Below are 72,089 nucleotides of genomic sequence, written 5' to 3' on the forward strand. Positions count from 1 at the left end.
CAAAGCTGACCACAAAAATGACTCTGGTCGCTCTATGTGCTCATTTTGGTACATCGACATATTAAAGAACACACCCGGAAAAGTGGTGCATATTCTGCCAAAACCCTCCCCCAAGACCTCCCCTGGGTTTCCCACCCGAAAAAGAGAGGTCAGGCCCCCAAGACAAAGGATGCCAGCTCGGGGCTCTCTCCGGAGCATGCCCAAGCCTTATCTCAGGGGTGAACTTTTTATGTTCTTTCCCCTAAACTCTCACTGTCCCAAGATTTAATAAATACACTCTTAAAATCACCTGGACTCGTGTTGTAAAATCTTTCCTGCACGAAGTCAAAAATCCACATGCTTCCACGTGGCCGGAGGCAGACTCAGGCCCCGTCTCCATTCAGTGATAATAACAATACTGAGATATTGTTGTCTTTTTCACTCTCATGCTCATGGGAGTAAGATGGAGTTTTCCAGAAGCAATAAGATGTGCACTGACATCATTACCCTGACCATTCATGGAATCTAGACTTGTATTCCTGAGTTTTAAATTTTTTTCTCAGTATTGATGTCTCGTGTGGTCAACATTGAATTTTTAAGAGGATAATGGATCCTGATGTTTCTCACATTGATGTTTCTCTCTTTCTCTCTCCCTTCCTCTCTCTAAGCATGTAAAAAAAATAATAATAAAACCAGGAACAAAAAACTAAGCAATAGAAAAAAATTAAAAACAAAAAGACCCTGACAAACTTCCTTCTCACAGGTCTGGAGGATGGGAGTCTGCGATCAGGGTGTCAGGTCAGGTGCTTGGTGCCCGCCGTGTTACTGGCTTCTAGACGACAGTTTGCTTGCTGAAAGAGCGAGCTAGTTCTTGGCCTCTTCTTATAAAGGCACTCATTTTGAGGGCTCTACCCTCTTGGCGTAGTCACATCCCAAAGGCCCCACCTTCTAATACCATCACACTAGGATCAAGGTTTCACCATTGGAATTTTGGGGGGGGATGGAAACATTTGGTCCATTGCACTTGGGTTCATGTTCTGTTTCTGCCATTGACTAGCCTCACGCTGTTAGTCTTTTGGTGTTTCCAAGCCTTATTTTCTGTATCTGTGAAACAGTACTCATCCTCTCTGCCCTCAGGGTTATTTTGAAAACTATAAAATGTAAGTTATGTACAAATACTTTTTATTTTTCATTTTCAGATAATGCCATATTTGGATAAAGTACATCTCCAGAGACATACGAAAATGCCATCTCTTTCATGCTTCTTCAGTGCCTTTCTAAACTATTTATAAATATTAATCATAAAAGAAGCCAAGGGTATTTTTTAGATCACCAAGAAAACATTTTGTTAAGTCACATAAAGTGTTAAGTCACATAAAGTCTTCATTCATTCCATTCTGTCAGTTAGATGCTTTGAAGGGATGATTTGAGTTATTAAAGATACTTTCAAAGATGTATCACCTAAAAGTTCACTTCACAGTGATCTTCTCTTTAGTAATCTAAAATGTTTAAATAATTTATGTTTGTTCCTATAAACCCAGTGGAGTGTGTTGACCAATCCCACTAATCAAGTAGACAGCTAAAGTTCTCAGTTAACAACTTGCTTCTACACACTTAATTGCATGAACTCTGATAGAGCCATGGTTTTGATAATTTGAATAAGTACCTATCTGAAAGAATAATGTGTCTATAAAAGGTGTCTATAAATGGAGCTTTTTGTTATATTTTATTGCCCATCCCCAAAGTGGGCATTGCTAGAATTATCTCCTGGCCAAATCCTATTTGGTTACTATCACCCCTGTGTCATTCCTTCTTGGATAGTAGACTAATTTTCAGATTTTAACTTGGCTTGTGTTCCTTTTCGCAGTTATCCCATATGGCAGGCTGAGTACTATTTGGCCTGGAGCCCAGCTGCTGCTTTGCATTTGTCTTTATATCAGTGAAATGCTCACCTTTTATTTGGTTGCCCTTTCCCTGTATAGAAAGCCCAGATTCACAAACCAAAGTATATTATGATAGGAAGGGATATGGATCATTCAACTGGTCTAATACCCTATCTCAGCCGGGACTGCACCAGGGCACAGTGGGGACAAGATTCATCGACCCTGAGGGGAGATATAGATAAGATATATATATATATATATATATATATATATATATATATATATATATATATATCAGACCCAAAGCTAATTTTTTCACTTCTCAAAAAAAAAAAAAAAAAAAAAAGCAGAATACTTAGTGTCAAGAGCTGCCAGAGTTTCATGGGCATTGATGACAGAAGACATGATTCTTGGCTCAGAGGCAAAAGACTTTATTACTCTGAGCACAGCAAGTAGCACAAGCCTCATGTTCTGATTGGTTCCCTCTGCCCTCCCCCCAAACAATGTGAGGCTGGCCAGACAGATGCCATATGCACAGAGGTTTTGCTTCATAGCTGAAGACCTTTGAGCTTAAGAAACCCAACCTTTGACTGGAGGAAGACATTCTCTTTATTACATCGTACAATAAATAAACCTGCCCTCTGCTCCGGTGGGAGACATTATCTCTGCCCTTCGAGGCCTTTGGCTATACAAACATCCTTGAAGAGATAACCTGGGCCCTGGCTGGGTAGCTCAGTAGGTTAGTGCATCGTCCTGATATGCCAAGGTTGTGGGTTCCATCCCTGGTCAGGACACATACAAGAATCAACCAATGAATGCATAAATAAGTAGAACAACAAATTGATGTTCCTCTCTCTCGTTCTCGAAAATAAAAAAATACAAAAAGATAATCTAGAACAAAAGCTGTCAGTGTCTCTGCTCCAGAGAAACAGAAAAGTGAGACTTATGGAGAATTGTCTCCCAACGCTTAGCAGCCCACCTAACCTAAAGACTATCAAATACAGCATCATCTCTTTGGCTCAATCTTAAAACGAATCCTAGGGAATAAATACATAGTATACGAGTGTCAGGTTATGTATAATACACTTAACAACCTCCTAATCTTATTTCTCTCCAATCCTCTCCTGCCTCCTCCCCCATGCTCCTCTGGTTTTATGGAACTTGCCCCCTTTCACCTGGCTACCTTTAGTTTAAATACCACCTTCTCCTGGAAGCTTTCCCTCCCCCACGCCCTTCCCCTCTTCGGTGTTTCTTGTTGTCCTGTGTACACCTTAAGACGGCCTCAGGCTGAAGCCAGAAACCCAAAAGTCACAAAACTATTTGAACTCTGACTCTACCTGAAATCGCAGTAAGTCCAGGCACGTCTGGGCCCCTCCCGGGAGCATTTGGGATCTGTTGACGTATGTGCCTCCCTCCGTAAACACAGGGCGGGCAGGCAGGCTGGCATTTCCCCCCGTTTTCGCTCTGGCTCCCTGTAGAGCTGCCTGCAGTGAGTTCCTAAGTGAAGGCCACGGATGCCTGGGCAGGAAGGCTTCCCGCGGCCTCCCCAGGACTCAGAAAGGCTTCAGCGTGGCCGGTGATTGCTGTGGAAGCTACCAACATCCAGTGCCTCCTCCCCGGAGAGGGTCTTGCAGGCCAGGGCAGAGGGCGCTGCATTTCTTTGCTGGCACTGAAGATGTGTCCAAAGGGAAGGGCCAGGCAGAGTGGAAGATGAGCTCTGCCTCGCAAGGTAAGAGATTCCACAAATACAGGAAAAGTGAAGAAAAATAAAAATGTTCATTGAGTGTACCCTTTGGGCTGCCCCAAGTCAACACATACTCTTCTTGCCATAGAATGCCTTTTTAAAATGCTTTCACAACATTGATGTCCAACAGCATCTTATCCCTTAAAACTAACTGGTATTTTGCTGCCTGGAAAGCGATCCAGGCTCTATAATGAGTCTCAGATTTCCTTCTTTCCTTATTTTTCCTAACGGTCTCTTTGTGACAGCTGCTTCAGAGTATTAATTTCCTCATCCAGGCAGGTTCTTAAAGGTGCAAGCAACAAACTAAATTTGGCTCATTTAAGAAGCAAGTGAATTTGCTGAAGGATAGTGGATAGTTCATAAAATCTCTAGGAGGGTGGAAAAACCAAACTCGTACCACTGAACTAGAAGCATAAAGACCCCACTATCACAGCCCCTGGGCACAGCCCCTGCAGCTAACACTGCCCACCCTCACCAGGATGGGGTCAGCCGAGCCCTGGCTGTTCCAGGGGACTAACCATTCAAAGTCTAGGGTGGGTCATATTATCAGTGTCCTTTGGCAAGAAAGGCTAGAAAATGATTACCTGGTATTTTCAGCTTCTGTAGTAGAAGTGGGCTCTTTGTAATGAGGTGAGGGATTCACCAAAGTAAGGAATTCATATAATTACGATGGCCAAAAAGGACCGTCAGGTGTCCATCCAAACTCAGCCCCGCCCCGTCTCTCCGACCTCCACTGCTTTCTCCGGGTGCTGCCTGTTACTCAGATTCAGGGTTCTCGGTTTTTAGTACCCGAAAGATGGCTTTTGAAGGACGTTGCTTAAGCTAATGTAGAGATCGAATTGGGAGGCATTGTGATATTTAGGAAAGAGTGGAAATGAAAGGGGATTATAATTCTAAATGTATTATATACATTAGCTGTGAGAACGTCTACATTTATTTAAATAACTTGGGCCTCAGAAGTAATTCGTAGAAAAGTCCCATACAGAGAACATAAGACCTCTAACATTTTTTGCTCTTCCATGCTGTGCATGGTCCTCTATATTTACTCTATTAAACAAATAAATCAGGAAATGGGAAGTTATTTGCATGATATTTTTAACATTCAAAGTATAAATACCACTCAGCTTGTCCATGAATTCCAGGGATGGTCACCAAAGGGGTCTTTTGAGCCCCGTGTTTAAACTTGTAACACTGATAATCCCTGAATTACGGAATCTCTTCCCATTCTATCTTTTTGACTGACTTTGTAACCATTAGCACACACTTTCTCATAATTTAAAAAAGACAGTGATATTTGCCTAATGAATGAAAAGCTGAACTCTAACAAGCATACCACAGTCTCCGGAAACCCTGTTACTCAGCTTGTGTAAATGAAAAGCCATTTGTGCTGCTTTGATGTTTTTTATCAAAAGGATGAACAGGACAAAACAAGAAATTAAACCCTGAAGTCTGAGTATAGACGGGGTGAGCAGGGCAAGCAGAGTGATGGAACGCGTGCTCTTGGGTGCATAATAATGAAAGAAAGGGGCTATTCTTTTTTTTATTTAAATGGTGCGATTTCATCTGATTCTTGCTAGAATAAAGAAAAGGCAAAAGCTGAAATAGGAAATATTTCCTTTTAATAAAGGTCACTCTATCTCATTCCGAAAAATAGAAATAAGCTCTCTCGAGCTGAAAAAAAAACAAATCATTTTGCTTTTCAGCTGGGGGTAGTGCACTCCTATAGAATGAAAAATGATTTTTTTCAGATCATGAGAGTTTATTTCTGTTTTTCAGGATGTTTCACATTAGGAAATCTCTGAATAGTTTTTAGTACATTTGTAGGCTAGAGGAGAGAAATATGCACCTCAAAAAAACTGACAACAGTGAAAAGGTACATTATATCCAATATCCATTTCAAAGGGCAGATTGAAAAATTAAATAGTTCTCAACTGCATTCAGTTGCATTTACAGCCTCTGTTTACTTACTTAAAAGATACATGAGAGCATAGATTGCAAGGCTTGTTTCAGGCCTTGCCAAAAAAAACAAAAACAAAACTGGTTTGTTCTCAAAAGGTTTGCAATCTCTAAAGAAAACACACACAAGGTAAACCTAGTAAAAAGGAGTATGTGTCGTGCCATCAGACTGGTTTTACAGTACTTTATTCCTCCTTTATTATAGTATTTCTCACATTGCTGAAATTATTTGTCACTTGTCTATCTTCTTTATTAAACTGTGATACCTTATTGCTCTCTGTAGCCTATGACCTAGACTGGAGGGGCTCAATAACTATTCATGTAATAAATGAAACAAATAAATTGATGAATAAATGAAGAAAATGGCTACAATTTTACAAAGGGCAGGGATCATGTCTGGCTGGGGTGAAGACATTTACATTGGATCTTAAAAGGTTTTAAAGGTGAGAGTTCAACAAAAGCGAATGTGGGCAGGAGGCAGGAAATAAGAAAAAGAAATACAGAATTCAGAGAACTCAGGAGTCTACTTTTAATATAACCTCCCAGCAAATGCAGGAGTTTTGTCTACCGTGATGCTGATGGGTGGTTAAGTACCTCATAAAGCACCCTATTCTGCTTCTTAGCTAGTATAGTTTGGTTTAGACAACCTGCCCTAGGACTAGTTTTGACTCCTCTGTAAAATTCAAAATATTGATTATATAAATCACAATTTTTAGGAAGTTAATTTTTTTCCATGACAGGTATTTTTTCCAGTATTTGATGCTTATATAATTTAACAAAATCAAATACTCAGGTTTTGGTATGGATCACAACACCTGGTAAACTACACATAAGATTTTTTTTTTTTTAATTGTGGTAAAATTCACATAACATAAAATTTACCATCTTAATAATTTTTAAGTGTATAGTTCAGTGGCATTCAGTATATTTACACTGTTTTGCTACCATTACCACCATCCATTCACAGAACTCTTTTTATACCTAAGATTTAAAAATATTTTTATTTTATTTTAGAGAAAGACAGAGAAAGAAACATCGATTTGTTTCCACTTATTTATGCATTTATTGGTTGCTACTTGTATGTGCGCTGACCTGGGATCAAACCAGCAATCTTGGCTTATCTGGATGATGCTCTTAACCAACTGAACTACCCGGCCAGGGCCTATCCCTAAGATTTTTAAAACTTAAAAAATATAAAATTTACTGCATGCAAAAAACATCAGATACTATTTAATAAACCTACTTACATTTAAAACGTGACAAAATTCAGACAGAAACTTAAAATCAGTTTATTAACTAAACTTTGAAGCTTAGTATTTAATGGTGATTGTATAAACATTGGCCTCATACATCAAAATCTAAGCTCAATATAAAAACCTTGTACATTTTTCTCTTAAAAAGACATAATTCAAAGTATAAAATTTCAATTTTACAAACCCAGAAAAAAGATGATTTCTGATAGTATAAGAAATAAGCTCTCCTTCCGCTAAACAAATCCTATGGGAAGACAGGTGGTAAAAGATGAAACTTGCGCCTGTTCCGTGCCACCCCCATAGCGCTTATTTCGTACCGGTGGGAGCCACCCTTGCCAGACCCTTGCCAGAAGAAATGGTTTCAGCTCAGGTGGTGGTTCTGTTTAACCGGGCAAGGTAAGAAGTGGCAGTATTTCTCAATCTCCTGCTAGGACTGCGTGAATTGAAAAGCAGTGCAAGGCAGAATTAGAACCCAGGGTTTCAGGATCCAAGCCCAGTTTTATTTCTATGACAAATATTTCTCTAAAATTATAATCTTCTCTATCCCTATTAAATGGTTTCTTCAGATCCCACTATTAATCAGATCAGAGCACTTCTTTTTCTCAAATGCTGCCCCCTGCAGTTGATTTGGTTTCGAAGCTATTTCTGGAGCAGGTGCTGAAGCTTGGGGAACAGTTTCAATGCATTCTGTGTTGTCACTTCCATAACTTCTTCCACTGAGATTCCTTTCACCTGGGCAATGTATTCTGCTGAAATGGAAATATTTTGGGGTTCATTCCGTACCTGAAACAACAAAGCAGACACTAAATCAAACATGACTGCCAAGAGAAGCAATCCTTGAAGACTGTAGATAAAACAGAAGAAAATGAGTTGGTGAAAACAGCTGACGAGCTCTTTTTTTAATAGGGAGGTGCAGGGATGGAGGGGAGCGGTGAGGCTGGGGAGGAATACTTGAACTTGAGCTTAAAAGTTACAGCTACGACACTGACTGTTAAGTCTATGTTGCTCTTGAAAAGAGCCCTGGGGTATTAACAACTGAGGTCCGGCATCTAGCAGTCCACAAACAGTGGACACTTGGCGACCTGCACGACGTTGGTTTGTTCCCTGAGTGCTTGCACAGGTCACTGCTCTACTGCTTGGCCTCTGCACCTCACAGGCTACATGACAGTTTGATTCAAGAAATGCCATTGTGTGTCTGGAAGGCTAAATAGATTATGTATTGGTACTTCACTGAGTTTAAGACGCATTCTTCCCTATTTTAACATCTCTGAAATTGATACATATTTTACTCAGACTCAATGACATGTCATTGTATAACTGGCAGTGTTTTTTTTCTTTCTAATGGTCACAAAACAGTGGTGCATCTACATTCATTTAGACTGTGCATTTAGATTTGGTGAAATACCTTGTTATTAAGCTATCTATTCAGGATGATAATGGTCAGAGGAATAGGAATAATTAAGGTTAAGAAAAATAAACTAATAACACTCATCATACATCATACTGTGTTGAAAACAACCCAAATCACAGTATCAACTTAAATATATTATGGTAGATTCACACACTGGAATATTATGCAGTTATTAAACATAACAAGGAAAAAGTATATTTACTGACATTTTCAGATGCTCTCCACATAAGAGTAAGTTATGAGACGATGTGTTCAGGCTAGCCTCATTTTTATGAAAAATGCATATGTGTACCTATATGAAAATAAAAAGTCTGAAAGGACATATTTGCATTTATTTAGGGCTTACTAGAGGAGAGGTTTTTATTCTAAGCTTTTCATGGAATTTCTCATTTATCCTCAAAATAGCTCTATGAGATAAGTACTACTATTATTAACATCCCTTTTTATAGGTAAGAAGGGATCCCAAACAGCTGGTAGGTAGCCTGACTGGGCTTAAACTTGTGCAATCTGACGCCAGGGTAACCTTTCAGTGGCAGGTGGTTGTTTTCTTGTTTATGACTTTCTGTGATTTCTAATTTTCTAGAAAAACACATTTTACTTAACAAAAAGCATATTCAGGTAAAAATTCATTTATTCAATAAACATTTCTGAGTATCTACTATGTGCAAGGCACTATGCCAGAAACTCACATTTTTTATCAAACCAACTGAATACAAACATAAAATTGAGTTATAACAGCACTTGAAATTCATTTCTGTTTAGGGAGAAATTGCTAGGTCCTTTCTATTTTACATCAATCAGGAAGGCAATTCTGTGCCATTCTGTCCTATAACCAACCAAACAAATGGAAACACTGGAGTCGTGATGCTCTATTTTTTGTCCTATAACCAACCAAACAAATGAAAACACTGGAGCCCTGATGTTCTGTTTTCTCACTCTTCTGTCTTCTGTATTCTTGTAAGAGCTGATTCATAAAAATACACAACTAATTAGACATTAGTGAACAAAATTCACATTGCAATCACAAATAATCATTGTTTATTAACAATCACATCACTACCACTCCCAAATCTCTAAATCTTGAGTGTCAGACCTCTGAATCTGGTAGGCATGGGGACACAGATCCAACGCGCAGTTAGGGTGCCTTATAAACTGCACATTGGGAAGGGACTGAAATAGATACTGTCTAAAGCAAATAAGCAGATATTGTGGCTTCCTTTCAAAAAATTGTAATTTAAAATAGTAGCAATATTTAAAATATATTTCTTTGTGGTCTAGCATAAAAAGAGTATAGCAAAGACCACGTAAATAATTCCATGACTACATCAGTACTTATAGTAGAAGAAATAGAGCCTCATTATAACAATCTAATTAGAAGAAGAAAAATAAATATTTATTGAGCATCTTATACCAGATGCTGCTAGGCACTTTCATATAAATTAGTCCATTTAATTCTCACTATAATACTTTAAAGTGTTTATTATTTTACCTACATTTTATAAATGAAGAAAGTTTCAGAGACATTAATAACTTGCCCAAAGTCACACAGCTAATGCATAGCAGACAGGATTTGAATCTGGTCTTCCTGACTCTCGACACCAAGCTTTCTGCTATACTGGTATGGCTCTCATTATTACATAAATGAGGACATGACCCATATCAAATAATATTCTTTGGGGCATAACAATTATATTTAGAAAAGGCCTGAAATTAGGTTAATACAGCCTCTCAATCTAGCATTAAAATAGGATTCCATTGTATTTACACTGTAATGAGAAACACAGCTAAATTGAAAACAACTCAAATGAAAAATACAATCTAAATAATGTAGAAATCAGAAAACTGCTAACCTGTTTTTCTGGTCCTAGGGCAGGCGAATCTGTTTCCAAGCAAATTGAGGTTAAAGGCAACTGTTTCACAAGTTTCTGCTTCTTAGAGAAAAGAGAGAGCTAGTAAGTTTAAAACATGAGTAATAAAGATGAAAAAAAGGAACCTTAAACCCACATGCCAATGCATTCTACTCTGCAAGAGCTTAAAATTCATGCTTTAATATTCAATTATTAAGTGTTCACTATGTTCTCATCATTCTATTATGAACAGATTTAGATAGAAACATTCAGTGCCAAAAATTATTCAGAGACTCCAGGGACTCAAGGAGGAGTAACCAACAGCACACCCAGCAAGAAAGTCAGACAGACACCTGATGTCACCAGCCCACTGAAAGACCTAAGGAAGAGACTTCGGTTGTTTCTCCACCACACTCAGTGCTTCTTCCTACTGTTCACTTTGTCACTCAAGGCTTTATGTTTATAAATCCAAAGTTCATATGCACATTTTAGATTGGGTGGTAGATGATTTTATTTTCTTATTTATAATTTTCTGTCTGGATTATAAGAATTGCAATGAACTCAATTAGTTTTATACCAAAAATGTAATTCTTTTGCTGCCATTGCACTTTTAAAATAATGGGAGGGAGACACATGATGCAGAGTAGAATATTATTATAATAAATTATTTTAAGATTAAAATTTCAAAAGCACAGAAATAGGTAAGCTCATGCACTGTTGGTAGACAAAAGCTAGGCTAGGATAAACTTCTTTAAGAAAATGCAGCAGTTCAACCAAAAATTAAAAAATATACACCCTTTCCTCAGTGAATCCATTTATGGGGAATAGAATAACTGCACAAGTGTGCCCATGCACTGTGGACGTACAAAGGTATTCACAGAAGCACTGGCTGTGACAGTGAAAAACCAGAGACAACCTGACCTTTATTTAAGGTGATGCTTAAACAGACTATGGTCCATCCACATTATGACGTATTATACAATCATTTTAAAGATGAGATAGGTCCACATTTATTGACACAAATAGATATCCACGAAGCTAACTCAAAACAAAAAGAATAAAGTTGTTGCCCTGGCCAGTGTTGCTCAGTGGTTAGAGCATCGGCCTGTGCACCAAAGGGTAGAGGTCTGATTCCTGGTCAAGGGCACGACGTACCTGGGTTGCAGGTTCGATCCCCGGCCCCAGTCAGGGCACATTCACATTTGGGAGGCAACCAATCGATGTGTCTCTCTCGCCTCAGGTGAGGATTAGCAACAAAAAATCAATTGTATTTCTATATACTAGCAATGAGTAATTGATATCTAAAATTTTAAAACCAGTATCATTTAAAATAGAGTGAAAAATATTAACTACTAAGGGATAAATCTAACTAAATATGTGCAGGATTTGTATGTTGAAAAGTATAAAACACAGATGAGAGAAATCAAAGATCTAAAGGGCTATAGTGTTTTCACATCAATTTTCCCCAAATTGATCTATAGATTCAATGTAATTCCAATAAAAATCCCAGCCAGTTTTTTTTTGTAGAAATCAAGCTGATTCTGACATAGATGGAAAGGCAAGGGACTTAGAATAGCCAAAATGATCTTGAAAATAAAGAGCTAATTGGAATTTTCATACTACCTGATTTCAAAACTTACTGTAAATCTAATATAATCATGATAGTATAATTACTGACATAAGGTAGGAACCTAAGATTAATTTTTGTAATGTAACTAGAATATCACAAGCATTATATATAAACTATATATTATGTATAAAATATGTAACATTTTATATATAATATAAAATATAATGAAAGAACTTACCTGTCCACTCCTTACAATAGAAGGAGGAATTGAGAAGAAATACCCAGCTTTTATTCCTTCCATGGCTACAGATGGCCGACCGTCAAATGCGTGTAGCAGCACTTTGTCAGCACCTCCCAAAAATGAAAGATAAATTAGAGTTCCAATTTATTTCCTCAATGAAAGCTTTTCCCATTAATCCAAATGAACAACAAAGATCAGAAATTTGGTCACTATGATATAAAGATGAGGTTCTATGGCTTCTAAAGGATGAATAAATTGTACAGTATTCAAACAGTAGAATAAAATATAGTAAAGTCTTAATCCTCAGAATAAAATTATTAAATACAATTGAAATACAGATTTTTAAACAATTATTTAATCTTCCTATACCATCAAACATTTTCCAGAAGTTTGTGAACTGTCAAACTGTTGTTCCTAACAGGAAGTTTTTAAGCAGTCAAATAGTCCTTAGCAAGAATGCTAGTGGAAGGGGAAATGGGTCACAAATTAGTCAGATTTAGTTTCATAAAATTGCCTCCAGTTCTTAAAGAATGGCTGCTCAGCCTGCATAAAAATCATGCTCTCAGTGATTCCATAGAGTTTGGTACTTATCACTGAGAAATACAATGCTTTCTAGTTGTAGGCAATCACATTTACTTCCCTATTTGATACAGTTTTTTTGAATGGCAGGTGTGACCATTAGTGGGTTACAACCACAAGTGAGTTATGAAATCAATTTAGTGGGTCAAGACTGATGAGTGTGTACTCTACACACATACACATAGATATACTCCTTAAACTTTTGTCAGTTTTCTGTATGTGTATACAATGAGTCTGTCTTAATACCAAAAAAAGTATGTATGTATATATATTGAGTATCAAAGTATATTTCTTACTATGGATGGCACTTTAAAAGGTTTGAAAAGTAATGCTATGTTTTTATGTTAGGAATATAAATTACTTAATTCAATTTTTCATTTGCTTTATCCTGGCCTGGTAAGTATCACAATCGCACTGAAAACCTTGCAAGCAATGGGCTGACTTGCAAAATCTCTTTAGGTGATTTCCACCTTCACCCTTGACCCATTTTCCTTCCGTTTAAGGAATCATATTAAAACATGGCCTGTTGTATGAGAATATGGACTGGAATTACCAGACTTAAACATTAGGCACATTTGTCTCAGGAACCTAAATACCTTGCTCATTTAAGAGGCTGATGGTGGGTCTTCCAGCTGAGCGTGAGTGAACATTTCTGTTTAACAACAAAAAATTCCTTTTAAGCACTTAATGTGATATTACCTTTGTTCTATTAAAGTAATTAAGAGAAAAAGAAATATAGAGCTCCACTTCAAAAGAATCATTATTTCATTTGCGCTATAACTATTAATATACAAAGACGATTAATTAACCTACAAAGGCAAATTTAGTCTTTTGGCTAACTGGATCTGTCTGATGAGGACTTGTCTCTGCTCTTCCTTCTGTTCATCAGTGCGGGCAAATCTGGGGGAGAAATCTAGTCCCACCTATAATAGAAAAGTCAAACAGAATTACATTTTTATGGTTTAATGAACCCCAAAAGTCATACTATAGAGCAGCAATGTCCAAGAGAAATATAATGGGAGCAATACATGCAAGCCACATATATAACTTAGCATTTTCTAGTAGCCACATTAAAAACACTAACAAGAACCAGGTGAAATTAAATTTAATGATATACTTTATTTTATCCAATATACTCAACACATCATTATTATTATATAGTAATACATTATTGTTTCAACACAATCAATATAAAAGTTATTGCGTTATTTTACATTCTTTCTTTGGGGTGCTAAGACTGAAATCCTCTGAGTGTTTTATACTTAGAGCACATCTCAGTCTGGACCAGTCACATTTCAAGTGCCCAACAGCTGCATGTAGTCATCACTTCAGACATTAAATATTATAAATGATTGCTTCCCTTGGTACTATTTTTGGCATGCATGTTATAATCTATATTCTGAATTTAACTGTTGTTCTTATATTTTATCCTTAATTAGAAGTGGAATTTATTACCAAGTAATAAAAATGTTTTACAACTGTCAACTTTTTAATAAAATTGTTCTTTAATTACACTCTAGCCTATTCAAAGTGTGTTTGTATATGCTACTTTGACTGACTAGAGAGATGACCCATATTTAAGCAAAGAAAAAAGAGCATAGAATATAGAAATGCTAATAAAGTATTAACATAAGCCTATAATGAGGCTTTTTATTGTTTCACCCCCAAGCTCTTTTGCTTATTTAGGAAGTATTGATAAATTATCATCAATAATCAGCTGAATGGGGTGAGCATAATTATCCAAGTCAGTTATAATCATCAATATAGAATTAAGGATTCTTTTCATATCTCAAATAAAAGTCTGAATTAGAAGCCATTTGATCAGCTCATAGGTGTTTACCTCTCCAATCGCCAACAATCGATCCTTATAATTCTCGATTATGGGCAAAGCTACATCTAAATCCTGGGGGAGAAAAAAAAGTGTATTTGTTAAAATAGAAGGAGAAGGAAACTGAAATATTTTATAAACACCTATTAAATGCCAGGCACTATGCTGTACGGGGTGCTTTACATTTAGTCTATTCCTTTAACCATTTGAGGAACTAGGACTAGTAATCCTTCTAGAATGGCAAGCACTTCTATCTGGAAATTTGAGTAGTAACATCCCCACATCCATTCAAGTCACAAGAAGATAACTTTTATAAAAATTAACACTTAAACACTTCCTTCTGTTTAGGAGGCATTTCCTGGCATTTAGGAGGACTGATTTGATTTCCTGGAACAGATGAGCAAGAGAGAAGAAAGCCACCAGGCGGGCACCTTTTTAAGTGAGTTTTTGGGAGTGTATTATGTTATGTTCTCCTCTTAGGGTACCAATGGTTTGTGAGGTTGTAACAGTGATAATCCTATACATCCTTTGTACTCTTTTCACTGATTTCTTTTGTCTTCATAATCTTGTTTAGCCTACTTTTGTCCTAAAGGTTCAACAATATAAACACTAAATATCATATATATGCTCATTTACCAACTATTGAAGTAACTGTGTACCATTAGTTTCCATGATATTACTACTTCACTTAGAGAATTTGCCCTGTGAGGTTTTCCTTGTAAGGCAAGGGAATGGCAAATATGTGGAAAATTTGCTTCTTTTAAAGTACTTTGAAGATTGTAGTTACAGGACATGTAAATTGCATATTGAGATTAATCAGAACAAGAGAGAATTTTAAAAGGGAGGTAAAACAGGTGGTTGAGGAATAGGAGATTTTACAATTATGCTCTGAGAAAGAGCTACATGGGGGTATTCAAATATAGGAATACAGATTCATTATTACAAAAAATGATAGACCTCATATCTTAATTTATTCAGAGGTAATACAAAGTCTTCACTTCTTCAAAACAAGGCTATTGATCCTATTATGTAACAAAACACTCAAGAAACTGCATCTCCCTGATGCTGAATCAGGAGACAAGTCTGAAATGTAAGACACATTGGCTCCTGTGAATCAGTGAGATCTCGTGGGTAGGATCTTTTTTAGAGAGGGTATGAAAGCCATGCACTTTAATAGATCAAGAACACTCCTATAGAGATGGTTCAACGTTCAAAGAAGATACTGTGTACTTGAACTCATCTGTTCCCTTACAGTACTGCATCTACGCATGCATTTGTATCTTTCTTTCTCTGGATACTTTATCGCTTTTTTGCCAAATCAGTACAACAATATGATTAAAAAAACAACAAAAAAAGGAAAAACAAATCACCTGTAATTATACAAGATCATCACAGCTACTATCATTTCTGTTTTTCTCTGTAGTCTTTTCCTTATAGGATGTATCTTTACATGATGTCACTCAGAGTGAATAAACTATAGGTATCCTGCATTTCTCCCTATATTATACTGCAAACACATGCCATGTTGCTACATAAACCTTATAGTCCTCATTTTTAATAAATGCATTATATTTAACACTCTACAAGCTAATTATTCCTTTATTTCTGAACTCCTAGGCTGTTCCCCCTTTTTCTGTATTACAAATAATTCTACAACAAACAGTTCTGGGAAAGAAGGTAGCATTTCCTTCTTTTAGATTATTGCCTTACACTATAAATCAGAGAGAGGAGGACCACTGGGTCAAAGGTATTATCATGTTTTATGGTTCTTGTTTATCTGTTACCTTTAATGTGACACTTCTTTGGTCTTCGGGTGAAAGTCCCTGAACTGGATGAACACCCAAGCATGGCAGGATAAATCCGTTATACCTAAAAGTGTAGAATTAATTAAGAAAGCAGAACATTAGACTAGTAGACAATGTTACTCTAAACAAAAAGTAGGAAAGAATTTTTTAGGGCTATATTAATAGTTTTCTCATTCTCTTTAAAAATGGGTAATAGTTGATATTATAAACATGACGTCATAACTGCATCCTTATTAGCAACTCTTTAAGTTCTTAATGAGAAGTAGCACCTTTCTGAAAGCTGCATAATCTTTTCAAATTCTCCTGAATGTTCAGCGACCACCACAAGAGCCATAACATTGGCCTGAAACAAAAAAGAATAGAGCAGAGTCTCAAGCTATATATATCCAATATAATTAAATAAAATTATAAAGTTTTCTGTGCTTCTTGCTCATCCATATTCCATTAGTATAATCATAATGGCTATCACTGAGTACTGACTATGTTTCAGGTACAATGTTCAATGAACATAAATAAAATCTACACCACCTTATAAAGTGGCATTGTTATAATCCATTGTATAGATCAAGAGACAGGATTTTGGATGGAGTCAAATAATTTGCCCAAGATCATTAGGCCTGTGTAACTCCAAAGCCCACACCCCTAATTAATGTCGTAGTGAAAGATGGCTGTATATAAAAATATACTAGCAGCTATTTCTGACTAACACTTTGGGGGAAGACTGTGAAATGCTAGTTACAATGAATTTCATAAACACTTCCAAAAATTAATTCTTTTCCCAAACAAATCAAAATGTTTCAGAAAATTTTTATAGTTTCTCCAAGATTTCCAGAACAATGTTAGTTTTAGAATTAACAGATGGACTAATCTGTTCCATATTGCTGGTAAGAATGATGGCTGGGGGAAGATGTTTTAGATTCAGACTCTCTTATCTGCATCATTTTACTAGCAGTGTGTCTTTGGACAAGATAGTCTCTAGGACTTAGTTTCCTCATCTGTAAAATGGGCAATGGTTGGCTAAAAAATAGCAACTTCCTCAGAAGGTGTTGTGAAACATTAAATGAAATAATATACAGAAAGGGCTTAGGTCAGTACCTGTTACACAGTAAACACTTAATAAATGCAACTTATTTTTACTGAAGCATCAACATAACGTATCTAAATTTCAAGTTGTCCTATCTTGACATTAGTAGGAAAACATACAAAAAAGGGCAATTATAGATATTGACTTACTTTCTTGGCTTTCTCCAACACATCATCGAGATCCTAAAATAAGCATAAGTTATCACAATTATTTTAGATGAATCAGTAACTGCTCTTTGGCTGTGTACGTCAGGTACCATAAAGAATGACAATGATGGCAAGGAACAGTGTGGTGGAATGTGAAGAACCTGCACTGACCCACCTTCTGCTTCCTCTCTTTCTTGTCTGTTTCCACTCCACTAAGACAGAAACCATTACTGTCAAATGTGAAGGGCACTTCTCTCTCCTCTTACTCTACCCCTCAGCAGCATTTAGGAACTCCTCACTTGTCCACTCCTCCTTTCCTGAAACACTTTCCACTCTTGGCTTCTGCAACACCACTCCCCTGCAAACACCACTCTCTTACTGGCTGCTACTTTTCAGCCTCCTGGACTGGCTCCTTCTCCTCCATCTGATTTCAGGACCCTAAGCTCCTCTTCTCTGTACTCACCTTAAGTGATCTCATCCAAGGGTTTAAATATCATTATTATGCTAATGAGTCCCCAGTTGTTATCTCCAGCCCACCATTCTTTCCAAAACCCAAGATTCACATTTAAGAATGACTACACTACATCTCCACTCGGGCGGATCTTAGGCTTCAACCCGTACCAAAGACAACTCTATTTTCTCCCCGACAAACCTATTCCTTTTGCCTCCCCTCCCCAACCCGTCTTCCCTCATCTCTGTAGCGGGCACCACCATCTCCCTCCTGCATCAAGTCCTCCCTTTCCCTCCCGCTCCACATCCAATTCCCCAGCATACACTCTAGATCCCATCTCTAAAATAATACCTTGAGCCCATCTGCTTCTCTCAAGCTCCCCTGCAACCACCATCATCCCCTGCCTACATACTGCAAAAGCCTCCAAATTGGTCTTCTAGCTTCCACCCTCGCTCTCCTCTATCCGTTTGCCATACATCAGCAAAATAGTTTGTCTATCAGATCTTGTCACCCTTTTAAAAACAAAGACCTCCCCCCCAAAAAACACACACCCTTTACTAGATTCGCACTGTTGTTGTAAATTAAATTCAAACTCCAGACCGACCGACCTCGCCTGTCCCCTGCAAACCACCTCCGTCTCGCATCAGGCCTCTCTCTCTAGCTCACCAGGCTCCGCCCAGCGTTTTGGCAGCTGGAGGTGCCAACTCCTCCCGGCGGGACGCCCGCCGCGGGTTCGGCTGCCCCGCCCCCAGCAGACTCCGCCCCCCCCTCCGCTCCGAGCCCCCGGTTCCCAGGCGGCGCGTGACGCGCTCGGTCACGCCCCCCGCGTGCGCGCTGCTCTTTCGGGTTCGCTCCGGCGCGAGCCCGAGTTTCGGGGAAAGTGGGTTCTCAGCCGGGCCCAGCGGAGGTAGGGGAAGAGCTCCAGCGACAGCAAATGCAAGTGGAAACACAGAGCTCAGGCTGTTCAGGGTCGGAAAGGAAAATCAGCATGACTGCGGTTCGAGCCAGAAGCGCCGGCCACAGACCAGCCGGGGTGGCTCGAGAGCTCCGTCCTGAGAGAGGAGAGCGAAGGTAACCCAGGCAAAGGGCGGGGGTCTCCCCGCTCCCACTGCCCGGCCTCGCCCTCACTTACGCGGTCGAAGTCTGGGGCGGAGAGGTGGCAGTGGCAGTCCACCAGCCCTGCGCCCGCGGTTCCCATCACCGCCGCCCGCACAGCCCCGCGCGTCTCGCCCGCGGCGACTCAGCCAGCAGAGCCTCAGCCGGAACCCTGCTGCGGCGGCGGACGCAGTTTCCGGCCGCACGGCGGACCTCCCTGCGGTGGAGCTCGCTTCCGCTCCCAGAGTTCCCGCCCCCAGTTTAAACCGGGAAAATGGCGGGGGCTCTCGAGTCGGTGGGCGTTTTCCCTCCGCGGGATACGGAGCGAGTGGCCGGGACAGAAGACCGGACCTCGGTCCCCGCCACCTCCCGTGAGGACTTCCGCGTGCGCTGCACCTCGAAGCAGGCCGTGACGGAACTAGTGGAAGAGTGCGGCCGCTTCGTGCGACAGCTCGGCGACGCGCTGCCGGAGGAGATTCGGGAGCCTGCGCTGCGAGACGCGCAGTGGGTACGGGCCCAGTAGCCAGCACTTTGTTTTATCACCCTCTTACCCCGGGTTTCAGGGCTCAAGGGCCTGCGCCAGGCTTCGGCCGAGCTAGCGGTGCCTCCCCCCTCACCCCCCCCCCCCCCCCGTGAAACTCGAGGGAACGAAACAGGTGTGGTGGCCGCCAGGTATTATTAATCACATAGACCAGCGATAGTCAGTAGAGAAGTACGAGGCGAGCTGTGTACGAAACTTGAAATTCAAAGTAAGGAAAACATAAGTGATTTTAATTTTAATATATTTTACTTAACCCGTTATGTCCAAGATGCCGTTTTAATTTGTAATAAAAAATTTCGAACGAGAGATTGTACACTCTTTTGTTCGTACTAAGCTTTTCAGATCTGGTGTCTGAAACTTACAGCTCATCTTTCGGACTAGCCACATTTTAAGGCCTCAGTAGTCTCAGTGGAGAGAGGCTGCCCTATTGGAGTGCAGACATAGACTCTAGGAAGAGTTCTTGCTCCAGGAAAGGGAATCCTGGAAGTCAGTCGGTCTCCAGGCTAGCTTCTGGTCTTTCCTTTTGCGTGTTTTTAGAATATCTTGTAAAGAGAGTGAAAACATTTTCCCTACAAGTCAAAAGTAGATAAGGACGCTTGTCTTGGTCATTAACTTCTCTAAGATCATACCCTGGCCCTTATAACACATTTCCCCTTCCTTTCTCAAGTATTTTGCAAAGCCTTGAAGAAGGTAGTTTTTTGGAGGGAAAAGGTACATCAATTTGAGGAATTGGTGCCTGTCATAAGGAAGCACACACTTTATATATAGGGAAAAGAAATTTTAAAATCTTATAATGCAGCACACCTGTGAGCATGAATGACCACAATGCAAAAAAATAAAAATAAAGGTTAAGTGGAAGAAGAATGAAGAAACACTCCGAGTTGTGCGTCTGTATTTCAGCTTTGTATACATAGTGGTCCTTGCAAGCAAGGGAAGCATAGAGACACTCTTAGTATAAGCTTTTTGGGAGAAGACTTTTATTGTGCAATGATCTTAGAGTTTGCCCCTCTCTAGGAAGTGCTAAGGTAAACTGCCAAGGGAATTGACTTGTGTTTTATTTTAAATAAGAGAGCAAATAAAAAGCAGAGGCTTTAATTATGTTGGCTTACCTCTATCTAAAACCACATAATCTAGTATCAGATTTTCTAAAATATATACATGTAAAATTGTGCCAGTACTACAAAGACAATTTGTATTCTTAGATAATCCTCGAACACCTATAAAGTAAATATTTTACTTTATAAAATTTTAAAGTGTGAAAGATGTACTTTATATCATAATTATGCATTATTTAATTTATTCTTATTTTCAATTATACAAAATGTACCAAATACATCCTCATTGTAAAAAATAGCATAAAGCAAAATCTTTCAATTTCCCTTCCCCATCCCTCTTTTTTTCTTGCAAATAACTTACTATTTTGGAGGATACTTAGAGGGTATAATCCTTCTACACCCTTCTTTATGGCTTTACATCTCTCTGGTTTTTTGTTTTGTTTTAAACATTAATAGTGTCATGCTGATGTATTATTAGCAACCTGCTCCTCCCACTTTTTTTTTTTTTCACACCAAATATGCTTATTTGTCAATATTATGTACACACATACTTCATTCTTTTTAAGTACTGCATGGTATAGATATATTGAATATTTAACCATTCTCCTAATTTTGAATTTAAATTTTGTTATTTTCCCCTCAATATTTCATAATTTCAAACAGGGCTAAAACAAACATTCCTAGTACATCCTCTTTATGTTTTTATGAGAATAACCCTTTAGGGTACATTGCTAGAATTGAAATTGTTAGGTAATAGGGAATGTGCATTTAAAATTTTAGTGGTACTACCAAATTCCTTTAGTGTTTTATTTTTTTAATGTATTAACATTTTTAACCTTACAGACAAAAAAATAGACTAGTACAGTGAACAGCCATATGTCCATCACCAAATTTAACAGTTATCAAAAATTTGTTACACTTATTTTCATGCAAATTCCTGATGTCATGTCATTTCATCCTACATACTTCAGTATACATCTCTAAAAAATACAGTCCTTTATAAAGTAGACATTAATTTCACTTTAAGCTCAGATGTTTTTCTTCTTGTTGACGATGATATTCACTTCGTATTTAGTACTTATACTCTTGAGATTCAACTGAGCCCAAATTTGTTAGCTTTTATTATTTTTTAAGAAGTACATGTTTTTGTTTAAAAGAACATTTTAAAAATGTGGATCAAATTATCTCATAGGTAGCATAATGGCTACCAGCGAAAATGTAGGTAGAATTAATTGAGGTGGAATCTTCATTGAAAATAAGTATACTAATAGACTAGTCTGCTACTTTTTTTATACTTTCACAAATCTGAAATTACGTTGCCAAAATATTTAAATTCAGTACTTAAAGGTATTTTTAGTGACCTGATTGTTGTGAATTTATTGCAGACTTTTGAATCAGCTATGCAGGAGAATGTCAGTATAAATGGGCAGGCATGGCAAGAAGCTTCAGATGATTGTTTCAGGGGTAAGTGACTTAACTTTTTTCTTCTGTTACTAATTTCTGAGTTATTTTTGTAGCTATTTTATTTTATTTATTTATTTTTTTAATATATCTTTATTGATTTCAGAGAGAGGAAAGGAGAGGGAGAGACAGAGATAGAAACATCAATGATGAGAGAGTCATTGATTGGCTGCCTCCTGCACGCCCCCCAACTGGGGATTGAGCCCACAACCTGGGCATGTACCCTGACCGGGAATCAAACCCCGATCGCCTGGATCCTAGGTTGATGCTCAACTGCTGAGCCACGCCCGGCCAGGCTGTAGCTATTTTATTTTGAATGCTAATTTTTAATCCTCATTTTCAGTGTTATTTCTCTTTAAAATTTTTTTAATGAGGTGTGGGGAGAGAAAACTAAAAGACTATTTAAGTTTTAATCTGAGGTAAACAACATAGTAGGTACCTTGATCTTTATATTTTCTGTCTGGCATTCTCAATGAGACTTCCATGTGATTAATCTTCAAAAGTACCCTTGTCAATAGTTTATTGGAAAATACTGTGGAACTATCCCCAGATGAAGAAACAGGCCCAGAAAGTTCCTATGATTAATACCTTATGAATCAAGTTGTATTTTTACAAGTGATCCTTAGAGTAGATACTGAAGTACCCTTAGGACTGTGAAGTTAAACTATAAGAGTACCATATCAAGGATGAGATCAGTATTTGGAGAAACCTCCTTAAAAAGACAATATTTTCCTGGTCCAAAGCAGACTTGATTGTACCCTAACTAATGTTATTGATATATCTAAAGAAATCAAAGTTTTAGTAGAAAGAAAATATTCAGTGTAGGAAGGAAAAAATTCAGTAGAAAAATAATGACCTGTGTGGGAAAAGAAGCAGAATTCTTTAGCAGTATCCTGGAAAAAGTTCTCTCCTGACAAGAGGACTAGTGTGTTTTGTCTGTACCCATAGTGATATTACAAAGATCTGACCAGTATAGCTTGATACCACTGTTAACTGTTCTGATTATTCATATACCCTTGAGTTGATTCCAAACCCATCAAATAAACCCTCTGTGGTTATAATTTTTCTTCTCAACATTGAGATAATACTTCGCCCAGAAGACTTCACTGTCTAATCCTTGGGATTATTACGGTATAGTAGTTATCTCTTCAAAGTTACCAAATTGTAGTTTCTGGTCTACATATTAAAACATTAAAAACAATAGCATTGGATTTCTCAGATATTATTGGGGGAGAGGGAGTGCATCAGAACCACCTAGGAGTATTTTCAAACTACACAGCCATTACTATGTCTTTATCTAACTCTTTTTCTCTGAGATCACTTTGGAATTGCTTTATTGTTTGGTACAGATGGCCTTTAGCAATAGGATTAATCAGTTTCTAGATTAGCACATATATTTCCTGGCAGGTTGGTAGCTTGGGTGGAGTATGTATATTCTTTGTTCCCTTTTCCCCTTATAACTGTGAAGGAAAATAGTTATAACACTTGTACCTTTTTTCATGGGCACTTGGTAAATGCCATACACTATGCCAAATACTGGGAAATAGATGCAAAGGCATGTCCTTACCATTTAGGAACTCGTTAATGGAAGGAAATGGAAAGGAATCACCATACTCTTTGGGAAGTGATAGACATAACAGAGTAGGTTGTTAAATGCATGTAATAAATGAGACTGTGCTAGACAGGAAGTAGGAAGGACATTTAAAGTAAAGAAAACAGCATGTGCAAAGGCACAAAGGAGTACTATGTTTGAAAATGTCAGAAGTGAGTTGGGGAAAACTAAGGGCAGATATGGCCAGAAAGATAATACGGGGCCAGATCACAGAACCCTGTAGGATGTGATAAAGCATTTGTACTTTATCTTGTAGGTAATGGGGAACCAGTGGCGGTTTTTAAAGTAGAACTTACATGAAAGATTTGTGTTTTGGCAGGCTAGCTGCTGGCTCTGTGGGAATGAATTGGAGAAGGGAAGAATTGAAAGCAGGCAGACCTTAGGGAGGTTATGGCGGTAGTACAGCAAAAGATGATGCAGACCTGCCTTATGACAGTGGGAAAGGAGAGAAGAAAAAGGTGCAAGAGATGTTCAGCAGGTAGAATTAATAGGATTTATATCTGATCCTGGTACAGAGAGGCAATAAGTAAGCCTCACAAGGGCAGAGGTTTTGTCTGTTTTATTCACTGAGATCATTGTACAAATGAGTGAACGAATGAACGAATATACGAATATACATATAAGTGAAACCAACTTCCTCTCTGCCCCTTGAGTACCCTGAATGGACTTGATTTTAGGATGATTGACCAGACACATTTAAAAATTAAAATGTAAGTTCCTTGAGAGCAGGAACTATATATTTTTTCTCATCACTGTGTTTTCAACACTTAGCTTGACACATACTAGGCACCCACTAAATATTTGTTAAATTAATGACTAAGTCTTCCCTGCTCAAATTGTTTATACATTTCACTTTTATAGCTTTAGCATTAGGTGGCCCCAAGAAACCACTTTCCTTCTGACATAGGAGATTTAGCTGGGAGACTTGATCCCCCTCCCCCCCCCCCAAACTGATTGTGAAATAGCACACTCTTTCAGGTTAGTGGTTGAACTTATCAAATGGATAAATTAAAATTTAGGGAGGGCTGCTCATTTAAGTGACTTTTCAAAGTAAGAACTGACTTTTTAAAAGAAGTAATTTAGTTGGGCTTAATATTTGTTACATAAATGAAAGGTCATATCCAATGTACCTCAGTTATCTTTACCCAATATGTAAATATATGCTGATATGTATCAGCAATGTCTCAAAATGTTTCCAAAAAATATATATCATACTTCTCCCTAATGAAGCTTATACTCTAAATAGATCCATTTCTAGCATAGACTTTGACACAGCAGAACACATGCTATCGGACCAGTTAAGCTCTTTAGTATTTAAATTTTTTTTTTTTTAGTTTATTGATTTTAGAGAGAGAGGAAGGGAGAGAGAGAAACACCAGTTTGTTCTTCCACCCATTTATGCATTCATTGGTTGCTTGTATGTGTCCTGACCTGAAATCAAACCCACAACCTTGGCATATCAAGACTGTGCTTTAACCAACTGAACTACCTAGCCAGGGCCTCTTTAGCATTTTTTTTTAAACATGTTTTTATTGATTTTAGAGGGAGAGGGAGAGAGAGAAACATCAATCAACTGCCTCCTGCACGCCCACTACTGGGGAACGAGCCCGAAACCCAGGAGTGTGCCCTGACCTGGAATCAGCTGGCACCCTCTTGGTGCATGGGACGACGCTAAATAAAGTCACTGTATCTTTTACTTTTTCCTACTATTTATCCAGTTGTGCCTATTTCATATCTAGCTACTCCACTCACTGCTACTGTCACACCTTTGGTTCATCACATAAAAAAGTCAACTTCTTAGTGTCCCTAACATTAAATTCCCTTTACAGTCTAGTCCTTTTATCACCCTTCTTTCCTTATACTTCATCCTCCAGCCATTTAGAACTTTTTCTGTTTCCCAAAGACTCTGTGATCTTGCAGATACTGTTTCCTCTGCCTGAAATCCTTCCCCTATTATTTTTTCTTACCTCTTTTTATCCAGTGGATTTACACTTACATTCCAAGGCCCAGCTCAAATGTTAAGACTTTCTTTTTAAAGTCTTAAATTCCATAGGCAGAGTTAGTGTTCCATTGTTCTATATCCTGGTAGCATTTTGTTCAGACCTCTGTTGCATTTATCAGGTTGCTTTGCAGTTATCTGTCTGCTTCTTCCGGTGAACCGTGAGCTATCTTAGAAAGCAGGGGTCATGTATATTCATCTTTGTATTTCTCTGATTAATCATTTGTTCAGTGCATGGATCAATCACCAAAGTGAGGGCATCCATTAATTTGTCATAATTGGTTTCCTTAATTATTTTGTATTTTCTAAATTTAGTTTATTTACATTACATTTCTATGTAGAATATAAACAGTGTGTTTTAAGGAATTTTTAAAATATTTTTTTTCTCTTGAAATAGATTCTGATATCAAAGAACTTGAAGATCAGTTTGATGAAGTCATAGTAGATTTAGCCACAAAACGTAAGCAGTATCCCAGAAAGATCCTTGAATGTGTCATAAAAATTATAAAAGCAAAACAAGAAATTCTGGTAAGATGATTTACCTTCAAAATAGTAAAGCTTATGTCTGTTTTACTACAATGAAAAAATTAATGTATAAGATCCATGTAGAGATAAATGGCATTTTGGGGTTTGTTTGTTTGTTTGTTTGTTTTTTCATTTTTCCGGCCTCAATTACTACTGTTTGTCTCTTGAAGATTTTTTCCTGTTCTCACATACTAACATAGACTTTGAAGATGGAGGACTGACAATGGCTTTATAATCCTGAGGCCAGGAAGAAAAAAAAAGATTTATTTTTTAAGGCTTTTCTTTCTTTCTTTGTTATTTGTATATGATTATTTATAAACGATTATATATTTTGGAAGATGCTTCAGTTAAATTCATGGTGAAGACTGAGTACCTGTTCATAATACTGAAATTTGCTTTATGAGTTGTGTGTAATTTGTTTAGCTCCCCAAATCATGATGGGTCGAGAGTAGGTGTGCTGGGAGTGGCTTTGCCTCTGCAGCTAGAAATACATGTTGTTTTACATTGTGATATACTGTTCTTAGTTTTTGAAATGAGCATACTTTACATATAAATCTTTGATTGCTTTCCTTTCAGGAATTGTTTTAGACAGTAAAAGCAGGTACTTTATCTAAAATATTTTAGTCATTCTGAGAAAAAATACTTATGAGCAGAATTTTTCTTATTTTCTTCTGTAGCACTTATTCTTCAGAGAAATACCCTATTTCATTTCCCTACCCCCTTTTTAAAATTTTCTTATGAAAGACATTCAAAATGTGTTTATATTTTAGTGTCTCCCTTCCTGTTAACTATCCCTCCCTCCCTGAAGAAAACCTAGTAATCAGTATTGCATAAAAGAAAGAAGGTTGGCATGCCTAGGTGGGGCACTGCTGTGGAAGTTTAAAAAGTGATGCAGATGGATGGGGTGAAGGTACTAAAAACAGCTTTTCCCCCTCTCCCTCTCTCTTGCTCAATCCTTCTACCACCACCACCCCCAGTCCCTCCAAGACAGCTTTTTAAAAAACCTTTTTGTCTCTTGCTACTTTGGACAGGAGTAAGAAGGAACCTTTTCCTCTTTCTTTTTGCCTGAATTGTGGATCCTGTTCTTATAACTCTGCTACTATAGTCCCAGTGTGTCACAGGATACGTAGACTTTAATGTGCTGACTTAGCAGTGGCAGCCACTTTCTAAAACAGAGTTTCTGTGGGAATATGAGTTCTCAGTTCCAAACACGTCTTAAAATGAACTTTTGAAAAACAGTTTATTCATAATTTGGAGACTACCTAGTACTTGAGACACAGGATTTAGTCTCTGTCCCTTTAATATGCTTGATTGCTTTCCTTAAGATTTTTGACGGTGCAGTTTCTTAGTGCATGCAGTAGGTGGCAATACTATAAAAGGTATAGTGCAGACTTAGATTAATCTTTTCTTTTCCTCCCCTTTCCCTAAGATTGCATGATTTAATTTTTGTGTTTTGTTTTTGTTTTCAAAAGAATAATACTACTGACTAATAGTGTATTTGCTTACATTAGCTGAAGAAAATGTTTATATGAGTCATTAAGCGGTGAAATTAAATCTGTTTTAATTTATATTATATTTAGAAGGAATACCACCCTGTTGTACACCCATTGGACCTAAAATATGACCCTGATCCAGGTGAGTCTATTTCTTTGTGGTAAAAATGCAGCATCAGCTTGTAATTTTTATGGGTTCCTGATACTCTTAAAGGTGTCAGTATCAAGGATGTCTTCTCTTTGGTGCTGTAATTCACTCCCAGTCATCCATGTTTAGCTCTTCACTAAGGATCATGGGAACTTGCTCTAAATCTACTGACTAGAATCCCTAGGAGTAGGGCCCAGGAATCAGGAGCTTTCTCCTGACCTAGTCTATTATAACACCTTTCCAGTCTCCAACTTCTGTTATGTTTCTCTCCCACCTCTAACTGCTATTACACTGTCTATTCTTTGCATCGCAGCCAGAGTTACACTATTGAGTGCTCATGGTGTTACTCCCAGTGTCGTGACCTTCGCTGGCTTTTTTCATCCTTTACCAAATGAAATCCACTAAAAATACAATGTTGAACTTAAAGAGAGATATACACACTTGTTATGCCTTTCAATTCACTTCTGTTTCCATTTAAATCCATCCTCTAAAACAGAGGTATCAAATTGATACAAAGTTCTGTAAATCTAGAAACAGAACTGGCATTGCTCAAAATGTGGTTCATAAATATTTTTAAATGGCTCTATTCTCACATTTAAAAACTTACAACAATTTTCCTAAGAAACCTTTTGGGACTTACTTTTGATACTCTAAAATACTGTTTCTGAGCTATTAGAAGAATGGTTAAGACCTCGATTTATTTGTAAGGGATATTTATATTCATGGTTTTCTATTCATGGTTTTGAGTACTTTACCTTTGTTGAATTCCAAACTACTTCCTAATAGGTCCCCCTGCTCTCCCCAAATTTCCCAAGCTAATGAAATAAACTGAGAGGGGTAAGTACAGCATAAAGATACTCTGAAATTGCTAAAAATCACAGCATTCACTGTGTTTAAAATAAAAATTGACCTAGGACCTAATGCTTTATTGTCATGGTTCACCAAAAAGGGATAGTTGCCAAAATGCAGTGGTTGAAATATACTTGTTTTGGTTTTGAGCAACATAAAAATAAGAATTGAAACTTGTGGTATCATAATATACTCAAGTATTATGACTTTTTAGATACAGTTAATTCTCCTGTAAAGGAACTTGGTGACCTTTTTATCTTAGGAAGGAAAACAAATTTGCTTTAATGATCCCTTGAAGGTCTACATGATTTTATTCCTACTATTCCAGTTATGTAGTATTAGAAAAATCTCTGTATCATTCTGACTTCAGAAGTAAGCAAAGGAATAATCAGAATCTGTCTTCTAGATAAATTTTGAGGAGGTTTTTGTCATTATACATTTTCATATTGTTTATAAGCTTAGAATAGCATGAGTTCTTTAAGCACAGCAAAATTAACTTACAGTTTCATTAGCTCTACATCCTTGGACAAGTCACTTCAAGCATTAGTATCTTTATGACGAATTCTAGATATGGAACCTGATGCTTTAGGTTTGAATATCAACTCTATCACTAAATATTACAGAAATGTCCTGTTATTTGAGATTGTGTTATGAATCATGTGAAATAAGGGGCTCTATAAACTGTAACTAAAATACCTGAGCAGTATTTGATAAGGAGATGCTATGAAATAATAACCCTATTATAAATTTTTTCCCATTTACAATGGTGTGTCTTATAATACTGTATAGCTTATAATGCATCTATCTTGTAAAATCATATGCAATTAACTAAAATGGCTTAAGAGGTATGTGGAAAGCAAAAATTTATATGAAACCTAAAAATCTAAATAAGTTGCATGAGAAAATTTATTGGAAGTTCTTGAAAGTTTCTTTTATTAGATTAAGTGATATCAAATGTTTTTGAAAGCTGACACTTTTAAAGAAGGTTGTCTGGTTTTCAGAACAATACAGTCATCCCTCGGTATCTGGGACAGGGATTGGTTCCAGGTCCCCCCACAGATATCAAAATCCACAGATGCTTAAGTCCTTTATATAAAATAGCATAGTATTTGCATATAATCTACTCACATTTTCCTGTATAATTTAAATTATTTTTAAATTATTTATACCTAATACAATGTAAATTCTGTGTAAGTAGTTGTTATACTGTATTGTTTAGGGAGTAATGATGAGAAACAAAGCTCAGTACAGACGCAACCATCATAGGCCTAACTATATCATACATGTCAGCAACAACGTAGCTTTTTTTTTTTCTCTCAAATATTTTCAGTCCACTGGTTGAATCCATGGATGTAGAATCCATAGATACAGAGGACCAAACTGTACATAGTGTGTATAACGTTGATTTGGCATAGTTAAGTTAGGAACTTTAGGAAATACAGACAAAGGTAAAGCAGACAGATTCTCCACATAAAAAACTAATGTCTGAGTGGAAGAAATAAGAGATGAACTTAAAATAGGATTCTGTCATGCCCTTTAACTGGTTCCTTTCCCAGTTTCCTCTGTCTGATAAAATGGCACCTTCATGTTCATACAGCTTTAGCCAGAAGTCAACCTTGAGCTTTCCCTCTCCTGAGCCCCTCATATCCAGTTCATCAGTAAATTCTACGAATTGTGCCTTTGAAATATAATCTCACTTTAATCTACTTCATCTCATTACTATCACCTCTAGTCTAGGTCACCATTATTCTAGCCAGGATTTCTACACACGCTTTCTAGAAGGGCTTTCTATTTCAACTTGTTCTCTTCCATTCCACTGTATAGACATCAGGCACAGTCGATTTTTAAAAAACTATTTCTAGAGGTTTATCTGGTTTCAGTTAGATTCCTTTAAATGTAGGTAATTCATTTGCAAGTAATGATGGGATTTGTCTTTTTTCTAACTTTACACATTTGTGTGTGTGTGTGTGTGTGTGTGTGTGTGTGAGAGAGAGAGAGAGAGAGAGACTACATTGACTAGAATCTCTAGTATAATATTGAATAGTAGTGGTGATTAGTGGTAATGTTTTAAAATTATGAAAAATGTTTAATTTTATTGAATACTTTGTATCAACTAGGATCATCAATTTGTTTAGCCAACTTTATTGAGGTATAATTTACATATAATAAAATACATCAATTTTAAGTGTGCAGTTTGAGTTTTGACAAATGCATACAACAATGTAACCATCACCACAGTTTAGACATAGAACATTTTCCATCACTCATAAAGTTCCCTTGTGTCTAGATTACTTGCTCTTTTACTCTAACTCTGATAGTATGGTGAATTAACAAATAACTGATACGTTTTTTTCTAATGGTTATCTTTGCATTCATAGAGAAAACCTCAGTTTCTCATTAATATATTTTTCTTTTCATATACTGTTGAATTAAGATTTTCTGTACTTTTTATTTAGTGTATCTGTTGAATATTTGCATCAATAGTCTCTCTCACACACACACAAAATGAACATGTGGTGTTTTAAAACGTACTGTCCCTTTTCAATTTTGTCATCAAGGCTATACCGCCCTCATAAAACAGTTTGTAGACTTAGAGGTTATTTGTCTTTTGAAGAGGGGATAAGATTCATTCATAAAACCATTTAAGTGTAGTGTACATGTATGCGTGGGGGGGGGGGCTGATATTTGACTTAATTGATTTAGTATACTTTTCTTTTTTTCTGGTTCATAGAAATATTAATTTTGTATATGCTTTGGGATATGCTTTTTAAATTTTTTGTATTTGTCCAATAATGTTTTGGACAAAGATTGGAAGTTTGTGAACTTCCAAGCCAACTTCACTAGAAGTCTAAGATACTTTTAAAAACACAAATCAGCTTTCATTCCTCTGCTTAAAATCCTAAAATCTCGCAATTTTAAAATATATAATAAACTTCAAACTTGTTAGCATTCCCTAACACGATCTAGCTCCCACCTACCTCTCCAAATTCATTTCAGACACTTTCATTTTTGCTCTAACCACCCTAGTTAAAATAGCCTCTCCTCAGTTCTCTATCATAACACTGTTTCCTTAATAGCATTTGTTACAGTATCTAAGTATTTGTGTGTTCCCTTGCTTTTGGTCTCTCACAAAACTGAAAGGTCCATGAGCTTTCCTACTTCAGTTTGCATTTAGCACTGTGCTCAGGAATGACCATTATTTATCCACACATTCAATATATTCACTGAGTGTCTACTAAATGCCAGGATTTTTCTCAGTGTGCAGGATATATTGGTAGCCAACACAGACAAGGTCCTTTCTCTATGGATTGTACATTCTTGTGGGAGCAGGAGAGTATAAACAAATCTAAAAATAAATAACATCAGTGTTAGGGTGATGTGTTTAGATGTGGGAAACACTTTTGTGAGGAAGTAACAAGAAGGAATTTATCTTGTGACAAGAGGAAGAGCTTTTCAATTAGAAGAGCTAGGACAAGGTTCCTAAGTCAAGAATGGGCTTGAATATTTGTGGAACAAAAGACCACTGAGGCTGCAGTGGAGGGAGTAGAGGGAAAGAGCATTACAGGATAAGGTGAGGACTTGACTGAGGCCAGATAACACAGCTAGGAGTTTGAAAGTCTATGGTGCCTTGAGAGAGATACAGCTCTTCAGTCCTGAAGGAGTTGATGAGGTGCAGGTGGGAGTGAATGCAGAGGATTACATACCTGCTACCTGTTTAAGTTGTAGTGTAGGGTTATCTTCCAGAAAGTCATAAATCACTGCTCAGTTTTTGGTTTCTTTTTTACTGGGGATGCTGCTTTATTATTCATGGTTCTTATGCCTGTATTACTCCTTTAGAACCAGTACCAGCCAGACATTCTGTGTTACACATGCTCGTTCATTCATGCTCATAAAATACATTGGAAATAGAAAGGAAGCACTTAATTAATGCCTTTCTGATGAATTTTTGAATTTGTGCAGGCTTTTGGAAGTTTGTTTCCTAGTTTAGTCGGTGCAGTGACCTGAAAGCAAAACTAGGTTGATTACTCAATCTTTCATTTCCGCTTTTTCATTTCCCTATGTTTTGGAAAGCCAGTGACTAGGGAAGGCATTGTCCTCAAGGGTACCTAACTTCCACATTTTGAAGAGCAAACTTGTTTTTAATATCCTTGCATCAACCTTCTGATTAGCTGTCGACCAGTAAGATGAGTTTTCATAATCTTTTGTGATCCTGCTAATAAAACTAATAATTGCTCCCATATTGTCTTCTTTTTCAAAATGTTCTTTGAAGTTAATTGAAGAGACTTTTTTTTCCCCCCTTGTCCTTCACTAAACATGTGATGACAAGGAACTATTTTAAGTTTCTCTACACTAGACTTGATGAGACTTCAGTTCTTTTGCTGACCCTACAAGCTGAGGACTTAAGAGCCAGTTCCTCTTCTTGCCTAGTAATGTCAGCTTGCTTATGCTACTGCCGGTATTTTTACAGGTAGCCACCACTTACAAATTGTTATGTTTTAAGAATTCATATTTAATCTGAGCTTTGGAATTTGAAATGCATTTTACCCTGAAAAACATTTACAAATGGTATTATAAATAGGTAAGTTTCTGGGCTTCTCTTTAAAGACCTGTTTAACCTGTAATGTAGCTGAACTACTACACACTTATGATGAAAAATATTAGGAAAATCCCATTTCTGGTGCACATTAGTTCTACTACATGTTGTATAAATAGGGTTTGGGAGAATAGTTTGGATCCCAATAGTTACGTGTTTAGGGAAACACCTTTGTTTATGATGCGAGAGTAAATAGTGGTGCCATGAAGATGTTTCCATGGAGGCTGTGGAGAGAAAGCCACTGGGAATGTGTCTGGAGGAAGGGCCTCTCCATCTGCTGCAGGACAGCAAGCAGCCCTCGGCATGGGAGACAGTCTTAAGTCAAATGTATATGTATCAGGAGTATCTATGTGCTCTATTAGTTACAAAATGAGAGAGTTAGTGAATAGTTGATATATTTTGAAATTTCCTAAGCAGATATTAATGTTGGAAAATGCTTTTCTGATGCATTTACAGGTAGCACAGTCATATTTAGTGATCATTTTTGTGTTTTTCTCCTCTTCGTATGTTTCTTAAAAATCTTTGTGTGTTTGGTTTTATTCTTAAAATTATTGACTCATTTTAGTTTTTAATTAAAGAAATTTAATTCCCTTAATAGTTAAAATGATTTAACTATAGCATTGTTCTATTTTTAATTTTTTACTAGGGGTAATATATTTTTATTTCAAGAGGTTTTCATTATGTTGGAGCTAGTTTTTTACCACTTTTAGATTTTATTCTTAGGAGTATAGTATGATTTTTGGCAAAGTGATATTTTGGAAAGTTACGTGTGGAATATAGAAGAGCACGTGTCTTGGATTCTAGGAAGTATGATTCCACTTCTCGTCGAAGCTGGGTACATTTTCAGCCCCCTTATCTGTGAAGGGAGGCTGATGAACCCTGCTTGCTCCACAGGGTTGCTCAAGTATTGCATGCAATCGATTGGCGATGCATGCTAGCTCCCACTGCTGTAGGATGGCTGTCAGGGTCAGGTAGGGAACGTTTCATGCCGTTGTCTTTTCTCTTGCTTGAACTCTCGTTTTCTTTTTGCAACCAAGTCTCTCAAAAGAATAATCTACACTCATTAGCTTCACTTTTAATCTCTCACTTTGTCAAAAAAACAGTAGTATTTGGTATTAATATTTGTAATAACAATTGCTGTAGTTTTCTGTTTGCTGTGTTTCCTGCTATGTCTCTCAGTAATTCTTTCCCACACACTCCAGTAGAACTGTGAAATTCCTCTCACCGTGGTAAACACTAGGCTGTCCGTCAAGCCCAAGTGTAAACCCTTTCCTCTTTCTTGAGAGACTCCTGGGAGCCTTTGTCTTCTGTCTGATCTGGACTGTTGCTCTCTAGGCCCAGTGCAAAGCTTACATCCTGCCTGTTCCTTCCTCATCGCCCTGGGAATTTCCTTTCCTCCTCTGCTGTTTTGAGTCATGTTTCCTGGCTCCTGTATTTTCTTCGTCTTGATTTATTCCCTTGTTTTGGTGTAGCGCTTCCTCTGCCCTACAGCCCCCAGCCCCAGCGCCTTCTAAGGCAGCTCTCAATACCTGTGAAACTTTTCCTCTCCTTTCAGTTCCCCTGTGGGATTGACCTCCCCCTCTTTGCGCCTCCACAGCACCCTCTACCATAGCCTCGTCCATCACAGTATCCAGCCCCTGCTGTGCGTGTCAGACATTGTTCAACACTGGGGGTCTGAGGTTAAGAGTATGAAGTTCTTGTTCCCAAGTGAGTCCTGAAATAAAAACACCTTGGTTCTCACTGGATGCAGTACTGCCCCCTAGTGGCCCTTTTGAAAAAGTGGGGGTTGAAAAGTTTTTGGTTAACCACAGTAAAGGGAGGCTACAGCTGGAATTTTGTAGTCAGGAGACAGGAATACTGAATGTCTTCTATGCCCAGCACAACTTTAGAATATTCCACCAGACATTCATGTGTGAAAATATGTTTATAATTATACAAGCCTGGGCCTGACTCCTTTTTACACACAAACCCAAACTACTATTGGCACTTTTTACATTGTCATTGCTTGTGCAACAGGTGGAGAACAGCTATTGTTGTCCATCAGTGTGCGTTTATAGATAATTTTTTTTAAAAAAAGAACATGTTTATAAAAAATTAAGGATACCTTGGATGATAGATTGTTTTGTAAACTGTGCGGTAACAATGAAGAAGAATATGATTACCTTGCCTTATACATAAAAGTAAGACAACTTTCTAGAGTAAATATTAAAAAAGATTTTGTTCATTATTGTGTGTATGCGTGTATATATTAGGGTGTAACATACAGTGCACAGCTTAATGACTTTATACCCACACATACACATAAACACATGTAACTCCACCTGGCTCTAGATATGTGGAGTGTCTGCATAGTTGGGAAACATAGAATAAACTTATTTTTAAACAGTATGTTAGCTATAATTTCAAATAATATGCCCATTGTGTTTTCATGGGTACAATAAATACAATTCTTACAGAGGACTATGGGCTTGGATAGGAAAAAAATTACACTGCTATTTTTACTAACCTCAAACTGAAATTTAGCATTTCCTGTCCATTTTGAATGCAGGAAGTGGTGGTAGTACTAGCAGTACCTGTAACTTTCTTTGCTACTAGAAGCCACAGATATTTTCAATTTCAGTTGTTGCAAATACCTCAAATATTGTTTATACTCATTATTTTCATATTATGATAATTAGACCTGCCACTCGATGTTGTAATTTAAATCATTAATAAAGGGACACATATTACCTATACAATTTTTAAACATATTTTTAAATTTTAAAACATTCTGAAATTCTAGAGTAAGCAAAACTAATGTATAATGATAGAAATCACATGAATGGTTGCTTCTTATAGAGCAGATTGACAGGGAAGGGGAACAAGAGAATTTTCTGGAGTGATGGAAACATCTGTGTTCTGGTATATATTTGTTAAAGGTAGTTGAATGCTAAACTTAAGATATACATTTCACTGTATGTAAATTATATCTCAATTTTTAAAAAGTACATTAAAACATATTCTGAGAAAGGGTCCATAGGCTTTACTGAATTTCCAAAGATATTTCTGGTAACAAAAATGGTTAATAACCTTTTCTTTTTCCTTTTTCTCACCTGAGGATATTTTTTCCATTGCTTTTTCAGGGAGAATAGAAGAGAGAGAGAGACATCGATGTGAGAGAGACACATTGATTGGTTGCCTCCAGCATGCACCCCAACCATGCCTGCAACCAAGGCACATTGATTGGTTGCCTCCAGCATGCACCCCAACCATGCCTGCAACCATTCCTTGGCTGGAATCGAACCCGGGACCCTTTAGTCCTCGGACTGACGTCCTAACCACTGAGCAAAACTGACCAGGGCAAGAACCCTTTCTTGAGGCCATCATGTTATCTTTGCCTTTCTCCTTGAAGTGCCTTCTTTCTCATAGTTGCTTTTTCTATTCATTTCCTTTTTTTTCTAGAAGTATTCTCACTTTTTTGAGCTAAGGAAAGGAAGAAAGAAAAACAGCAGCTATAAAAGAAATTCTTTTCTTGGCTTATTTGCTAGTGGCTGATAAAGCTATAGTCCTCCTAACATAGTTATATACTTACTTAGACTTTAAGAAATTTCTAGCAAGAACTGCTCTTCTAAAAACTAATTTGTAAACAATTTCATAATGGAATGATTTTTCACATTTCCAGTTTCTCTTGGGATTTTAGTAGGATTTTTATCCCTCCGTCATTGAACATGCAGTTTTGTTATGAAGTAGTCGTGAACATTTATAACAAAAATTAGAAAAAAAATAAAATATACTTGGACTTAGAAAAGCATCAAAGAAATAAGGAAAGAAAAATTTATATTACTGACAGTGTATTCCAGAAATTCCATTTAGGTATCTTTGATACAGTGTGATTACAAATTCTAAGTCCAAATATGTTTTACTTTAAAATTCAAAATAGTACAAATATCAGATATTAGCTTATGTTTGTTTTAAATGTGATGATAGTGCTTAAAGATGTTAAACATAGTGGTAGAGTGATATACAGAACAAGCAGGCTTCCTTCTGGGAGCATACAATGTTAAGACTACTCGTAATACAACTCTTGTTTTCTATCATCTTATGCATATAACTATTAATTTTACTCTACTGTTCTTATGTTTTCAGTCTTTTTATGTATCTAGATAAATTTATTAGGACACTTGTTTTAATAGATTACAAACTATTCTAAAAAAGCTTGAGCTAAGGTGAATAGTCCTGACAGATGTTTACCTAGATGGCATCTGCATGTCTTTTATGACTTGTTATTAGATTTTAAAAATGTAAAATGCTGTTTGGCGGTTTCTTTGCAGCCTCTCGTGTGGAAACTTTGAAATGCAGAGGAGAAACAATAGCTAAGGAGATCAGTGAAGCCATGAAGGTAAAAGCTACATGCTAAAAATTATAAAATGAACAAAGTATGTAGATACATATTTGCTTTTAACAACCACATGTGTTTTAGGAACTCTTAGTAGTTTTAAAAATAGATCTTTAATGAATTAAGCAACAGTAACATTCAGAATAACTATCATTTATTAGGTATCTACTATGTGCCAGTATTATACCTGGCTTCTTCAAAGGTTGGTTATATTGAGTTCTGAGAGTTAGCAGTCCAAAAAACAGTTCTGGATAATACTACCAGCTAACATTTAGTGAGCATTTAGTATGGATCAGGTACCATCTAACTGCTTTACATATGTTATATCACCTTATTTAATCCTTTCGAAAACCCTATGAGATAGGTACTACTATTTCCCTATTTTATAGATGAAGAAACTGAGGCACAGAGAGGCTAATTAGATTGCTTCTCAAATTAATAGCTCAGCCAGATTTAAACTCTGGTTGTTTGGCTCCAGAGCCTATACTGTATATAGCATATCAAGTTGGAGTCTTAATATTATTAAAATTATTTTTTTGCATTTATTTTACATAAAGAGAAAAACGTTTTATTTCTAGTATATGAAAATTACTTTTAAACTTCATAATCTCCCCTGTTCTTAAAATTTCCATAACATTCTTTTGTGGTTTGTATTGGTTCCATGATTTTCTGGTGCTCATGCTTCTCTCATAGCATGTTCCTGATCAAGAGTTGACAAACTGGTGCACGAGGCTAAAATCCAGCCTACCACCTGTTTTTGTGAATAAAACTTCATTGGAATAGAGCTGTGTCTTTTCACTTTACTCATTGTCTTGTCTGTGGCTTCTTTACATTATAGTGAAAGAGTTGAATAACTGTGACATAGATGTAAGGCCCTCATATGGTAAAATATTTACTATATGGCCCTTTACAAGAAAAATATTCTGTGCCCTGCTCCTGATTATTAAGACTTCTATAGTACTTACTGTCTTAAAATGTGGGATTTCAGACATTTAATCCTTAGCTCTGAAATTCTGTTACCTCCTGTTCTGCCAAAGTTTTATTTTACTACTAGGCATTTGTAGGAATAGAACATATCTTTTTAGTCTTAGCTTTTAGTTAAAATTCCTCTGCTAGCCCAGCTGGCCATAGCTCAGTGGTTGAACATCAACCTAGCAACATCCAGGAGATCACAATTCAATTCACGGTCAGGGCACATGCCCCGGCTTGCGGGCTCGATCCCCAGTCTGGGGCGTGCAGGAGGCAGCTGATCAATTACAACTTTCTCATCATTGATGTTTCTATCTCTTTCTCCCTCTCCCTTCCTCTCTCTGAAATCAGTAAAAATATACTTATATATATATTCCTCAGCTAAAACTGGTATTTTAAGGTAAAGTTGAATATTTACAACCCCAAAAATTAGGTCTTAGAAAAAGCCTTGACCTGAAGAATTAAAATTCTAGAGTGTTGTTTGTGTTTCAACATGAGATTAATGTTGAGTATTACTGTTTGTTTACTTTTTTTTAAGTCCTTGCCTGCATTAATTGAACAAGGAAATGGATTTTCCCAAGTCTTAAAGATGCAGCCTATTATTCAGCTCCAGAGAATCCACCAAGAAGTCTTTTCCAGTTGTAATAGGAAGCCAGATGTTAAACCTGAGAGCTTTATAACACAAATAGAAACGACACCAACAGAGACTTCTACCAGGAAAACCACTAACGTGGTACTGAAAAGAAAGCAAACTAAAGACTGCCCCCAGAGAAAATGGTATCCATTGCGGCCAAAGAGAATTAATCTTGATACATAAGCTGTTTTTGTTTATCTTGGGAGTTGAAATTAGGCACTGTCAACAGTTAGATTAAAGTGTAATGCCTAGACAGGACTTCATTTAAAACAAGTAACTCTTTAGTGATTTCTTTATACAGATGTAGTAGCTCTGTTCTGGGATATGATGTAATGTATTTCATCTAAACATTTCATCTCTAGTCTATGAAAAACATAGTTTTAAAATGTTGACACAAAGCCCATCAGTGAATATTAACAGTGCAATCTTTTACTGTCCTTAAATGCCATCTACTCTTGGCTGCCTTACAGCTTTTAAGGAATTTCATGAGTAATATTCTGTTGGGTTTCCTGGATGTTCTGCTTTCTTTAAAAAAGAGCTGTGTAACAGTTGTCTTTATTTAAGTGCTAACAGAACTCACCAGTTCTGCACAGGAACACATGCAGGGGTTTTTTTGTTTCTGTTTTTGAGTGTTTTTTGTTTTCAGTGCAGTTTTATCGAATTAATGTGCAAATGACAAGACTGGCTTTGACTTTGTCACTCCAGTTCAGCTAAAAAATTTAGATCTATGGGATTAATTTTAGGAGTTTATTCTTGTTTTGTGTTATAAGACAACTATTATTTGTACAAAACTCTTAGAAACAAAAATTGGCACATAGTCAATATTTCTTGCCCACACTTTGTGTTCTATAGACCTTTTAACTTTTAAACATAATTTGACTTGGGAGTAATTTTTTATAGGATTTCTTATTATTTCTTTGTATATGACTCTAGTTCAAAAATATATATCAGAATAATACATTAACAAATTGTCATGTGGAACAAATACAGATTTAATCAAAGTGAACTATTTTATATTTAAGGATGTTTATATTTAAGGATATAATCATTGGTAGAAGTCTGAGAAAGCTATATTGCCCATACTTCAAACATAAAACTACAGTTTCTTATAGCTCTTACTGTGTCTCTTACTCACATTAATACAATGTAGGAAGGGCCATCTAACTTGCCAACTGTTTCCCCTTTTAATGATTATACTTCATTCATTTGCAAAGGAATTTAATAATCATGAGGTTGGAAAATCTATACTTCTCGTGTTTATTATGTGTTAATCATAAATGTCAAAATGTGACGAAGTCTGTCTGTATTCAGAAAATTTACATAGCCACTTTATTGCATTCTGTATTTTAATGTTACAATTTGAGATCTGTATGTTTGTGCAGAGCAGTTTGTTTTTTATTAAAATAATGTGCAATGACTAAAGTCTTGATACTGTGTGTTTTTAAGAATTGTCTTAGGCATTCTTGAGCTCAGCTTTAGTTGAATGGTAGGTCAGCACCTTACATTTCAGAACATACTAAATTTCATTTTTAAATTGTTTGGAGGCTACAGGATATTGCTATTCTAAGGCAGTACTAACTTTTTATAGTATAAAATTTTGAGTGCATTATTTCACTCCAAAAGCTTGCGAACAAAAGAATTACTGTTAATTCTCCTAGTTTAGATAATTGCATTATGGTTATAAAAGAAAATGTTTCCCTCTTAAAAATGATGCATGTTGAGATACATATAGTTCAGTGGACTTGATGCCTGGGATTTGCTCTGAAATAATGTCAGCAAGGAAGAGGAAGTGGAGTAGCTTAAGCAGGCGTGGCAGAAATCCTGATAATGTCGGGTCTTTGTGAAAGGTATGTTCTTTCTATTTCTGTCTGTCTGGAAGTTTTTATAATAAGAAAAAAGTTTGTTTTGTTTGAGAACGCCCAGACAGACAGCTGAAACTCGAGGTCCCTCAGAAAGCACGAAGTTTCACCCCACAGTTCGAGCAGGCTTGCAAGTGAAGTACCATTGAGAAGGAAAATACATTAGTGTTATAAATGAGATAAACGTGGCTGGTGTCAGTAAGAAGACTGGGTAAGTACACATTTTTAGGATGATAATTGAGTTTCTGCATAGGCCAGGAATTAGCTAGCTAAGGTGATGAAAAGGAAGACAGTCTATAGTTGTAGGAAATGTTGACAGGGAAAAATAGAACAGCAAGTGTTGACCTCTCTGTGGTAAAAAGAAGGCTGGATTAAATGGAGCCATAGAATTTCATTTCAACAAAAAACCAACACAAACAAACAAGAAGCTCAAATCCAGTCCAAGGGAAAGAGAACACTGTTAAAGCAGCTGGTTCCTGAAATCAGTGAAGGAAAATAGGTGTTTTCCAGACTTCAGCCATTAGAAATAGTATTAGTCTGCTTGAGTGGCTATAACAAAACACCACAGACTGGGTGACCAAAACAACAGAAATTTGATTTCACAGTTCTAGAGGCTTGAAGTCCGTAATCAAGGTGTCGACAAATTCATTTCTGGTGAGGTGTCTCCTTGTTGGCAGGTTCTCGTGTCTCTTCTTAAAAGGACATTAATTGTATTGGATCAGGGACCCATCCATATAACCTCATTTAAACTTAGTTATTCCCTTAGAGGCCCCATCTCCAAATACAGCCATGCTGGGGATTAGGGTTTCAACATAGGAATTTGGAGGGGACGCAGACATTCAGTTCATAACACTAGACAACAGAAATCTTATCCTAGACCTCTTTCCCTGGTCTTTATGGCTTGGGCTTCATAGAGAAAAAACTTAATAAAATCAAACTTTTTAATTGCTTTAAAATGTAGCTGTCTTTAAGTTTGTTTGACTTCTGTTGAAGGCCTTGGCCCTTCATTTACTCATTCAACAAGTACATGTTAGGCACCTCTTCAGTACAGAAGTCAAAGAGGTCGAAAGCATAGTCTGGGCCGGATCATCTGGGTTCGGATACCTGCTCTAGTGGTATTAAATAGCATCGGGCAAGGTAGTTAACCTCTCTTCGCTACAGTTTTCTTATGTGTAACGTGGGGGTGATGATAATACCTACTTCAGGGTTATTATGAAAAGCAAATAAGTTCATAATAAAGCCTTTAGTACTTGGCACTTAGTGTTCATCGTGAGCATTCTCTAAAGCACTGTTTATTGGTTTGATAAAGGGAATGAAAACACTCAGGATGAACACTGTCTTTAAGAAGCTTGTATTCTAGTGAGAATGAGCATGTGAGCGATGATCATACAATGCAGGAAATACTCCGTGGATGTATGCGAGGGGGACTTTAGGGAGAAATGTAAGTTTGCGGAGGAGGCGGTGGCAGTTGAGCAGTCTTGAATATTTTAGTCAAATAATCGAGGAAGATTACTGGCCATGTGAAGAGAATCTACCAAAGCAGGTGGTTGTGAGAGAGCATGATGTACTGAGGACCACCAGGTAAGTCTATATGTGGGTTTTGTCTAAAGAGACTTGCTGCAGGTGAACCTGAAGAGATAGGTCAATTCTTGAGAATTTTCACTTGGAAGTGCCTACAAGGAGCCATTAACTTGAACCAAGGAGGGGAAAGGAAGTAGAAATCCGTTGAACCCATTTTCATTCTGAGAGAATTGAAGACATGTTTATATGACAACTTGTACATGAATGTTTGCAGCAGTGACCCAAATGTCTATCAACTGAGGAATGGATAAATAAAATGTGATACATCCAATCAATGGAATATTACTTGTCAATAAGTACAGGACATGTTACAATGTGGATGAAACTTGAAAACATGCCAAGTGACAGAAGTCACAAAAGACTGTAGTCGTAGTGTGACTCCGTTTATATAAAATGTCCAGAATAGGCAAATTATAGAAACAGAAAACAGATTAGTGGTTGCCTAGGGCAGGAAGAAGGGAGAAGGTGGAAGGAATGGGGTGTGATTGCTAATGGGCGTGGGTTTTCTTTCAGGGGGCTGAACATGCTCTAAAATTGGTAGTGGTGATAGTTGTTCGGTGAATGAATATGCTAAACCCAATTGGACCATACACTTTAAATGGGCAAATTGTGTGCTATGTGGATTATATCTCAGTTTTAAAAGAGTAAAGAAATAGAAATAGTAGTAAACATTCCCAGATACCAAGACTTCAGATGAAAAAAACCCACTGAGTATTCAGCAAAAGACAAGAAACAAAACAACCCCCACCAAGGCATGTCACAGAAATGTTAAAGAGAAGTTCCTAAAAGCTTGCACAAGGGGAAAAAGATGATAAAGAAAGGGGAGTTGGAATGACTTCAAACTACTAAACAGCAATCCTGAATCTAGAAGTTTTTGGAGCAATACAATCCGGAAATTTTCGGTATAAGTGATTTGCAACCACAGACCCTATACCCAGCCTAGTTGTCAGCCAAGTGTGAGGTTAGCCAAAAGCCATTCTCAGACATGCGAAATCTAAAAAGGAAAAAAACACTACCTTTAAAAGCATTTTGTTTGAGGACACTACTAGGGGTGTGCTCTACTACAAAGGGTAAACCAAAACAGCAGCAGCCATGGGATCTAGAAAAGAGAGGCTCCAAGGTAGCAGCAAGCTCAAGTTCGCAGGACACCGTTCAGCAGATCTGGAGAAGAGTCCAGTCTGGCCAGGATGGAAAACAAATATGTGGGTCTCCAAAGAAGATATTTTCAGGAGAGGAAAATATAACTGACAACGTGCGTGATCGTTTTAACTACCTGGGAAATTGTCTAAGGGGGATACTTTATAGTATTCAGGTGTGCAAAGAAATGAATCAAAAAATCAGGCATTCACTGCAGTAAAAGCAAAAAGCTGTACAAGAAAAAAAATGTAATCATACTTAGAGATTGGCTCCAAAGAGAACAATGTTTGTATAGACATCATAATGAACACCCCAGATATGAATTCAACAGAAAATAGGGACAGTTATATTGGGAAGGTAAGAGGACTGGGAATAAGCCATCAGTACACCACAGGCACTGGAGCAGGGTTCTGGAGGGCCCCCTTAGTGGCCGGGTCCTGGGAAGTCCAAGGTGTCCCAGGATAGGAACTGGGTGGGGCAAGCCTGGATGGGGCATTGAGGAAGCTTCTGCCCCAACCAGCGTAGAAGTTCATCTTGCTATGTGGAAACAACTCATATGGTTGTATGTGTAACCATCCGAATATCAACTTTGACATGGGAATGTCTGGGAGTGAAATCACAATGGAAAGTCAGTGCATAATCTCTAAAATTAGCTGAACCAAGAGATAGCACAATTTGGATATTATCCTGGTTAGAAAAAAACAGCTAAGAGAGTGGGTAATAGTAACTTTGTGAATGAACCCAGGTAAGGGAACTAGGCCAAGGAACTGATTTTTTTGGTTGATATATGCCTTATAGATTTGATTCTTTAATTATGTGCATAAAATACTTGCATAAAAATAAATTTGATTTTTAAATGATTTTAAAACTAACACAAATACAAGTGAATATGAATTGTCTTTGCCACTATCTTCATATCATTGAGAATTAAGAAATAAATTATATGCCAGAGGCTTTCACAGGGTTTCCGTTCCATTAGTTCAGTGTATTTCATATAAGACTTGTAGTCCCTGTTTTTAGCTGAGACGTTTAGTTTGGGTTTCTTTGGAGTTCTTTTGTAGTCCCTTCCCCTATTTGTTTTGCAAATAGATTCTATTATCAAGCCCCTGTGTACAAAAATGAAGAAAATATCTTTCTAGAGAAACACTGAAGGGTTTGTGGGGATTTTGTATGAAAGGATTTGGGGAAATCAATATTTATTTGAAGCTTCGGGGGTAAAGAGACCTCTCATATTCATTGCTGCATCTCTATGTTGCTTGAACCCAGTGGGCCCTTGACTAATAATTGAATGAATGGATGATTTTATATTGCAAATTTCTAACTAATCAGCTCCCCTAGATCACAATCTCAGGCATGAGTGACTCGGGGCATTCATGTTCATTATTAGTTCAGTTTAGGAGATGGGCTTACTCTTGCAGGGGGTAGGGGTGGGGGTGGGATTTAAAGAACTGAGGGCTAGGAAACTGCCTGAATTAGAATTCTTGTTTTCTGGCTGCTAGAGCTGAAGTCTAGGCCCCAGAGCCCTGCCTGGTCAGATAAGAGGACGGCATTCACACCCCTCAGACTGACTCCACGAGGCTACAGATAGACCCTCCCTCTGGCCCTCTTTCCTCTGTCCTTTGGCTGTGTTGCCTTGACTTCTGGGTTGCCTGGGGGAGCAGAGAAGACCAGGCTCCTCAGGGTCCCCTGCTGCAGCTCATTTCTGCATGCGAAGGGTCAGGCCATCCCTTATCACCTCAACTAGCCTCGTTCAGAGAATGGCTCCCATGCCTCTGGGCTCACACCTTGTCCCGGATGTTAAAGCCTCCCTCGCTGCCCATATGTGTGGCTCTGTGGCCTACTTCCTCTGCCGTGATGGCACTGGGGCTCTGTCTGTCTCTGCCCCTTGTGTCACCTGCGTGGAACATCGCCCTCTTCACCAGTCCCTGGGTATCTGAGACTTGAGCATTCCATTCCCTTTGTTCCTTCAAACTCTTCTGAGGTTTAGTTCTTCCGCGAAGCAGCCAGTGGTTACCCCTTGGGGTCCTAGTTGCCTGAGCCACCTCAACAGCCCCTCAGCCCGCCCCCCCTTTGGTGCCCTTTGGCGCACCAGCTGGTTGGGTGGCTCTCCCCTGGGTAAGAGCTCCCGCATTCCTTTGTTCCTGCTTCTGAAGCTCCTTTCCTTTCGAGCCACTATGCAGCTGAGCATCTCCACCAGAAGGCGAGGTGAGAGGAGAAGAGGGAGGCTTTGACCTGCGCATCTTGCTTCATTTCCTTCCCTGTTAAAAAAAATTTGATGGGGAAAAGAGGGTGGGTATGAATTCTCTCGATCGCCACATACGCCCTGTCTGCCCAGCTCTGGCCCTGTGAGGGTGTAGAAATTAGGGAGTGGCCAAAAAGAAGAAAAGAAATTAGGGGGTGGCAATGGCAGAGTAATAACATGTGGCCAACTTGTAGGACACCTCTGCTCCAGGCCCCACACATCCCAGCTCCAGAGCCTTGTGATCTTCCTCAGTCACATTCCAAACAATATTTTAAAATCATTTCTTATACTGACACCTCTGATTCTACAAGTATTCAAATCAAACTAGCGCAGGAAGCTGTATGGATATTCTCGAGTGAACCAAACAGAGCACAGACCCTGCCCACTGGCACCTGAGACATCAGTGGCAGCTGGGAATCCAGTAGTGTGGTGGTGGTGAGGGGCGTGGAGGGAAAGGCCCAGGATCCGAGGGTGGGGGAAGAGGAACCCACACTGTTGCCGGGGTTCCAGGCACCCAAAGGGAAGATGAGAGTGAAACTCACGGGTTTTCAGACTTCTGTGGAATTAGCTGCTTGCAAGAAATAGTTTTGCCTGGTTTCAGAAACTATGATGGAGTACTAAGAAATTCCTGTAGTTTACTGGAAAATACTACTTGCAATTTCTCTTTGCTATAAGCCCAACCCAATTAATTCTTCTTTTAAAGGAGCTTTTCAGATTTGACAGATGAGAACTACTTCTTACTAAAATGAATCATTTCTTTTGTCTTTCACACGAAATAAAAATTCAAAAACGTAAATAAGCGTTGCATTCGCTCTGCCTGGTTGACGGACTCTGTGACCCCCACCTCTGACCCCCGCCACTCCCAGGCTTGCCCTCCCTGCAACAGCAGACATAATTTGCTGGGGACTCTGCTCCTGCCCGCCTCCCAGCTGTTATCTAAGTCAGAGAGAGAGAAAACGAGGGACAAGCTGAGATGTGACAACAGGGACCATGATCAAGTTCACCCCCATGTTGTCTGTGAAGGCATTCCGCTTCCGAGAGCTCACTGAATGGTATATGTGGTGTGCAGATAAGCCTGTGGTTCCTTTCGCTATGTAATACATCAGATCAGCGCCTCAGAATTCTCATAAATGATTGTGTGTTTTTCCCCCTCAGAAACCTTCTATTTCCTATCTCCCTATAAATACGATTTTATAAAATTATCTAAAACAAACCCACGATGTCATATTTGTTCTAACTACATGAGGTCACGATTTATTCTATTCTTCTATTCAAGATAAAAGATTATCCAAAGGAAGAGATAAACTAAAGCCACAGCTGTAACACTGCAGTGAAACTGGGTGAAAGGCCATTAATTGTATGAATTAGAGAATTGTTTAAAGCAGCATATTTTAAAGGCAAGCATATAAAGAATTTACTGTATGCCCAGAATTATACAAAAATACTTTCCTATAAATTTTTCAGTACAATCTTTTTAACCTATTTGCTGACGGTAACAGTAATAAAGTAGTTACCGTGTGTTCAGTGCTTCCTGTGTGCCAGGAGCATGCTAAGAGCATCACCTATATCATCTCATTTAATTCCCCAAACAGTTCATGAGGTAGGGGTTGCTATCATCCCCATTCTCATGACGCAGAGGTAGAGGAGACGGAGTACATACCCTGACCCCTTCCCAAGGGTCTGCAGACTGTGCAGAGTCGAGGTAGGTGGTGTGACTCCAACCCCTGCCTCCAGTTTCTCCTTATGGCACACAGTCCGGGCCCTTTGCCCCGTGCGCCCGATGCCTCATCATCACACTGCGGCTGCCACGTAAGAAGTCCAGCTGCTCTCCTGGAGAAATCATGGGGAGAGGCCCTGAGACTTCAGGGAAAGAGAGAAGCTCCGTCATCCTGAGTCTCAGCTGAACCCAGCCTCCTGCCAACCACCAGCAAGATCAGTGGAAGAACCACCCAGCTGAGAACTGTGAGTAAATGACCATTTGGTTATTTTTTTCTTTTTTAAGCCAAGAACTCGGTATGGGTTAGTTTTTCAAAAGGCCTATTGGTACCATGACACTGCTTGGTTATTAAATTTCTATTTGGTTTATCAAAGTATCTTGAAGCCACTTTGGAAGATCATATACGCCACTCGTGCTTTCAGGAATTATTGTTTGGTTTTTTGTTTGTATTGGTTATCAATTTTTATATAAGAAGTCATTCCAAAAATAGTAACTCGGGGCTCCCCAAACCATAGAAGCAGGGCTTAAGCTTGGAAGTGCCACATCACTTCTACTATATTCTATTAATTAAAGCAGGTCACCCGCCAGCTCAGATTCAAAAAAATGAAAAGGGAACCCACTGAATGGGAGAGCTTATTTGCCAATGATGCACCTGATAAGGGTTTAATTTAAAAAATATATAAAGAACTTATACAACTCAACACCAAGAAGACAAACAGCCCAATTAAAAAAATGGACAAAGGGTGTGAATAGACACATCTCCTAAGAGGACATACAGATGGCCAAGAGACATATGAAAAAATGCTTAGTGTCACTAATCATCAGAAAGATGCAGGTTAAAACCTCATACCTGTCAGAATGGCCGCCACCAATAAATGAACAAGTGCTGGCGAGGGTGTGGGGAAAAGGGAACCCTCGTGCACTGCTGGTGGGAATGCAGACTGGAGCAGCCACTGGAAAATGCCACAGTGTTTCCTCAAAATATTAAAAATGAAACTGCCTTTTGACCTGGGGATCCCACTTCTGGGAATAGATCCAAAAAATGAAACACTGATTGGAAAGAATCTATGCCCCCCTATGTTCATAGAAGCATTATTTACAATAGCCAAGATCTGAAAACAGCCCAAGTGCCCATCAGTGGATGAGTGGATAAAAGAGGTGAGGGATACTACTCAGCTGTGGGGGGGAAAAGGGGAAAAAAAGAAATCGTACCTTTTGTGACAGCCTGGATGGACCTGGAGAGCATCATGCTAAGTGAAATAAGTCAGAGAAAGACAAATCCCGTATGATCTCACTTACATGTGGAATCTAATGAACAAAATAAACTGATGAACAAAATAGAAATGAGCATAGATATATAGAACAGACTGACAGCTGTCAGAGGGGAGGGGTGCTGGGGAGCTGAAGCGGCAGGGATTAAGCAAAAAGACATATACATAACCCATAGACACAGCAACAGTGTGGTCCAGCCAGAGGGAGAGGGGGTGGGGGTAGGTGGAGGTGGGAAAGGAGGGAGGAAATGGGGACAGAAAGGGACTTCGGGGCGGTGGGCACACAATGCAGTGTGAAGATGATGTTTTGTTGAGTTGTACACTTGAAACCTGTATGACTTTGTGAACCAATGTCATCCCAATAAATTCAATTTAAAAATGGTGGGAGTGGGGGCTACACAAGGGCATGAATGCTGGTTGAGAGCCATGGTTCCTTAGGGCCACCAAATTGATGGGCGGCCACAACAGTCTTAAAAACTTTCAATGGGCACTACATCCCTCATATCTAACACAATGCTTGGCTCAGAGTAGGTTCTTAGTAAATACCTGTTGAGTAACTGCTACTGAAGCACCTGGCTAATGCTGCGCATAGAAGCGGCGCGGCTGGCAATGTGGAAGCCAGGTTCTGGGGACACAGCCTGAGCAGCCACCTGCGTAGCGGGCGTAGCAGGAACGCTTGCTGCTCTGCTGCGTTGGGGTCATCAGTGAGACACCATCCCACTTCTCCAAAGGCCTCGCCTATTGTTATATCCTTCCTGAGAATCTGTTCAAAACACACATTCAACAAGAAATAAACTGCAGCATTTACATTCTGTGGAAACAAAGGGGAAGTTCTTGGAGAGCGGTTAGTGTGGAAGGAGGCCAGAGGGTTTCATCGTCCTAATCAGGGAAGATTTGCTGGAAGAGGTGGTTTCGGAAACCCTCTGAATGATGGGAGAAGTGATAGGACCTGAAGAAGAAAAAAATCCAAGATACAAGAGTAAGATGAATGAAACGGGGTGGTGAGTAACTGCAAAGAACGGAGGGTCAATTGGGAAAGGTGTTTGACAGAACAGCCCAGGCACTTTCTGCAAAAGCTTGGCAGTGCCTGAATGCTTCTGCAAAAGTTGACCATTTACTGGGCCTGAGCTCACTGTCCCCTCACTGCTCAGCTCCCACCCCGTCTGCCTCCCAGCTACTTCCAGAGGGGTTCAGCTTGAAGGCAGGACGAATGTGGCTGCATCTCAGGTTCCCGGGGACCAGGGAGCAGCAGCGCACAGCTTCAATGACACTATGTTTAAGTGGTGTCCTTGGAAGGGAACCCAGCAGGAGGCGACCTGGGTGAGCCCCAGCTTCCTACAGCCCCACTGTACACCGAGTAAAGCAGCCCCTATGAAGCCCGGGCTCCCTGAAGAACATAATCCCCAGGGCATGGCCCCTGCCAGGGAGCACATTCCGAGGGGCAATGTGGGGGCGCTCAGGCCGTTCTCCGTGACCACCCCTTTTGCAGTGCATGTGGGACAAGTGCCTGGAAAGTGAGCAGGGGGCGGCCCTGTATTGTTTTCCCTGCTTGACCCCACCACCAATGAGTAACCAGCAAATTCCTGGAACTCCCTTTACGGTTCGTGGCTCTTACTAGGAAACACACTCTTGAGTCAGCCAGCCAGTAAAGCTTGTTAAATATTTAGCACAGACCGAATCCTACCCAGGCCCTACGAAGAGGCCCATAAAGTCAGAAGTGAAAGGGAGCCCCCGAAGCCGGCTGACCCAGGTTCCTGCTGTCAGGAAGGAGCATGACAAAACATGCCTTGCCCTCAGCCCCTTAGAAGGTTCCAGGGATAAAATAATTGGAAAATGCCAAGGAGAAAACACCTGGCTGATTCACACCAGAGAGGAGCAGGTTTTAGGTGCGGTGGTTGAGTTCTGTGGAAGAGTCTTGGGCAGACGAGAGAGGCCGACACCTCTCTGCCTCTGCTGGGGGCAGAGCAAGAGGAAATGGGTTTGAAAAACAGCTTGTGGAACTAAAAATAAACAGGAAGATCTGCCGACCATCAGCGTTATTAAGTCCGGGAACACTGGTGGGGGGTGGTACAGACTCTTCATTTTTAAAAAATCTAGCGGGGATAGTCTTGCCTAAACACGAACCCAGAAAAATCAATCTCTCCAAGGTTCTCCTATAGTATCCGCAGTTGTTGCTGGGTGAAGGAAATATGGATGGTAATACTAGTTTATTTATTTTAACTTTTTATTAAGTATATAATAGCTTGTTATTAATTATCAATACTAATTGTTATTTTCTAATTTTATTGTAATGAATGTTTCATTTTATAATAAGATGAGAATCTTTATTTTTAGAATTTCTTTTAGTCTTCTGTGACTTAAAAGGATGTAGCTCAAATTTTTTTTCCTTTTAATTGAATTTATTGGAGTGACACTGGTTAACAAAATTATACAGGTTTCAGGTACACAGTTCCACAACACATCATCTGTACACTGTATTGTGTGTTCACCACCCTAAGTCTCCTTCCATTACCATTGATTCCCCCCTTCGATTTTTAATGAAGACTTTCCGGAATTGCCTGGTATATGAAATTGCACTCATGTGAGATATAAAAATTAATGGCTACTTTTATGTTGATAGCTTGTGTAAAATTTGCCTGGAATTTCTTACTTTAAAAATAATGTAGGGTATTATCTAGACTTGCGGGGGGGGGGGGTTTAAAGTCCTTTTATATTATGCAGCTACTGAAACTATCACCTCGCTTGAAGAAACTCACTCAGAGGAGTGATACCAACTATTCTCTTAATAGTAAAACAACCTAAAAATGTATTTTAAAAATCTGACTTGTTCTTTTGTGAGTGGAAGTTCATTTCCCACATTCGATTGATATGTATATAGAAATCACTTTAAGCATGAGTTGATCGGTATTCTAAATAACTCATTTTTTTTAATCTGTTGCACAGGTGATATTTCTGCTCAACAAATTGGGGGTTTGCCTAAATGCCACTTTTAGTGAATTTGGTTATTTGAGATGGAATTTTAATAATGTTCACTATGTGAGCTAGGATATGAATAAAAGAGAGGCACTTTGCCTGTATAAGCCAAATCATGTGACAGATGTTATAGGGCAATGGAAAGGGACACTTCCAGTTGGAATGACCAAGAAAGTCTCCATAGAGGGAGCATGTGAGCCACATTTAAAGCATAAGTAGGATTTTGGTTGACAAAGAACATTCCAGACAGAGGGAATGGCATGGGCAAAGGTGTGGAGGCAGGGACCAACTTAACTAGGGGATAACAAGGCATTGACACAAGCTGGAGTAGCTAAATCGGAAGTGCTCCATACAGGCTTTGAATGGCCGGCTAAGGGATAGGGCTGTATTTGTCAGAAAACCAGGAGTCGTCAGAGGTTTTTGACCCAAGTATGTGTCTAATTGCTGTGGCAACATGCTACGTGGAGATGCACCAGGAGAATTATCCAGACACATTCTTGGCCTCTCTATTCAGATGCATCAGCAGGAGTCACTGCATATGTAAGAACAAAAACCAAAAAAGAAAAAAAGCAATAAGTTTGAATAATTGGTAAAGTCCCACCGTGTGTTTTAAAAAGTGTAATTAAGGAAGAGAGAAAATATTTAATTTGACCCTCAGTCTTACTAGAACTCAGGGAAATGCAACTCAAGGCCACAATAAGATAAAAATTTCCACCTACCAGACAGGCAACAATTAAGATATCTGACAATAATTGATGAAACAAGTAGACAAAAATCAGCAAGGCTCTAGAACCCAACAGCACCATCAACCAACATGACCAGATAGACAGTTACAAAAAACTTCACCCAACAGCAGCAGAATACACATTCCTTTCAAGTGCCCATGAAACATTTATCAATATGGTCTAAATCCTGGGCCATAAAACAAACTTCAACAAATTAAAAAGAATTAGAATTATACAGAGCATATTCTCTGACCACATTGGAATCAAACTAGAAATCAATAACAGAGAGATAACAGGAAAATCTTCAAATACTTGGACTAAACACTCTTCTAAATAATTCGTGTGTCAAAAAGGAAATTTCAAGGGAGATGGAAAAAAAAAATGCCTTGAACTGAATGGAAATAAAAAGACCCCACGAACTTAGAAAAGAGCAAGATAAGTCCAAAGCAAGGATTTAAAAAAAGAATAATAAATATTAATAAAATGAAAAACAATACAGAAAACGACTGAAACAAAAAGCTGATTCTTTGAGAAGGTCAACAAAATTGAAAAATCTCTAGCAAGACTGACCAAGAAAAAAAGAGAGGAGACACAGATCACCCACAGCAGGAACATCACTACAGAACCTTCAGATATCAAAAGAATGGTGAAGGAATGCCACGAGCAACTGTACAAACGCTGATCTGACAACTAGGCAAAGTGGACAGATTTCCTGAAAAGCATGAACTGCCACCACTCACCCAGTATGAAACAGGTCATTTTAATAGCCTTATAACTACTAAAGAAATTGACTTCATAATTTTAGAATTCACGAAAAAGGAATCTCCAGATCCAGATGATTTCACTGGAGAATTCGACTATATTTTTGAAGCAGAAGTATTCCAATTCTATGTGATCCCTTCCAGAAAACAGAATAGTGGACATTTCCCATTTCATTTTATGAAGCTAGTATTACCCTGATACCAAAACAAGACAAATTCAGTGCAAAAAAAAGAAAAATAGTGTAGATAAAAACTAACAAAATATTAGCAAATAGAATTCGCAAAATATAAAAGTAATTGTATACATCATGACCAAATAGAGTTTATGCCAAGCATAAAAGATAGGTTCAATATTTGAAAATCAATCACTATAACCCACCAGATTAACAAACTAAAAAAGAAAAATAACACGATCGTATCAATTCATGCAGAAAAAGTATTTGACAAAATTAAACAATGATTCATGGTAAAGACTCCCAGAAAAATAAGAATAAAGAGGGAACTTCCTCAATTTGATAAAAAAATCCACAAAAATCCCTACAGCTAACATTATATTTAATGGTGAAAGACTCAATAGTTTCCCCTCAAAAAACAAGGCAAGAAGGTTTGTTCTCACAGCTCTTATTCAATATAGTGGTAGAAATTCTAATCAGTGCAAGAAAGAAAATAAAAACTCTTCAGATCAGAAAGAAATAAGTGAAACTGTTCTTATTTGCAGATGACATGATTGTCTACATAGGAAATCCCGAGGAATCTATCAAAAATTCCTAAAACTAATAGGTGAGTTCAGTAAGTTCACAGGACACAAGATAAACCTACAAAAATGAACACATGGACACCAAAATTAAAAATGCAATATTATTTATAACCACTGAAAAAGAAGAGAGAAACAGGCATTAATCTAACAAAACACGTATAGGACCTATATGCTAAAGGCTACAAAACGTGGGTGAGAGAAATAAAAATCTAAATTAATGGAGAGACACACCGAGCTCATGGATTGGAAGACTTAACCTGGTAAAGGTGTCAGTTCTCCCCAAAGAGTATATATAGGTTTAATGCAATTTCTATAAAAATCCCAGCAAGATTTCTTTTGCAGCCATACAAAACTCAACAGCAGGATAGCAATTATAAAAGAAACAAAAGGCATAGAGACATTTCACTGAAGAGCACAGACAGATGACAAATAAACACATGAAAAGATGTTCGACATCATCAGCCATTAAGGAAATGCAAATTAAAACCACAATGAGGTATCGCTACATACCTATCAGAATGGCTAAAATAAAAATAGTGACAAAGCCAAATGCTGAAGAGCATGCCAGGAAACAGTATCACTCATACATTGCTCACAGGAATTTAAAAAGGTTCGGCCACCCTGGAAAACACTTAGGAAATTTCTTTAAAAACTAAACATTCAGCTACTATATGACCCAGCAACTGCACTTTCAGGCATTTCCCCAGAGAACTGAAGACTTATGTTCACACAAAATCCTGGACACAAATGTTCACAGCATTTATTGATTTCAGAGAGAGGAAGGGAGAGGGAGAGAGGTAGAAACATCGATGATGAGAGTCATTGATCGGCTGCCTCCTGCACACCCCACCCTGGGGATGGAGCCCGCAGCCCGGGCCTGTGCCCTGACCGGGAATCGAGCCTCCAGCTCCTGGATCCCAGGTCGATGCTCAACCGCTGAGCCACACCACCGGGGCAGCTCAGCTCCCTGGGATGAGCACACTTTAGGCCGCCTTCTTACTCAAACCCAAGACTCTTCCTGCCCTAAACAAGCCAAGAACATAGGCTGTTGATAAGAGAGAAAAGAGATTCCTTGAAGCAGCTCCAGGCAGCCGCCCTGAGCGCCCGGGGCAACACCAGAGCTGCTCTGTCCTTCCAAGGAGACCGATAGCCGAGCCAGTGGGAGTCGTTCAGAGTAACTCACTCAGCGTGTGTGTCACCAGCTCTGTGCCAGACACAGCAAGAAGCTGGAGATGCCTCCGAGGAAATTACAAATTAGTTGTATGTGGTGATAAGTTCAAAAGGAAATTAATGAAATTATTTTTTTAAAGTGAGTCACAAATGACTAATGTCTTGTTTCTTGTTTTAAAAAGAATAACGAATAATCTCTTCAGACACGAGGCTATTATAACTCCCGTGGTATACCAGTTTAGAGCTGCACTAGGGACTAGCACTGCACAACTAGTTAAAACACTGCAACTGTACTAGATGTCTTTCCAGAGAAAACAAAATTGAAGGGAAATAAAGAGAAATGAATGACTTAATTCTTTGTGTGCAGTACGCTACCCTGATATTCCTGTAAGTCATTAAGTGCACTCGGATGGCAGCTCTTCTAACCCAAAGGTCGCCTGCCCCAGTGTGAATGTTCAGTATATATTTATCTTTTGCACCTTTAGTAAGTGCATGCTCTGCCCGAGTGTGAATGCTAATCCTGCTATTTCCCCAGGTAACCTGGGCAAGTTCCTCAAGGTCTCCACGCTTCAGTGCCCTCGTTTCTAGAGCTGGCTATTCCTACATGAGGCTCTGGGCTGGGGACAAGGACCTTGCCTTTGTCCTCGTGGGGTTTCTGATCTGGTAGGGGAGACAGGTGCGCAGCTGCAGAGAAGGCCTCGGATGGAGGTAAGAACTGGAAGGACACACACCCAACTAATGACTGCGATTGGGAGTGGTGATCACTCAGTTTATCTGTAATGGTTGACCCCTTTGTCCTTTGTGTAAATGCATCATTAATACTTTTTCCTTTTAAGATGCACTTACCTTTGGTAGAAGTAACTGAACACCTATTAAAATGTAAATGCCTTCAGTAGAAGTAACATGAACACCCAGTTTAACTTACTGTCTTTTTCTTCTGAGAGCTGGAGAGAGAGAGAAAAGCCTGACGCGTGGGAAGTTTGGATGGAAGGCGTGTGATGTGTTTTGATTTTAGGCCCCAGAGCCCAGGGCTCTTGGGTTGCCCATCCCTTGGGGAATCTTGGGCACCAGGGAGGCAGCTTCAGGGAGTGGATGTTTCCAGAAGGGAAGTTGCTAAAAACAACTCTTGACATGTTGTTTTGGGCAAATCCTCATCTTATATTTATCTGTTCCTGTTTTGTCCCCCACTCCCCATCTTTATCATGAATCCAACAAATGACTGAAGAAACAAATTCAATCCTTCTGACCCCAAACTAGAGTCCTAAAAATGTTCCCAAATTAGCTAGAAGGATTTTCATACACTGCTAGGAGGACTATTCATTGCAAGGCCATTTTGCAATATGTGTCAAATACCTTGAAAATACATATATTCCTTTTGATTAGCAATTCTATTTCTAGAAATTAAACCTAAGGCCACAATCAGACAAGTGCAGACATATAAGGGTACAATGATTGCTAAGGACTGAACTGTGTCTTCTCCTCTACTTTATTTTTTTAATTTTTTAAATTTTTTAAATGTATCTTTATTGATTTCAGAGAGAGGAAAGGAGAGGGAGAGAGAGAGATAGAAACATCAATGATGAGAGTCATTGATCAGCTAGCCCGCAACCCGGGCATGTGCCCTGACCGGGAATCAAACCCTGATCGCCTGGATCCTAGGTCGCTGAGCCACGCCCGGCCAGGCCTCCCCCACTTTATATGTTGAAGCCCTAATCCCCAAGTGTGACTGTATCTGGAGGTAGGGTCTTTAAGAGGTAAAGTTAAATGAGGTCATAGGGTGAGGCCCTAGTCCGATAGGACTGTGGCCCATACGAAGAGGAAGAGAGATATATCTCTCTCTCCCCTACCATGTGGGAAGGTGGCCAGTTACAAGCCAGGAAGAGAGTCTTCCCCAGAAACCAAATTGGTGGGCAGCTTGATCTTGGACTTTCCAGCCTCTAGAGCTGTGAGAAATAAATTTCTCACATAAACTACCACTCAGCCTGTGGTATTTTGTTATGGCAGCCAATGCAGCAATGAGATTTATAACAATGATGCCTACACTTATGGAAAAATTGAAAACAACAGAGTAATAGATATGAAGATCAGCTATGGTATAGCTCTACAATGGAATGCCATGCATATTTAAAATGATAATGTAGATGCAAATTTATTGTCATGGGAAGAGGTTTATATGACGTTTTAAAGTGAAAAAGCACGTTACAGTATGATTTCATGCATATAAATACATATATGTGTGTATATACTTGCATTAAAAATGTGGGAAAGCAACATATGTGTATAAGCCAGTGTTCTCCAGAGAAACAGAACCAATAGGACACCTATCTATCTATCTATCTATCTATCTATCTATCTATCTATCTATCTATCTATCTATCTATCTATCATCTATCTATCTATCTATCTATCATCTATCTATCCATCTATCTCTCTCTCTCTCTCTCTATCATCTCTCTCTCTCTCTCTCTCTCTCATCTATCATCTATCTATCTATCATCTATCATCTATCATCTATCTATCAACATCTATCAATCATCTATCTATCTATCATCTATCTATCTATCTATCTATCTATCTATCTATCTATCTATCTATCTATCTATCATCTATCTATCATCTCTATCATCTATCTATCTATCATCTATCTATCATCTATCTATCTGTCATCTATCTATCACCTATCTATCACCTATCTATCACCTATCTATCACCTATCTATCACCTATCTATCTATCTATCTATCTATCTATCTATCTATCTATCTATCTATCTATCTCTATCTATCTATCTATCTATCTATCTATCTATCTATCTATCTATCTATCTATCTATCTATCTGTCATCTATCTGTCATCTATCATCTATCTGTGATCTATCTATAAGGGGATTTCTTAGAGGTATGGGCTCACATGGTTATAGAAGCCATGAAGTCCCACAATCTGACCTCTGCAAGCTGGAGAACCAGGAAAGCTTGGTGGTATAATTCAGTCTGAGTTCAGAGTCCTGAGAGCCAGGGGCTGCTGGTACAAGTCCCAAAGTCCAAAGGATGAAAACCAGGAGCTCTGATGTCCCAAGGCAGGACAAAATGGATGCCCCAGCTCAAGAAGAGAGGGAATTCACCCTTCACTTGCCTTTTTGTTCCTTTTGGGCCTTCAGTGAATAGGGCGATGCCCACTTATATGGGCGAGGGTCATTTTCTTTACTCGCCCTGCAGAATCAAAGGCTAATCTCTTCCAGGAGCACACTCGCAGACACACCTAGAAATCATGTTTTCCTGGCTCCCTTGGTGCCCCTTCTCCCAGTGAAGCTGACACATAAAATTAACCTTCACAACATCCAAAGTATTAACAGAGTTATCTCTGCATGTGATTGGGTAATGAGGAGTCTTCTCCTCCTATATGCTTTTCCTAGATTTTAATATCATGTATAACCAAGAGTCGTAAAAATATTAAAGGTTATAGAGTTAGCTGGTGACACTCAGGTGCCAGCCAGCTGCTTCCCCTACAGCAATGCCACCGACTGTTGAACAGAGCTAGAATTAGAAAAGTAATTTTTTCATTCTAAACAGAAAAGGCACAACAAATTACAAATTAGAAAAACTGACAACACTAAAAACATTAGAAAAATCAAGAAAATACCACCTTTATTAGTTGCCTCTGTAATACTTTCTTCTTACTCTTTGAGCTACATACTCTTTTTTTCCTCTTCAGAAGACAATGATTCTGTAATATATTTTTCCTATAAACCAGAAAAATAATTCAGTTTTTCCATGTGGCAGATGGAAATTCAATTTTGAAAAAATTGAGATAATTTCCTTCAGCCTCACAACATATTATTGGTAATGTCATGTAATTTTTCAGAATTGTTGTCAGATTTGGAAAAACCTCCAAGTTTTTTAATGTGTAAGTTGTCATACTGCAGGGCAATTCTGTCTTCTTTCCCAATGATTCATGTGAAATATTCTTAGAATTAATGACCCTCCTTAGCCAATTTGTTACCCAATTTATTACCAATGTCCTCATTACTGTTGCATATTAGTCTCATCAATGTCAATATTTCAGATAAGAGCAGTGAGAATTGTAAATGTTTTTTCATTGTGTTTATATGATCCACTCTACCTCATTGTTGGATAATCAGACAATACAATAGCCTGTTCATTGCTTTTATTTGACATTGATCTTGTCTTCTGAATGAATTCTTGGTTCTAGTATAATCTGAAATTTGTTTTTACAATTTGGTTATTGATGTCACAATTTTTCTATTGATTTTAATTGCTTGTGTTTTCTCTTATATTAAATTATATTTATTATTTGTGTTTATTATTAATAAATATTTAATTATATTTAATTGCTCTTTTTTACATTTCATTAATTTTACATATTTTTCTCTCAGTTTTTAAATATATTAATACATTTAGAGATGACAATGGATGACGCCCTTCAAATACAAACAAATCAGGAGCCTGCACTTTCTAACTTTTATTTAAAATGTTCCAGACCATATTTCCTAACAGCAGCTGAAGGGTCACATTCAGACTCTGTCTCATTTGCCACTCCCATTCAGAAAGTACAAATCCCTTGTCGTTGACTTACAATGGGACAAGCTGAGTTTTTTATTTCATTCAGAGTGTTGTTTTGACGAGACATAAACGAGAACGGAATCGTCCGCTTATAACTTTACACCTGTGATGATCTGGCGAATATTCAGAGATCAGCTTCTGGGGCCGTACATTTCAAGCCTTCTTTCTCCAAGGTTTGGTGCCAGGGCCCAGGGGGTGTCCACGTCTCAGGACAGTGCCCTCTGTCCGGGGGGGCGGCATGGCAGGCGGTAGCAACCACACCGCTAGCAACAAATGGCTCTCGACAGCACTGCCTGCAAGCCACGTATATCTCCCAACATCCAGAACCATCTCTCACGAACCCTCCTTCGCACGGTCCCCCAAATGCCCATGGCCACTTCAACACTACCAGACACGAAGGGGCTGAGGGGAAGTTGGGATAAAAAGAGACAGTGGTCTTAGCCGTTTTGTGGTTGAAATATCCCACTTTGGCAAATTTTATTCCGGTCTTGCACGATGTGAACACGTTGCTAGGGGCCTGGCTTTCTGGAACATTTGCCCCAGCCTCCGGGACTCTCAGTGCTGCCTCTTTCAGCCTCTGCTTAACACAGGGCCCAAAGTGATCCCGTAAACACTTCAGTCGGATTGTGTCACACTTCTGCTTAAAAGCATGCAAGTTTTCCAGTGTCACTTAGAGTAAAAGCCAGTGGTCCAGATGGCCCTGCATGACCTGGCCGGCCCTTTGCCTTTCTGACCTCACCTCTTGGTGTCCAGCCCTTTTCCGCTCCACTCCAGCCTCCCACAGTTTCTGGAATGGCCGGGCACGTTCCCACAGGGGTCTCGCATTTACTGCTGGGCAGCCTGGACCACTCCTCCCAGATACTCTCATGGCTCCCTCTTGCCTCCTTCAGGAAACCTTTCTTGACCACCCCTCCCCACTCCGTTTTTTATCCCAGAGGGCACATCACCCTTTTGCTTAGTGTCTGTCTCCCTCCCCTAGAATGTGAGCTCCACGAGGTGCTGGTCTTTGTTCTGTCCCCAGAGCCTGCAACAGTGCCTGATGCATGACTGATTTCCGGCCAACGCAGGCGTCTTTGCCTTAAACTGTCCTTGTTTTAGCCCCACCAGAAGTCTGCAGGATCCCCTTCTGAGAAAGATGAGAGTGAAAGTGCACTTACTGGAAGGCCAGGTTCCCTAAAAAGGGAAGAGCGAAGGTAAAATGGTGACAGGGTTTTCTAGCAGCTGAGCAAGTGGTGCTTGTAATGAACTTTCTTGTGAAGTGAATCACCAGAGGTCTTGGTCACTGACCTCCTGCGCCTCCTCCCCCGTCCCCAAGGATGTAGTCCAGGGTCATCATAGTAGTAATAGGAAATTACCAAATCATGTAATATAATTTCTCTTCCCAGTTCTAAGGAAAAAGAAAAAAGGCAAGGGGGTGGGAGGGAGACATTTGAAATGTTTGTTTTGGTTTATCTTTTTTTCATTCTCATTTTTCTTCCTCCTTCTGGCTTAGAATAAAATGAACCAGAAACTATTACAGAAAAGCGTAGTATATATTCAGCCCATGAAAAACAGGTTGTTTTTAGAGCATCCCACTTGGTCAGAGAAGTGTTGGCATTCTGGTGTGACACATGAGCTTAGTGCCAGGGGAGACAATATTGCTTATAAATATAAAATGTTTTTAGATGTTAACATAATAAAAGATTTTTCAAAAAGTTAAAGAAGACAAAATTAATTATTTATCATTTCTCCACCATGACAGAAAAGCCAGTATTTTGGTGTATTAGCTTCTAATTTTTTTCTCATATGCCTACACTTTCTCATTGTGGTGTAAAACACACAACATGAAATTTATCATCTTAACCATTTTTAAGTGTAAAGTACATAGTGTTGTGTACACATTTATATACATGTTACATTTGTGCTTATTGTATCCCGATTTTTTCCCCCTCACTTTACCTCATATCAAATAAACCTTCCATGTGGCAAATTTATCTGCATGCTTGTAATTCTAAAGATGCATAATATTCCATCCCGTGGCTATGACATCTGTTATTCAGCCATTCGCCTATCATTGGACATTTATGGTGCTTACAAATTTTCATTCTTGAAATACTATGAACTTTCAGTGCATGTAGTATTTTTGGTGATCTTCCTAGGATAATTTTCTAGAAGTTTCCCAAGGAAAACAAAGTCAAAAGTGATGACTCTTGCATGGTTCTTAAAAGTTACATCAAAATTGCTTTCCAGTAGGTTTGTACCAATTTACAATGATGCCAGTGAAATATGAGAGGTCCAAGTTTATCACATTGTCAGTGCCATTCGAGTCAACCTTTTAGTTTGTTAATTTAATATTTTAAAAAGTTTCTTATTTTAATACATATTTTTTTTCGATATGTATTTTCCTTTATTATTTTTTCTTCTGGGAAATGCTAGTTCATGTCACTTGTGCAGTTTATTTTTGGGGGGTTGTTGTCTGAATACTTTTTTTGTTCCTTTTCATGGGCTGTATGTATACCAGAAAAGTTAACCATCATATTTACTGTGAATATTTTCCCCTGCCTGTTTGTTTTCAATTTTTGGTCATCCTGTCATCTAAAGCAATTTAACATTCTTATATGGTTCAAGTCTTTCCAATGTGATTTCTCCTATCACCTGTTGTCTCAGTAAATTCTCTCCAGGGTATTTTCCCAGGGCTTTAATAAAGGATTCAATTCTGCTTTACCTTCCTAATTTTATTTTCTACATCTAATTATTTAATCTATTCATTCTGATGTATGAAATGTAGGTGAAATAGATTTGTTCCTTAAATGCTAACTAGTTAAGGCTCCTCCCTTAAATATATTTGAAGCCTGGCTGGCGTGGGTCAGTGGCTGAGTGTCCACCCCTGTACCAGGAGGTCACTGCTGGATTCTCCGTCAGGGCACATGCCTAGGTTGTGGGTTCAAATCCCCAGGGTGTGTGTGTGTGTGTGTGTGTGTGTGTGTGTGTGTGTGTGCAGGAGGCAGCTGGAATCATGACTCTTTCATCATCAATGTTTCTCTCTCTCTCCCTCTCCCTTCCTCTCTGAAATCAATGGAAGGAACCCTTGCATAATGACTAGGACAGTAGGCCTGTGTCACAGGAAGAGTTCTTGTGTGCCGGGCACGGTTCCAGGCTCCGGGGAAGGTACAGCCCCAACAGATGAGGAACGTTGAGCGGCTCAGTGAGAACAGAAAAGTGACAAGTACCGGAATGAAGTGTGGGACTGCACCTAAATGCCCAGTGTGTTTTTCACTCTGCCCTTTCCCTTCGTAAACATAAACACTGGGGGGGGGGGGGGGGGGGGATGAAAGCACTTCTGAAAACGGACTGCTTGACCCAGAGGTCTTCCTACCTTGTTCGAGTCCTTTTAAGTGCCCAAGAGTGAGAGCTCTCAGTTGACCTACTGCCATGAACTACTGAGCACCCGTGTGTGGAGCCCTGCGCCAGGCACAGCGTGTGTGCCCGTGCGGGGCGCAAAGGAGGAGCCCTGGGGTGACGACGACAGGGATCTGGGGGGGATGTGAACCTAAATCCAGGCGGGTCACCGAGCGTGGAGCGGGCTCCGCTGCGCAGCGTAGACGGGGTGGGGCGCGCACGGTCCCACGAAGGGCTGCGCCCACGTGCCTAGGTGCACCCCCACCCTCCCCGCAGTTGGGCAAAGCCCCTGCCCCCACGGACAAGGTTCTCCACTTGCTTTCGTGCCTTGGCCAAGCAGCCCCGTTCACGAAAGCTGCACCTCACGGCTTCTGCAAGGGTCCCGGCCGAGAGCCACGTGCACGGGGTTGGGAGTGCGCGGTGCCCGCCCCCAACCCCGCTGCTGCCCGCGAGCCCGAAAACTTCAGCGACCACGCCGGGGATGCACGCCCGGCCCCCGGCCCTGGTTCCCACACCCCCGCTCGGGTTCCCGCTTCTCGCTCGCGCCCGGCGGGCTCACAGGACGCAGACCGCAAGCCCTAACCGCTCGCTGTTCTCTCCTCGCTCCTGGGCCGGCGGCTTTCCGCGCAGGCCGGCGGAGGGGAGCGTGCGGCGCCCGGCCCCGGCCCCCCTCTGGCGCGGAGCACCAGTCTGGACCCGCTTTAATCTTGAAAAGGAAAAAGGGTCCGGGGTCCAGATGCCCAAACCTGTCGACAGCGATGTCCACCGAGACAGGTTCTCTCTGGGGGAAGCCGGGTCGGCGCTTCTCCGCAGGGCAACCCCCTCCCCGCCCTCCGCGGAGGGAATTCACCCTCGGGCCGCCCCGCCTCGCCCCCCCCAGCCCGGGGCACCCGGAGGACCGGAGCGAGCGCTCCCGCGGGAGGCCCTGGGGCGCCCGTGGCTCTCGGGGCGCGCGGTGGGCGCGGTCGGCCGCCGGTCCCCAGCCTCCGGGGCGGGAGAGCCCAGGGCCGCGGGAGTGAGAGTGCGCCCGGGTGACTGATCGCCGCGGAGAAAGTCCCCCGAGACTGTGACCCCCGCGGGGGGGGGGGGGCGGGGCCGTTGCGCAGGAAGATGCCGCGATGGGACCGGGGGAGAAAAACCAGCAACCCCAAACCACCCGCTTGTGTTTCTCGCCCCGAGTTCCCCGAGAGCGGCGGGACCCCACCGGCCGCGCCGCGCCCCCCGACCCCCACCCGCCCCGGCGCTGTCTCCTGTGGGTGGGCTTCGCGTTCCCTCCGGGTTTCGGGGCCACCACGTGACTTCCACGAACAGCCGGGGGGGGGGGGGCGGGCAGCGGAAAGCCGCGACAGGGGTGGGATCTGGGACCCCGAGGTGCGGCCCGAGAGGAGGAAATGAGGCTGGATGGGAGGAGGAGGGGCGGGCAGACGGGCGGACGGGAAGGACCGCGGGCCGCGACGGGGGCGGGGAAGCCCGGGCCACGCGCAGAGGCTGCGCGGCCGGGGCGAGCGGGAAGCGCGAGGGGCGGGGCGGGGGCCGGCGGCCGGCAGGTGCGGGCGCGAGGATGCGGGCGGCGGGACTGCGCCCGTAGGCAGCGCCCCGTGTGCAGGGGCGGCGGGCCGCGCGGCGGCTCCTGCGCGAGGCTGCGCGGCTGGGCGGGCCGGGCCGACGAGCGCCGGGCATGTCGCAGGGGCCCGCGGCCGCCGGCAGCGTCCTGCAGCGCAGCGGAGCGGCGCCCGGGAACCAGTCGCAGCCGCAGGTAGCGCACTAGAGGCTCGCGGAGGACGGCGGGGGTGCGGGGAGGGCGGCGCTGGGGCTCCGGGGGCTGCCCTCCGAGGGGAGGGTTGGGGGCGCGCGGTGCCCGCGGGGTACGGCGTGGTGACCCGGCGCCTACCCTCCCCCCCCCCGAGGGCGCCGACGCCTGGCTGCGCGGCGCACGGTCCACGTTCCCCCGCACGTGGGGCCGCGCTGCCCCGGAGCCATGCGTGGCCCTTCCCCGGAGCTCCGGGTGGGGGCCCGGACTCGGAGAGGGGACATTCAGCCCCGAGGGGCAGCTCGTGCGCAGGCACCCCCTTCCAGGCCGTGCCCCGGGGGTCCGCCTAGGGGCGCAGGTGGAAGCCCCTGGCGGCGGCGGCCCCCGCGCTGTCCCCGGGACGGTTGCGGCAGCCGCCCCGGGAGGCTTGCGCCAGGCTGCGTGCGGGGCTGAGCGTTTCCTCCCTGTGCTCCCTTCTCACCTCGGTGCTTGGCGACCAGTGTCACCTGGTGATGCTGGACAGCCACACGGCTCTCAGCCTGGGCCTGGGGACGCGGGCTGAACGGCCGTGGGCGATTTGCTTACCCCCTCTGAGCCTGCGGCTTTCCCCACCTGCGAAATGTGCACCTGTAAGAACGTCAGCCCCTCATGGTTTTTACGAGGACTCATTGAGATACGGTTGATAACGCGTGAATTTCCCACCTTCGCTCCCCTCTTTCTGCCTTGACAAACGTTCCTTCTGGGTTGTCAGGTGTGCCCGTGTGGCAGGTGGTAATCCGGAGCGCGGGCCGGCTGCCAGAGGGCAGGCTGCAGGCAGCCTCGCTGTGCCCTGCGGCTTTCGGATGAAGAACGAAGAGGCATGGTTTGGTGACAAGCACAAGAAGGGACTTAATACAAAATAGCATCAACCTCAGCAGAGGTTGTGGAGGGCATACTGTGTGCTGGGAGCTTTCAGATAAAATCTTATCTCATGCCAGCCTCAAGCTGCAGTTCCGGGGATGTTATTTCCAGTGCCTAGAACAGTGCCTGGCACATGGCAGGTACTCGGTTGACACTATTGAAAGAATGAATGAATCACACTTACAATAAATGAGAAAACGAGAAATTCATAGAATATGGTCCCCAAGACTGTGTTGACAGTAGGAGGAAAAAAAAAAAACACCAGAAGCTGTGTGTTTCTCATGCGAAAGCTGTGTCCTCTGCACCACATTTTCCCCCGGTGGTGGTCTGCTTCTGTTTGCCGAGTCTTCTTTGCCTCTCAAGAACTGCATTTTAACACCTTGCATCTGTTTCTTTAAGCTCCAGGCCCCTTCTACTTGCTATGCTATCTACGTATATGTCATTTATTTTTCTTTATTCTTGCATCTGCTAAAAATTGTTTACCCACATTATTTTGGGGGAGATGGTATGTGTTTCTCTTACTTGGAACATAAGACCAAATGATACCTGAGCATATTCTTTACTTTATATTATCAGGGGTTTTTAAAAAAATTAACATTGATAATTGAGTAGCTTTCCTATGTTCGTATCCCACTAAGTTCCCTGGGTTTTGAACTCTTTAAAGGTAGGATTTCCCCCCCTCACAGCCCCTGGTATCTTCTCACAGGGTACTGGAAAGCAAATGCTGCTCTCCTCTCCGTGTTTTCTATAACTGAATGCAGTGTTTTTTACCTTGGTAGGTGCATTTTTCTGCCTGCCTGTTTCATGATAACTCTGGGAGGATTTGACTAGGTTTGGTTAAATCTCACCTATAGCTAAGGGCTTTCAAGACACATCATAAAGTTGCTTTCTGACTTCCTCTGACTGGTGAAACAGAATGTCAATTGAGCATGGTTCAAAAGAGCGTATTGTTGGTGGTGTTTAAGACCCTTGGGTGTGCTGGTAGAGTTGTGTGGTTGCAGTGAGTTATAAGAGTAATCGTGTTTTGCACCAAGTGTCAAAAGCCCCTGTTTCTGTGTGGTGGTGTAAGGCCTGACATACAAGCAATGCAGATAGCAGATGCTTTCCGCCTTTTCCATTCTCAGATGGACAACGCCAACACCACAGCTCCTCCAGGCTCACGCCCTGCGGGGTAGAGGTTGATGAACGTTGGTGGAGTCCAACAGACCTGAGTTCCACTTCCCATTCACCCACTTACTAGCTGTGGTACCTGGAGCAAGTTCCTTAACCTCTCTGAGTTCTAATTCCTCATTGTTTACATGGCGATCACACCACGCATTTCCCAGGGTGGTCGCGGGGGTTAGCAGCTACATGCAGCCATAGCACCTGGGGAGTGTTCCTTACAAGGGGCTACGGTTACCCCACTAATGTGGCAACAAGCAGCGCTGTGGATGCTGATAAAATGGCAAAGGCAGTGAGCAATGCTGAGCGAGGAGAGAGGGCAGACAAGGGGGAGAGGAAGGGCCTCCACATCGCTCCTGACCACAGGTTTCTCCCCAGAGCCCTGAGGATGATGACAGGAAGGTCCGAAGGAGAGAAAAAAACCGCGTTGCTGCTCAGAGAAGTCGGAAGAAGCAGACCCAGAAGGCTGACAAGCTCCATGAGGTGAGGCTGTGGTCGGGGCAGAGCCACGCTAGGGCCACGGAGAGGAGCCGTCTTCTGTCCTCGCACCGTGGTGGTGGCCCTGAGGTCACGTCCTGGCCATCACCAGTTTGGCCACATGCACGTCTCACTCTTCTGGGTCCTTCCAGCCCATTTCTGGGTCTTCGCTCACTGGCCTCGTCGTTTCTCCTTCATCCACTGGTTGCATCTCACACTCAGGTTTCTTTCATGATACAGCAAAACAACACCAAAAAACAAACTTCCTTTTGGTCCTGATTCCCTTTTAAGCTAGTGCCCATTTCTTTCCTTTCCTTCCCTCACGTCTCTGCTTCTTAAAGAGAGACGTGCTGTCTCCATCTCCATGCCTCAGTTTCCGTTGATCACCCAGTCCTCTGATTTTGTTTCTGCCCCCTGTCCCCATCCAACACACACACACACACACACACACACACACACCCCCCCACACACACACACACACACCCCCCCCTGCAGAAGCTGCTTCCACTGAGACCACTAGTGCCCGGTCCAGGGACCTCTTTCTAGTCTTACCATCCTTGAACTTGCTGGAACATTTGACACCACTGACCCTCTCCTTAAAGCCTTCTTTCAAGGTCTTTAGCTTCTAAAAAAAACACATTTCCTACTTCTCCTGAACCACTTCTTCTTACCCACTTTTTCTCTCAGTTTCTTTGTTAAATTTTCTTACCTCTGTCTGTTTTCTTAAATGGTGTTGACCAGACTCTGTCCCTTTTCTTCTGACCCTGGAAAATTTAACCTATAAATCTGTTCTCCCAACATCAGTCACCTCAGGAAAGACCTCTGTTCTAGCCATAACCCCATATCTCCAATGTTTCGAAAAGGGTCTGTTGCAGGCTCCTCACATGCAACATGGTCATAATAGAGGGTCTGTTGACCCTGAGACATTCTCTTCTCACTGTCTTCAATTTTTATTTAACGGAGCTAACCGTCTTTCTCATCACCAAAATCAGGAACCTGGGATTTATCCTAAACCCTTCCGTTTTCCTCGACCCCTGTGTGTAATCCACATCATCTCACAGCCAGGGCATGGGAACCGCTCCCTATCAGGAACTGGCCTCCGAGGTATCCCAGGATCTGTCCAAGGAATGGGCCGCAGTTCCGAGCTCTTGTCTTTGCACAGTGTTGGTGTGAATAATTACGATTTTAGTTGAACTCTTTCCTGCCACGCTTTCTTGCCATAGATTGTCTCAGCCAGGCCAGTCTGGGGGCATTGGCAGCAGAGGGGACTGAGGTGTTTTGAGGGGAGTGACAATCTCTGAACACCCTTTATCGATGAACATGGGACAGATTTAGAATGTCTGTACTCTGGGGAGAGGTAGCCCATGGATAGAACTTCACAGCGTGGCCATAGGAAGGTGGGGCCCTAGGATCTTCAGACTAGGGTCAGGGAGGGTCCTTCCCAGCCCTTATTAGCTCTGTGAAATATCCACAGAAAAACTACAGTGCCCTCTGCCTCTTTTCTCCTTCCCCCTTGCTCCTGAAGCTGTCCTGCTTCTAGCTTCATGTTACCAAGGGGGCCTGTGGCTCACAGTGCATGGCCCTGTATCCAGAACATGTGCTAGTTGGACGGCTACGGTCTTTCCCCTCAAGAAGCTTCTAGTCCAGGCCAGGTACGTTAATATATTAAAAAACAAACACAAGAGGACACTCAGTTTTAAGTCCGGAGTGATTATGTGTAGAGTGTTGACTAAATGACTCGAACAAGATCTTTCCTAGAGCATGGTCAAGTAGATTCATCCCACAAATACTTTTTAAGCACTGCTGCAGGCAAGGCATTGCCCTTGGGCCACAAAGAGAGGAGTCAGGTCTTATTCCTGTCCTTGGGAAGCACAGGAGTTCCCGAGGAAAGTGTATTGGTTTCCTGTGGCTGCTGTAACAAATTACAACAAATTTCGTGGCTTAAAACAACACAGAGTTATCATTTTACTGTTTTGGAGGGCAGGTGTCTCTAAATGGTTCTCACTGGACTAAAATCAAGGTGTTGACAGAGCTGTATTCCTTCTGGAGGCTCTGCATAAGAACCAGTTTCCTAGCCTTTTCCAGCTTCTAGAAGCTTCTGTGTCCCTTGGCTTGTAGTCCCCTTCCGTCTTCAAAGCCAGCTGGCCAGTCGAGTCTCTTATACTGTATTACTCTGACACTTGCCCCATAGTCATGTCTCCTTGTCTGACTCCTCCTTTCACTTATAGGGACCCTTGGGATTACATTGGGTCCACCTGTATAATCCAGGTTAATTTTCCCCCTTTAAAAAAAAAATCCTCATCTGAGGATATTTTTTCCATTGCCTTTCAGAGAGAGTGGAAGGGAGAGAGAGAGAGAGAAACATCGATGTGAGAGAGACGTATCTATTGGTTGCCTCTGGCACGTGCCCCGACCAGGGCCAAGGTTCAAGCCTACAACAGAGGTATGTGCCCTTGGTAGGAATCGAACCCGGGACCCTTTAGTCCATAGGCCAACACTTTAACCACTGAGCCAAATGAGCTACGGCTAATCTCCCCATTTTAAGGCTTTTAATCACATCTGCAAAGTCCCTGTTGCCACTTAAAATAATATATTCATAGGTTCCAAAGATTGGATGTAAACATCTTTGGGGGGCTGTTATTCTGCCTATCGCAGGAAGCAACAGAAATAATTTACTAAATGTTAAGATAGGTCTCTCTCCATTTCTGTCATTGTATCCGATAACCACATGAACCAGGTGTCTGGGAAACTTACAGGCAGTGCCGCATGTACCCCCACCTGATCCCTCTTAGAACCACAGGTGGAGCGCCCTTTTGTGGGGTTCCTAACCTGTTCTGCTGTCCACAGGCATGACTGATTCTGCCAGGTGGCCTTTCCAGAAATGGGGCTGGTTGGCCTGAAACCCGGTCCCTCCATGGGAGAACACTCTCCTCTCCTCTTCTTTGTGGAGCTAGAAGAATGGGTGAGGACCGTGCACCTCCATCAGATCCCCTCAGCAGGGCCAGTTTTGGTTGAGAAACACAGTGTTCAGGAGGCCAGGAAAGTGGATCCATCCATATACAGACCCCAAAGCTGGGGGTCACACTTTCACCATCACTAACCACACACGTGTCATTGGTCACAATGAGGGAGCTGGCTCAGGAAGATGGAAATGCCCAGTTCTGTAGAAGAGGAGCATGATTTCTGGCCCAAGGGCACCAACACGAATAATTTCTCCCTGTTCATTTCTCATCTCCTTCCAGGAGCGCATCCTAGTTATGGGGATCTATGTTCTATATGGCCAACATAGTAAAAAAAAAAAAAAAAAAAAAAGCGTAGTAAAAAAAATGACTGTTTTTTAAACTTTGAAAACAATCTTCATAGTGGGAGGGGTGTCTGGTAAAAATGTGGTCAGGAATGATTGTATTGCACCCCAGTAAGTCGAAAGCGGAGCACCTAGCACACTGCTGACAGTCATGGCAGAAAGCCCCGCAGGCCCCCCAGGCCCCCCAGGCCACATGTAGGATGGGAAAAGTGAGAGACCAGTTCCCGGGAAGACACAGAGGGGCAGGAAGCAGCCACCTAACAGCCGTGGCTGTTTGCTACTCCCTGCGGAGACTTGAGTAAAGTACCTGTCCCATAGACGCCTCCACCCCAGACTGTGGGATAGCACTGTTAAACATTTCAGAGTAACTCGAGATCTTTATTTGCCTTTCTTGAATACCATGAAGGGGAATACTTAGAGTAAGACGTTTAAAATTCCCCCCTTCCTCTCCTGCCTACCTCACTCACTTACCTCTAACACTGAAAAACCTCCTCTAGTCCCAGCTCATCTAAGTGTCTCAGCCACTTCCCTCCCCTCCCAGTTCTCTGTCTCCAAAGCCAGAGGACTGTCCTTCAAGGTGGGACCTTCTGCCCAGCCAGGCGTCGCTCAGCAGTTGAGCATCCACCTAGGATCCAGGCGGTCACGGTTCGATTCTCGGTCAGGGCATGTGCCCGGGTTGCGGGCTCGATTCCCACCTGGGGGCATGCAGGAGGCAGCCGATCAATGACTCTCTCCTCATTGATGTTTCTGTGTCTCTCTCTCCCTCTCCCTTCCTCTCTCTCAAATCAATAAAGATATATTAAAAAAAAAAAAAAAGGTGGGAACTTCTCAGAGGGCAGGGCAGTGGGACAGCCTGGACAGGCCAAGCCTGGGAGAGGCTGGGGCCGCTCCTCGGTCCGAGCTTTCTCTGCAGGGCGGTGGTTGCTGGAAGTTAGGTTGCCGTGATGAGAAGTGGTTCCCTGTGTGTATTTGTGGACCTCAGTGTTCTCTGTGGCTTTTCTAATCACCCCTTCAAGGCGCTTACATCTCTCACGGGGATTTCGACCCCTATTCATCTCTGAACGTTAGGCACACGCCTGAGTCCACATTCACAAATAGGAACCCAAGTGAACAGTCCAGGTCCCTAAAGACAGGCTGAAAGACACTTCTCTCAGAAATGGGTCAGACTGGTTGAAGCCAGGCACCTAAAGGTGTAAGACTGAGAAAGAATTTTGAGTCAG

General features: G+C 40.7%; 3 protein-coding genes across 5 annotated transcripts in view; 2 read left to right on the forward strand and 1 right to left on the reverse strand.

Moving 5' to 3' along the window:
• Positions 1-6,601: 6,601 nt before the first annotated feature.
• On the reverse strand, positions 6,602-19,032 carry TATDN3 (TatD DNase domain containing 3). 3 transcript variants are annotated; one of them, XM_016219217.2, is made up of 10 exons: positions 18,910-19,027; positions 17,330-17,362; positions 16,366-16,439; positions 16,076-16,160; positions 14,304-14,366; positions 13,277-13,386; positions 13,060-13,115; positions 11,882-11,994; positions 10,077-10,157; positions 6,602-7,598 (listed from the first exon to the last, which is right to left on the reverse strand). In XM_016219217.2, the coding sequence occupies exons 1-10, from the start codon at positions 18,973-18,975 to the stop codon at positions 7,455-7,457; spliced, it is 825 nt and encodes a 274-aa protein (XP_016074703.2). In that variant the 5' UTR covers positions 18,976-19,027; the 3' UTR covers positions 6,602-7,454. The 3 variants fall into 3 exon arrangements, with proteins under 3 accessions (XP_016074703.2, XP_016074705.2, XP_016074706.2); XM_016219219.2 differs by having other exon boundaries at positions 10,077-10,154; positions 18,910-19,022; XM_016219220.2 differs by lacking the exon at positions 14,304-14,366 and having other exon boundaries at positions 18,910-19,032.
• On the forward strand, positions 19,016-40,549 carry NSL1 (NSL1 component of MIS12 kinetochore complex). Its single transcript, XM_016219216.2, has 6 exons — positions 19,016-19,380; positions 21,854-21,932; positions 25,938-26,068; positions 27,646-27,700; positions 37,460-37,527; positions 39,032-40,549. The coding sequence occupies exons 1-6, from the start codon at positions 19,147-19,149 to the stop codon at positions 39,308-39,310; spliced, it is 846 nt and encodes a 281-aa protein (XP_016074702.2). The 5' UTR covers positions 19,016-19,146; the 3' UTR covers positions 39,311-40,549.
• Positions 40,550-64,955: 24,406 nt separating this feature from the next.
• Positions 64,956-72,089, forward strand: part of BATF3 (basic leucine zipper ATF-like transcription factor 3) — an 11,676-nt gene continuing 4,542 nt past the window's right edge. The window contains exons 1-2 of the mRNA XM_087828190.1: positions 64,956-65,033; positions 67,467-67,571. Coding sequence (XP_087684316.1) covers positions 64,956-65,033; positions 67,467-67,571 — 183 coding nt within the window. The remainder of the gene's footprint in view (positions 65,034-67,466; positions 67,572-72,089) is intronic.

The sequence above is a fragment of the Miniopterus natalensis genome, chromosome 19 (assembly GCF_054644295.1).
Source record: "Miniopterus natalensis isolate mMinNat1 chromosome 19, mMinNat1.hap1, whole genome shotgun sequence".
In the NCBI taxonomy this organism is placed as follows: domain Eukaryota; kingdom Metazoa; phylum Chordata; class Mammalia; order Chiroptera; family Miniopteridae; genus Miniopterus; species Miniopterus natalensis.

What these genes read in the sequence shown, in the direction of transcription:
- NSL1 (XM_016219216.2), top strand. Translation starts at nt 19,147, where the DNA reads ATGGCGGGGGCTCTCGAGTCGGTGGGCGTTTTCCCTCCGCGGGATACG. An exon ending in CGCTGCGAGACGCGCAGTGG is followed by an intron (nt 19,381 to 21,853) that starts GTACGGGCCCAG and finishes AATTTATTGCAG; the next exon opens with ACTTTTGAATCAGCTATGCA. An exon ending in AGATCAGTGAAGCCATGAAG is followed by an intron (nt 37,528 to 39,031) that starts GTAAAAGCTACA and finishes CTTTTTTTTAAG; the next exon opens with TCCTTGCCTGCATTAATTGA.
- TATDN3 (XM_016219217.2), bottom strand. Translation starts at nt 18,975, where the DNA reads ATGGGAACCGCGGGCGCAGGGCTGGTGGACTGCCACTGCCACCTCTCC. An exon ending in TGTTGGAGAAAGCCAAGAAA is followed by an intron (nt 16,440 to 17,329) that starts GTAAGTCAATAT and finishes TTTTTGTTTCAG; the next exon opens with GCCAATGTTATGGCTCTTGT. An exon ending in CCCTAGGACCAGAAAAACAG is followed by an intron (nt 7,599 to 10,076) that starts GTTAGCAGTTTT and finishes TTGTTGTTTCAG; the next exon opens with GTACGGAATGAACCCCAAAA.